We start from the raw sequence: 56,493 nt of genomic DNA, 5'->3' as shown, positions 1-56,493 counted from the left end.
AATTGCGTGGGTTGTTTATTTTTAGTTATTTATTTATTTAATTTTAATTGCGTGGCTTGCGTCTTTAAATTCTTAGATGACGAATGGTTAGGACGTTATTTTTAGGACGGTAATTAGAATTAGATCACAACCATTAATCAGTTCACTTTCGCATTATTAAAAGAAATAAAAAAATAAAGTAGCTGCTCTCTCTGTGTTCGACCCGTAGCTACATTGATCCGTACGCTTGCGGTTACATTTTAAATCTCAAACAATGGTGGAGACTAGGAAACAATGATTTGTGGCCCAATGATTTTGAGTTTAGCACTGGAGTTGGGATCTCTAGCTTCCCGAATAGCCTTGAGTGCTATGGCATTAAGTTTGAAGTGGTTCCTGCCAAACACCCAATCCTAATATGCCATCCAAATATTCCAAATGGTGGAACAAATAAGTGATATTCTAAGAAGAACATATTTGTTTGAAGGCCTGTGAGAAAGTGTTAGGTTCCAAACCGAACTAGTGATTGAATCCACATAAATGAGGGGGATCAGTCCCTCCAAATGTCAGATTTGTGATGTTACAGGGCATTCAATAAACAAGTGATTGAGATTTTGTTCACTTTGAGCACAAAGAGCACACATTGGGTTTAGAGAAAAACCTCTAAGGTTAAGAAGATTTGGAAGGGCAGCTTGTTATGTAAGATTTTCCACAAGAAAATGTTGTATTTTTGGAGAGGTTGGAAGATACCAGATTTTAAGCCAATTATTTGATGGGTTCGAAATGAAGCCTTTGATCGCTATATTGTATGTTAAGGCAACTGAGAATTTACCATTGGATGTGGCTGCCCAAACGAATCTGTCTAGCACAGGAAAGATAGGTGTTGTTGCACGATTCTAAATGACGTGGACCTGCACAACACTGATTAGAGGCTGGCCCGGAGGAAGCTCTGGGACCAGGCTCCGATACCAAAGTTAGGTCTCAATATCTTCATTATATTATAGAGATAATAATCAATCAAGAGTCTAACCGACGACTCTAGTTGAGTATTCTTTATATAGGTAGCTCGGGTCCTTCTCATTGGTCTAATGTCACACCCCGCTCCACAGAATCGAGCCGGTGACCGAGTTAACTCCGGTTAAGTCACAAACTTGCTAAGATCAACAATGCAGTAACTGTAATACCGCATATATCTACTAAACTAAGATAAGACCTATATTTTCGCAGAAGACCTGTTCATAATAATACCTGTAATTGTTTCTCAAATACTTGATACCCAAATTGAGTTATAAAAGTTATATACATTTGGGCCCGAAGGCATTATATATATACAAAAATATAATAATTTAAGCATCAAGTCATCAAAAGGGAGTACATCGAAAGAATAAAAAAGAATCACTGCTGCTATGTAGCATAATCCTTGCATGTGCAATCGGCACCATGCTCGAACTCATCAGGGACCCACCAGTCCTCAGAGAAAAACTCCACAGTGGGGCCCAGCTCTTGATCTCTTGGTAGGTAACCTACAAAATCACCTAAAAAGAGTTGTGCACGTGGGATGAGCCCAATAGCCCAGTAAGTGGAAAGGAAGACCTCACAAGGAAAACCACACAAAAAGTCACAACACAAATGCGCTTATATGTATGCAATTCAATTTAATTCTATTAGCCTAACAACATTATTAGGTCATAGGCTATGTGCTACTCACAACCATAGAGCCCGTATGCCCCCGGTATGAGCCGCGAACCTTATCCTGTGATATACCCATAGGGTTATTAGAGAAGGCCCACCATTGGTATCGGAATTTAAAATGCAAGCCGAATCCTAACAAATTTAAATAACAGAAAGTAAATGGGTGACTCCACTTGAAATGAGAAGAGTATGATCGACCCTCTGAATATACCACCAGGGTTACGAACTGTCTTAGCGATCAGTCATGCATACTTCTAACCGCTGCAAGAGTTCGACAACCTCAACCTGATGCTTCCCCCAATAGTAACCCAACACATAAACCCCTATTGGAAAGGGTCGTAACACAAAGGAGTATATAAATTCTACCCACATGTTTCTATATGAGTATAGTACGATTACATGATGGCACCACGTCCCATTCCACGAGCCACCATGCACTCGTTTTCAATCCGACTATGGCATCTAAATCTAACATGCATATCATGTCCAAATGAAATTCTTCCATCACATACATCAAGACATAAAGAATATTCATCATAAAGCCAAGCATAGCATGTTATACAAATGCACGTACAATGCGTGATATAGTATACGTGATGTCTAGTCTATACACAAGTGACATGATGACATGGCTAGACTAACACATATTAAGTGATGCATAACATTCTGAAATTAAATCAAAGTCCACTCCCCACTTACTTGTATATGTACACGGTGCTTGTACCCGACACATAAGAGATCTGATGTGTGGGTATATGTATAATGAGTGTAACCTATCATAAAGATAATGGTTCATCATTTCACTATTTTGGGGTCAAAATCATCATGTTTGAACACTAAAATCGGTTTAGAATCATAAGTGGGGGTTGCCCATCAAATTTGGACCCATTTTGGGTATTATGAAAAGACAGGTGGGCATGAGTCAAAGACAGGCGGACCTCGGAGCCCATCGGTTTCATGCTCGTTGGTTACACCAGAGCTCAAAAATTGAGTTCTGGGAACTCAGGTGGACTAGAGACCCAAAGATAGGTGGGTCTGGAACACCCCCTAGTCTTGAAACAAAATTATTTCATCATCTTCCCCATCTTCTCTTCGGCTTGGGGAACTTGTTTGGGGTTGATCTGGCGGCTCAAATCACTCATCTAAGGTCCAATCATGTATCCTCAACCTAGATCTAAGATCAAATCAAAAGAAAAAAAGAAGATTCTTACCTCTTTCTTAAAAACACCAATGAAACCCTAAATTTCACTTCTTTATCTCAAGAACTTTCAAATACTCTAGATCTTCACCAACACTCCTTCCAAATCCTTCAAAATCATTGTACACACCTTCTATTAGACCTTAGATTTAATTATCCAAGTAGGATTAGCAAGATCCAAGTGGGTTCTTTCCCAGAAATCAAAAAGAGGGTTTAAGAAAGTGGTTTTCCTAAGAATCCTTTGAATGTGTACAATAATTACCTCAAATCGAAGATCCTGACAAGTTGATCATTAACCCATGCTCAAAATACCATGACCCAGCTCCGGTGAAGCTCTATAGTTGATTTCCCTTCTTTCTTCTTCTTCTTCTTCCTTTTTCCTTTCTTCTTTCTTTCTCTCTCTTCTTTACTCTCCCACCGATCAACTATCATTAATGAGGGAAAAGACAATAAATGTCTCTTCTTTTATACCTGGGCCCCCAAAAATATCTTCTAGTCATAGGTGGGTACATCTCAGGTGGGCATTCTCAAGTGGGTATATCTCAGGTGGGTATTCTCAGGTGAGTATATCTCAGGTGGGTATTCTCTGGTGGGTATATTTCAGGTGAGTATATCTCAAGTGGGTATATCTCAGGTGAGTATATCTCAGGTGGGTATTCTCTGGTGGGTATATTTCAGGTGAGTATATCTCAAGTGGGTATATCTCAGGTGAGTATATCTCAAGTGGATATATCTGAGGTGGGTATATCTCAGGTGGATATATCTCAGGTGAGTATATCTTAGGTGAGTATACCATTCTAGTCAGCCCATTGCTAGTGTTCCACTTGGACTTCAATGGGGACAAACTCATACTTATAATTAAATTACGTTGGTACCCACAAATACTAGTACATACCTTTACTTCTTGTATATGACCTCGTGGCACGTGTAAATGCAAGACTTGGGTGTATATGTTACACTTGGTACCCTCTCGGTTATGTCAGGCCAACCTGAGTTCAGGGTCACTCTTGCTACCATGATCCATATGGTACATGCGTCAGTTCACTCCGGTTCAGCCCCTATATAATCAAACCAAGTCAATACGGATAATCAGACCAGGTTTAGAAAGTAGGGTATCACATTACCCCCCTTTTTAAAAATTTCATCCCCGAAATTGTAGTACCTAGTTGTCTGAAAAGATGAGGATACAAAGTTTGAATATGATCCTCTTTCTCCCAAGATGCCTCTTCGATTGGGGTGTTTGGCCACCGAATCTTCACAAAAGTGAAAGAGCAGTTGCGGAGAGTTTTCACCTTCTGTTCTAAGATCTTAGTCGGATGTTCTTCATATGTCATATCAACTTCTAAGTATTTTGGTTCCACAGGTAGCACGTGGGATGGATCATGAACGTACCGCTTCAACATGGATACATGAAAAAATGTGAACATTGTTGAGGGAAGGTGGTAATGCCAACATGTATGCTACTGCCCCAACTCACTTCAAAATCTCAAATGGCCCAATATATCTCGAACTTAACTTGCCTTTCTTGTGAAATCTGCACAAACCTTTGGTAGGAGATATTTTGAGGAACACTTTTGCTCCCTTTTGGAATTCCATTTCCTTCCTACGGCTATTTGCATAGCTCTTTTGATGTGACTGGGTTGCTTTAATTCTTTCTCTAATGACATCAACTTTATCACATGTCATCTGAATCATCTCTAGTCCAAGCATTTGACGTTCACCTACTTCGTCCTAGTATATAGGAGTTCTACACTTTCTACCGTACAATGCTTTATATGGAGCCATCCCAATTGTAGCTTGGTAGCTGTTGTTGTAATCAAACTCCATAAGAAGTATATATTCCTACCAACTACCCCTCATTTCCATGGCACAGTCTCGGAGTATGTCTTCTAATATCTATATTATCCGCTCGGACTGTCCATCTGTCTGTGGATGGAAGGCAGTACTCAGGTTCAATTGTAATCCCAAGGCTTGCTAGAAGCTCTTCCAGAATCTGGAGGTAAACCTCAGGTCTTTGTCTGATACAATGCTCACTGGTACACAATGTAAACATACAACATTATCCATGTAAAGCTGTGCCAGCTTATCCATGGTGTAATTGGTCTTGATCGGAATGAAGTGAGCTATCTTAGAAACCTGTCAACTACCACCCAAATTGCATCCATTCCTTTAGGTTTACGTGGTAGTCCGGTGACGAAGTCCATTGTAATGTTATCCCACTTTCACTCGGGTACTGGGAGTGGTTAGAGAGAGCCAAAAGGTCGGTGCCGTTTAGCTTTGATTTTCTGACATGCAAGGCAAGTCGATACATACATAGCTATTGTAGACTTCATTGTTGGCCACCAGTAGTGTTGCTTTAGGTCTTTGTACTTCTTGGTACTTTCAGGGTGAAGAGAGTACTTAGAACTGTGTGCTTCTTTTACTATTTTATCTTGTATTACCTCATTGCAAGATACACACAATTTCCCCTAAAATAATAATACTCCATCAGTGGCTAATGAAAAGCTATGGTCATTCATTGTTTGCTTTTGAATCTTCTCTCTGATCCGTTGTAACTCAAGATCCAAAGGCTATTTCATTATGATTTCTTCCCTGATGGAAGAGTGTACCTCTAGAGCTACCAAGGACATAGTCAACTATTGAACATCATCTAACTAGTGCTCTAGCTCCAAGGTCGCTCCCTCATACAAGAGGGTTTCATCCATTAATATCGACTCCTGTACGAGCTCTGGACTGACAGCTAGATAGGCAAGTGACATAGTTTGAGCTTTCCAACTTAATGCATCTGCCACTACATTGGTCTTCCCTGGGTGATACTGAATATCATAGTCATAATCTTTCATAAGCTCAAGCCATATCCTTTGTCTCATATTCAAGTCTTATTGGGTGAAAAAGTACTTAAGACTTTTGTGGTCACTGTATATTTCGCACTTTTCACCATACAAGTAGTGACGCCAAATCTTTAAGGCAAAAATGACTACTACTAGCTCCAAGTCATGGGTAAGGTAGTTCTTTTCATAGTCCTTCAACTCTCTGGACGCATATGCTACCACCTTGTCGTGTTGCATAAGTACATAGCCCAATCTGACTTTGGAAGTATCGGCATACACTGTCATTCCACCTGTGCCTTTAGGAATAGTCAACACTGGTGTTGACACTAGCCGCTTCTCCAGCTCTTAAAAACTTTCTTTACACTTCTTTGACCAATCAAACTTTATACCCTTCCTAGTCAACTTGGTCATTGGTGCTGAAATTTGAGAAAAGTTTTCGATGAAGCGTTTATAGTAACCTGCCAAACCCAAGAAACTTCTAATTTATGTTACACTCTTGGGTACCTCCCAATCTACTACGGTTTTTACCCTATCCGGATCCACTTCGATTTCATTTTCAAACACCACGTGTCCTAATCCAATCTGTTTAAGCCAAAATTCACACTTGCTGAATTTCGCAAACAACTGTTGCTCTCTCAGTCTCTGTAGTACCATCCTCAAGTGTTTTGCATGGTCTTCTTTTGACTTCAAGTAGATCAAGATATCATCAATGAAAATAATGACCCACTTGTCAAGAACATCGTGAAACACTCGGTTCATCAAATCTATGGAAGTTGCTGGTGCATTAGTCAATCTGAAAGACAACACTAAGAACTCATAATGACCATACCGAGTTCTAAAGGTTGTCTTTGGTACATCACAACTCTTTATCTTGAGTTGATAATACCCGGATCTGAGGTCAATCTTTGAAAATATCTTAGCATCTTGTAGCTAATCAAACAGATCATCTATGCATGACAATGGATACCGATTATTAATGGTTAACTTGTTCAATTCCAGGTAATCAATGCACATACAAAGGCTCCCATCTTTCTTCTTAAAAAACAACACTAGAGCACACCCAAAGTGATACACTTGGGCATATGAATCCCTTCTTCAATAGATCTTGCAACTGTACTTGCAACTCTTTTAATTTTGCTGGTGCCATTCTATACGAAGCCTTGGACATTGGAGCAGCTCTAGGAATCAAATTTATAACAAATTCCAACTCCCTGTCAGGTGGTAGCTGAGTCAGATCATCTGAAATGACTTCTGGGAACTCTTTAACTACCTCTACTTCCTCTAGAGGTGTGACATTTGCATCTAAATCAATCACCGATGCTAGGTACCCCTGACACCCATTTTCCAACAACTTCACTGCTTGCAGAGTGGAGATGAGGACCTTCTTAGCCCGCTTTATCATATCCGCTTGGTATATCAGTTCCTTCCCTTCATTATTGATCACCTTGATCTGTTTCTCAGCACGCATCACGCTTGCTCGATGTGCTGATAACCAATCCATGCCTAGTATAACGTCAAAGTTTTGCATGTTGAACTTAATGAGTTGGGCATCTAACTACTTTCCACTAATCTCAACGGTGCATGGCCCGTATACTTCCTTCAACTGTGAAATTTTGACTGTAGGTGTACTAACTTTCATCTTCTACTCTAATATCTTGGGCGTCATGTTAAATTTCTCAGTAAATCTCTTTGATGCAAATGAATGCGAAGCCCCTGAATCAAATAAGACATATGATGGTATACCTGATACAGGTAAGACACCTAATACAGCAATGCACATAAGTAAAGCATGTCATCAATATTTACTAGAAGACAGTTCTCAAATAAAATTGTACCTACTACCATTTCTGTGCTAGCTTCAGCTTCTTCAGCTAACAAAGCATACATCCTTCCTTGTGGTTGACTCCATTGAGTCAAAGCAGGCCTATACCCAGAAGGCTGATTGGCTGGTAAGGCTGGTCGGGCTTGACAATCTTTAGCAAAATACTCATATAAATGACAATTAAAATAATGATTTCTGCAAAGCTTGAACCGGAGTAGAAACTCTTTGAGTTTGACCCGTAGCAAGTGGAGGGTGAGGTGCCCTAATAGCTGTGGGCGTTGTACTAGTATTCGGGCAAAAAGATGTAGTACCCAGCCCACCAACGGATCGAGGAGGATAACCTAATGGCCTATAGGGCTGCTTGTATGAAGGACCAAATCCGTATGACCACGAAAATTCTTACTCAGGCTGCTCGAATCTGCATAAGGGTTCGCTCTCTTCCACACACCAAGTGTAAGGGATGATTCACTTTTCAGCTTGTCTTCAATGGTTTTGGCCTTCTGTCCAATCAAGGCATAGTCAGTGAGATCTAAGGCCTCAAGTATCATGACAATTGATACCTTCAATCCCTTCAGAAACTTCCTTCCCTTTTCTTCAGCCGATTTCATGTGAGGGGGTGCAAAGTAGAATAGGGCCTCAAATTGTTGTTGATAAGCAAGAACAGACTTGCTTCCTTGAGTCAAGGAAGAGAACTCCGCTTTCTTGTAGTCTATAAAACTCTGAGGGTAATAATTTGTTAAGAAAAACTCCTTGAATTGCTCCCATGTGGGTTCTAGGTGTGTGGCAAACAATATGACTTTTGAGGCTTGCCACCAGGAGTTGGACTCATTCTTAAACTGTAACCCCGCATAGATAATCTTTTGAGCATCAGTGCACTTAATAACTTCAAATATCTTCTCAATCTTTTAAATCCATCAGTCCGGTTCCAAAGGGTCACTTCCCACCTTAGTGAATGCAGGTGGTAGGTTCCTTTTGAATGACTCCACCACTCTTGTGGTATGGGACATATGGCCCACCGACTGAAAATATGGTGCATATGCCAGATGGTATAGATAAGAAGGTGGCATCATATATGGAGGTGTACCCTGAGGTAGTATGGGTGGTGTACCTCCAACTTGGCCCTGAGGGGTGATGCCAAGTGTACCTTCAACTTGTGCCCCAACACCAGGCCCTCCAGTTGAACCTTTTGGGATATCTACCTGGGGAGGCTGACCTGGTAATGTAGCATACCATTGTTGTTGCATAGTAGTCATAAATGCCTGCTATTGCTGGAGAATCTGTTGATGAAGAATCTGATTTGATTGTTGAATCAAGTTCTCAACATCACCCGGAGTAAGTACTAGTGGAGGATCAGGAAGTGTAGCCATGGGCAGATTCTCATCAGCCACATTTTGATCAATTGTCTCTTGAGCTTGTAGGTTAGATGCTTGCCCTATAGGTTGAGGCCTCTCATTGATTGGTGGCCTACCAACAGGACAAGGACCTCGAGGTGCACCTTGAGCGGCACCCTTGGATCTAGTGCGTACCATCGTTTAGTGTACCTGATTTGCATGAAAATTTTATATAGGTTAGTATTGCAATTCATTAAACCATTGCTTGAATTTTTACATGCAACCCTGTGCACTTACACCCTAAAACAATCGAGGAAAAGTGCACATAATAATTTAAAATCCAAATTTGTATCCCATTATATTTGTGGGCCAAATCTCCTCTATAAACTCATAATTCTTCAAAAATGACCTTCAAGTCCACCAATGCAGGCCATGTAGGACCCACGGGTAGCATTGGGCACTCACTACCAAAACTGACGGGCTAAAGACTGGTGGGCATGGTTGGCAAAACCCCACCGGTTTCATGCCTGCTGGAGTTACCCGAGAGCTGTGATTAAAGGGTTTAAACCCCTGTTTTTCACCCATTCTCTCTCCTTTCTCCTTCACTCCAACTCAGGCGGTTCTTGGATGATTTTTGGGCAATCCCTTACGACGCTCAACTCACCGAATCGACGCAACGATTTGTTCAAGTTGCATTTTCATTCAATCATCAAGGTGAGTTCACAAACCCTCTTTTTTTCTCTCAAAAATTCGGGTTTCTCCCTTTTTGAATGGAAAATCGTCAATGTGGTTGGAACTTTCGTTTTTCCTTCTATTTTCTCCATGGAAAACAATTTATATGCTAATGTAGAGCTTAGATTATGGTTTCCAAGTACTTTGATCTATAGAATGGAAACATTTGAGAAATTTTCCCATTTTTATGCCCTAACCATCGATTTTGGGGCTTCTACTATCCATTTCTCTCTATGTCAATCTAGCATTCCATTTGTGATTTTGGGGCATCCATAGTGTTTACTAATCATTCTATTACGTAGTTTGCCCAAATTTGGACAGCATGATTATTCTCAACCTTTATATGGATTTGCCCAAAAGGAGTGGGCAACACCATTAGGAAATTTTATACCTAGCCATTCTTGAATTCATTTTTTACATTTGAATCATAATTCCTCAAGCATATTAGAATCATCAACAATTGTGTTCCATTGAAATGTAAATCTTTCATTTGGCTAGGTTCCCAAATTTGAAATTTCCCACATGCTTAGTATACTTGTTTGAAATCCTTCAATTTCTTATTTCGAACCCAATAGTGATATTATATCTCTTGTTTTATCTACTACTGTATCTCGTGTTCTCTTGAAAGGATCTACTCATATTCTATATTCATGGACTTATTCATGTATTAAGTCTACATCTCATTGGGATCACTGTATACCTTAATCACCACATGCATCATCTCATTAACCACTTTGCATCACTTGTGTTTACTTAGTGATTTCCATCACCTAAATCCTTCTTATCTATGCATTGAATCACTTGGCCGGTTTAGGTATCCAGGTTTGATAACTTGTAATATGCTATCTTAGATCACATTTCCTAAAACTTTCTGCCATATGCTATCATAGCTTATAATATTCATTTCTTTGATTCTACTTCTACTATCTGTCTCAACTTGGTACCCCTTATACTTTGACTTTTCATTTTACAGCTTATTATCTCTTTTCTTTGCATTTTCAGGATGCCACCATGAAAAGGCAAGGAATCGGTCGATCCATCAAGGAAGAGGAAAGCTTCCAAAGCCAAGAAGAAAGAGGTGGGGTCTAGTTCTTCAGCCCCATCTCCATCTAGAGAATGGGAGGATCTTGAAGACCCATCCAACTATGATGAGATGGTCTTCTATAGTTCGAGAGCTATATCCTTGTGGGGTACTTTCCACTCACTACCTGTGATGTTGGAGAAACAAGTGGTTGTGGAGCATTTCTCTCGTATTCATCTCTTAGAGAGGTTTTTCACTCTTGGTTGGGAGTCTATCATTAACATTGACCGGCCGTGCTATAAGGGCTTAGTGAGGAAGTTCTATTACAACCTTAAGGCTACAGAGGCGGAGGGGGAGTTTGCCATATTTAGTATGGTGAAGGGTGTGGAGATCATCCTGACTGTGGATCGATTGGCAGAGATTATGGGTACAGTCCTCCTCGGACCAGAGGCATAGGCCCACTAATAAGCCAGAACATGCAAGAGCACATCTATAATGTGATCAGTAGCTCACGTGTGAGACCTGCAACTAAGTTAGCATTTTCCCTTGCGAGTACGGTATTTTCCAGATTGGTGCAGTTCAACCTAGCTCCTAGGAGTGGTCACAGGAATCAAGTGAGTTTCATATCAACCTACTTGGCTACCTGCCTGTTGTCTGCGCTAGAGGGTAATGTACCGAGACTATGCCTTCCCTACTTCATGCTGAGGTCTATGCACCACCACGCTATGCATCTAAAGGACATAAACCTACCCTATGGCAGAGCTCTCACTCGAGTCTTTGAACATTTTGTAGTTAACCTTTCTGGGGATGTGAGAATGGTCCCAAGGGACAAGTTCACTGAAAGGAACTTGAGGTAGATGAACTTATGCGCCTTGATGGTAGAGCCCCAGATAGACGAGGAGCAGGAGGAGGATGTGCCCATGGATGAGGATGAGTATGACAGAGATGACGGGGATTATTTCCTATACCAAAAGGAGGGTTCCCAGGAGGTACTTGATCATGAGGATATCAGAGAGGAAGAGGTTTTGGAGGAGGTGCCATTGGATATTAGGGCAGCAGATCCATCTTTCCCTAGAGCTGGGGGTTCTAGATTAGCCAGAGCTAGCGGCCCAGATATCCCTAGTGCTTCTGGCACATAGGCCTTAGCTCCCCCACCTACTGGAGAGGCATCTATCCTACAGAATATACTATCAAAGTTGAGGATCTTGAGGGAAGGTCAGGCTAAGCTTAGAGATCAGCTTAGAGAGAGTACGACTAAGGAGTAAGAGCTTCTTAGGAGAGTGGATGAGAACACCAGTAGAGAGCTCCAGATGTGGAGACAGTTTGGAGAGATGGAGTTCAGGTTTTAGCGACTCACCTGGGATATGTACCACTCTTCTAAGGTGATCTCTGCAGATGTTCGACGCGTACAGAGGAGAGTGGTGCACCTCCTTGATTGATTCACTCATTGGGACACACATCTCAGTATCGACTCTAGGGTTCACTTAGGAGAGCCTTTCGATGTCTCTAGCGATGACTCTGACTAATGATTTAAGCTGATGGCCTATTACCTTCTTCTGACCTTTTACTTGTCATTTCTACTTGTGTACTTAGAATTTGAATTATGATTTTTGTAATACCCTACTTCTTAAGCCCGGTCTGATTACGCGGTTGAACCGATTTAACCATGCAGGAACCGAACCAGAGGGAGTTAGAGCGGGTTCCTTATGGGCTATGATGGCAAGGGTGACCTTAAACACCGGTTGGCCCCGACAAGTCCAAGCCAGTGCCAGAAGAGACGGGAGTGCCCAAGCCGTGTACATGCACCTACCATAAGGCCATGTACGGATAAAGCAGGTATTATAACCGTATATTAAGATATATACGTATACTACATTGTATGCCAGGGTGGGGTTCACGCCAGGCCCGAACTCTGTCAAAATCCCAAGTTTTGGCCCTCAGGTGGGCAGACAGGTGGGTGCACCCACCCACCGGAGTGACCCATCCATGTGCACTATTTAGTTATTTAGGAAGTATATATATAGCATTTATGATTTTCTTTTCTTTTCATTTATGACACCCGTACGTTGGTGAAGATAGTAAAGAGGAGAGAGAAAAGAAAGGGAAGAAGAAGGGAAGAGAAGGAAGAGGAAGAAGAGAAGGATTTCAACGGCGCTGAAGCTTGATCTTCCCATTCCGACGACGGAGGAGTGATCTTCCACTCTAGATCTACATTTAGAGGTAAGCAAAGTTGGGTTCTTTGAACATTCACCATACCCAAGCTTAAACCCTTGATTCGAGTAGGGTTTCTTGAGATCTTGTAGATCCCCTTTGAAATGATAAATCTAAGGTTTAATAGATGATTTATGTGTTGATCTTAAAGGATTTGAAGAGGTATTCACAAGGTGGAAGAAGCATTGTGGGTTTGAAGTGATTTGAAGGGTTTGAAGTTGTTCTTGAGCAAAGAAGGTAAGATGGTTCCCATCACTTGAATCTAACCTAGATCTAGGTTAGAACCATCCTATAAGACCTTGAAGGTGTGAAGAATGGGTTGGAAAAAACCCCATTTGAATCCCCAAAGAATGGAGGAAGTTGGGAAGAAATAGCAGGTTTCCCGCCAAGACCGGTGGGTGGAACCGGTGGGCCATCTGGCCCGCCTGTGAGAACCCACCTGAGAGGGCAGGGCCTTCGGGCACAACCGACGGGCCCAACCGGCGGGCTAACCGGCGGGCCACCCTACCCGCCGGTCTTAGCAGGGCCCCCTGGCCCAACCGGCGGGCCAACCGGTGGGTAGAACCAGTGGGCCAGACAACCCACCTGTCTGACCCACCTGTGTGGCCCCGAAGGTGATTCTTACTTCTAATTGGACCCAAATCGGACGTGTGACCTTCTTTTAACGTTCTAAACATGATTTTGTCATCGGATCTCATTAATTTTGATCCTAAAATGGTGAAGTACTAACCCCGCTCAATTATGTTAGGTTCACCAAATCCTACCCATTTCGCACCGGATCTCACCCGTACCGAACGAGAATCCTTGTACGCTACAGGTAAGTGGGGAGAGGACGTTTGGCCTTGTTTCAAGGTATTGTTTGGCATTCATTTAATTATATCTAGTCTAGTCATGCCATCATGAACATGCTATGTAGATTAGTCATTCCTCACATTGTTATGCATGTGTGCTATGTTTACTTTCTAAATGCCAATTAAATGAGATGTTTATATGATGAATGTTGACATCATGGTGCATAATGCATTGATAGACTAGATGCCGTAGTCGGCTTGAAAACGAGTGCATTGGTGGCCCGTGGAATGGGACGCGGAGACACTATGCAATCGTACTATTGTCATATAGGAGCATGCGGTTTAGGATTTCACCGTCCCGTGCTACGACCCTTCCCAACAGGGGTTAAGGTGTTGGGTTATCAGTTGGGGGGAAGCAGTGGTCGCCGTTGTCGGGTCATTGTGGCGATTAGACATAATGCCCGGCGGGTCATTAGGACAGTCGGCAACCCCGGTGGTACATTCAAGAGGGCCAATCGTACTGCTTTTAAATTGCTGGAGTTAGCACCTTTAATTTCAGTCATTTACTTTTTTGTTGAGAGCCGGTGGACGGCATTGTCTTTACATTTCCGAGTACTCACGGTGGGCCTTCTCCGACAGCCCTTTGGGCGTATCGCGGGATAAAGTTCGCGGCTCGTACCCGGAGTATATGCGCACTGTGGCTGTAGTAGCACTAAAACCAAGGACTTAGTAATGTTGCTTAGGTGGATGTGAATTAAAATGTATTGCATAGCATGTAGTGCATATGATGTGTTTTGCTGTGTGGACTACTGTGTGGTCCATCTTACCACTTACTGAGCTAGTGAGCTCATCCCACGTGTACACCCCTTTTTAGATGATTTTGCAAGTCATGCATCTGAAGAGCACAGGGCGGGTCCCACAGTCGAGTTCCCCGAGGAGGATTGGTGGGCCCTTGAGGAGTTAGAGCACGGCACTGACTGCTCGTGCGAGAGTTGTGCTGTGGGACCGCAGTTCTGATGCCGAGCTATGCTCCACTTCTGAGGCCGAGCTGAGCTCTACCATGTGAGGCCGAGCTGGGCTCAATCCTTGATGCCGAGCTGAGCTCTAGTCTAGATACCGAGCTGAGCTGTGTACTCTGATTATTTTGATGGTTTCCTTTACATACTTGATATATGAATTGTACTTTTATTGTGTAAATATCGTGCCTTCGGGCCCACATGTATATAATTATTGTATCACAATTCGGGTATCAAGTATTATGGGATTATTCACAGGTAAAACTTAGTCTTCCGCTGATCTGATGAGCTTATATTAGTTGTGTGTATGCTATGGTGGAATACAGTATCAGATGATCCTGGCAGGTTTGGGTTAACCGGTGTTAACCTGATCACTGGACCAGTTCCGCGAGAACGGGGTGTGACAATTTTGATAGTAATTATAAATTTTTGAATGGTTTGCTTATATTAAACTACATGATTTGATGGTGGCTATGTCGGTCACCATATGTTATTATCATATTATTTTTGTTGTCTATCAGGTTTCATATTGAAAATTTTTTGTTTTCTCATTTTACGCCGTTATGCTGCTGAAATTTTGTTAAACTTTTCACTAACAAGTGAATTCAATTATGACAATTACAAACTAGTTAACTAGAATTTGTGCTATTAATGCATGCATGCCATGAAATGCAAGAGTTATAAATTTTACATTTAATTATAACTTTTCATAAGGTTTTTATCTTCACCCACCCTAGACTTATTATAGTTTCTATAGGGTCTAAGCAGTATGATGTAGGCAAGTAGAGCATCGTACTCTGATACAATCATTGTCACAACCCGCTAGCACAAAATTGAGTCGGTGATCGAGTTAACTCCTGTTAACTTACAAACCTGCCAGGATCAACAATGCAGTAACTGTAATACATCATACATCTACTAAATTAAGATAAGACCTTTATTTTCAGTGGAAGGCATGTTCATAATAATACCTACAACTGTTTCCCAAATACTTGATACCCAAATTGAGTTATAAAAGTTATATACATTTGGGCCCGAAGGCATGATACATACACAAAAGTATAAAAATTTAAACATCAAGTCATCAAAAGGGAGTACATCAAAAGAATAAAAAAGAATCACCCAGGAGTCACTGCTGCCATGCAACACAATTCTCGCACATGCAATTGACACCATGCTCGAACTTATTAAGGACCCACTAGTCCTTAGAGAGAAACTCCACAGTGGGATCCGACTCCTGATCTCCAAGCGGGTAACCTACAAAATAACCTAAAAAGAGTTGTGCACGTGGGATGAGCTCACTAGCCCAGTAAGTGAAAAGGAAGACTACATAAGGAAAACCACACAAACAGTCACAACACAAATGCGCCTATATGTATGTAATTCATTTTAATCCTTTTAGCCTAACAACATTACTAGTTCATAGGCTATGTGTTACTCACAACCATAGTGCGCATATGCCCCGGGTATGAGCCATGAACCCCATCCCATAATACGCCCATAAGGTTGTCGGAGAAGGCCCACCGTTGGTACCGAAATTTAAAATGCAAACCAACTCCCGAAAAATTTAAATGACAGAAAATAAATGGGTGACTCCACCCAAAATAAAAGCAGTATGATCGGCCCTCTGAATATACCATCAAGGCTACTAACTATCCTAGTGATTATTCGTGCATATTTCTAACCGTTGCAGGAGTTCGACAATCGTAACATGATGCTTCACCCCAATAGTAAATCAATACATGAACCCCTGTTAGGAAGAGCACAAAGGGGTATATAAATTCTAGCCGCATGCTTCTATATGAGCATAATACGATTACACGATGGCACCGCTTTCCATTCCACGAGCCACCATGCACTCATTTCCAAGATGACTACGACATCTAAATCTAGCATGCATATCATGTCCAAATAAAATTCTTCTATCACATACATCAAGACATAAAGAATATTCATCATAAAGCCAAGAATAACATGTTATACAAATACATATACAATGCGTGATTTGGCATACGTGATGTCTATTCTACACACAAGTGACATGATGATATGGCTAGACTAACACATATTAAGTGATGCATAACATTCTGAAATTAAATCAGAGTCCACTCCCCACTTACTTGTATATGTACACGGTGCTTGTACCTGGCACGTAAGAGATCTGATGTGCGGGTACGCATATAATGAGTGTAACCTATCATAAACATAATGGTTTATCATTTCACTATTTTAGGATCAAAATCATCATGTTTGAACACTAAAATCGGTTTTAGAATCATAAATGGGGGTTGCCCATCAAATTTGGACTTATTTTGGGCATTCTGGAGAGACAGGTGGGCATGAGTCAAAGACAAGCGGTCCTCAGAGCCCACTAGTTTCATGCCCGTCAATTACACCAGAGCTCAGAAATTGAGTTCTGGGATCTCAAGTGGGCTAGAGACCCAAAGATAGGTGGGTTTGGAACACCCCCCAGTTTTGAAACGAAATTCTTCCATCATCTTCCCCACCTTCTCTTTGGCTTGGGGAACTTGTTTGGGGTCTATCCGGTGAATTAAATCACTCATCTAAGGTCCAATCATGTATCATCAACCTAGATCTAATATCAAATCAAAAGAAAAATAAGATTCTTGCCTCTTTCTCAAGAACACCAATGAAACCCTAAATTTCACTTCTTTAGCTCAAGAACTTTCAAATACTCTAGATCTTTACTAACACTCCTTCCATTAGACCTTAGATTTAATTATCTAAGTAGGATTCGCAAGATCCAAGTTGGTTCTTTCCCAAAAATCAAAAAGAGGGTTTAAGCAAGAAGTTTCTTAAGAATCCTTAAAATGTGTACAATACCTACCTCAAATCGAAGATCCCAGTGAGCTGATCATTAATTCAGGCTCAAAATACCAAGACCCAACTCCGGTGAAGCTCTATGGTCGATTTTCTTTCTTCTTTCTTCTTCTTCTTCTTCCTTTTTCCTTTCTTCTTTCTTTTTATCTCTTCTTTACTCTCCCACCGACCAACTATCATTAATGAGGAAAAAGACAATAAATGTCTCTTCTTTTATAACTGGGCCCCAAAAATATCTTCTAGTCATAGGTGGTTACATCTCAGGTGGGCATTCTCTGGTGGATATATCTCAGGTGGCTATTCTCATGTGAGTATATCTCAGGTGGGTATTCTCAGTTAGGTATCCTCAGGTGAGTATATCTCTGGTGGGTATGTCTTAGGTGAGTATATCTCCGATGGGTATATCTCAGGTGAGTATACCATTCTAGTTAGTCCATTGCTAATATTCCATTTGGACTTCAACAAGGACAAACTCATACTAATAATTAAATTACGTTGGCACCCACAAATACTAGTACGTATCTTTACTTCTTGTACATGACCTCGTGGCGCATGCAAGTGCAAGGCTTGGGTGCACATATTACACTTGGTACCCGTTCGGTCATGTCAGGCCAACCCGAGTTCAAGGTCACTCTTGCTACCATGTTTCATATGGTACCTATGTCAATTCGCTCCGGTTCAACCCCTATATGATTAAACCAAGTTAATATGGGTAATCAGACCGGGTTTAGAAAGTAGGGTATCACATCTAAAGTCTCTGGCATGCCGACATAGATCCTCTTCCTATTGGAGGGATCGTTCCTTGTCGTGGCTAGGCTTACAATGGCTAACTCAACCTAACTTAACCATGGTAAGGTCTTGTAACAGCTAACCTGACCATGGTAAGGTCCTGCAACGGCTAACTTGACTGTGGTGGGTCTAGGAGTTAGATAACCACTTGACCCTGGTTAGTTGCCTTAGTCATAGTTAAAGTTGATCATCAATGCGGGGTCTCCATGTGCGAGTAGGCCATAAGGTCAAGGTCTCCTTTGTTGGTCAAAAGAGTCTACTTATGCTCGTACTAAAGAGGTCGGGGATATTCAACAGATATATGGTATATCATACGCCCCCCACTCTCTCGAGCTCCTAGCATAGGAGGTTGGGAAAGTGCTTCTCGTGTCCAAGTACGCGCTTCGACTTCTTCAACGATTGATCGACGAGTATATTGGTATATCATATGCCCCTCACTCTTTTGAGCTCTTAGCATAGGAGGTCGGCAGAGTGCTTGTCATGTCCAAGTATGCACTTCGACTTCTTCAATGACTGGTCAATGAGTATATTGGTATATCAATAGAAGTGGGGATGGATAGGTTGAGGAAGGCTATATCAGGTGGCCACCAAGCGAAAATCAACTCTCTAAGCCATGAGCGACCAATGGGGTCTATAAGCATGGATACTAAGGTGGATGCATCCAAAGGAAGGGGAAAGGGGCAGAGGAAGGATAGTGATTTGGTATCCAAAAATCTAACCAGGGGTTAATTGATTCCCCATTACACAGTTGGAAAAAAAGACCTGTCCTAAGAAGGTCTCTAACAGAACAAACTGACTTCCAGCCCCAAGAGGCAGAAGGTGGGCAAGTTGCGTTAAGGATGTGGAATGAGGGAAATATTTGGCCTTCATAAGGCAGGTCCATAGACTTGAAGTGGGAGTCAGAAGTTCCTAGGCCTTTTTGGTCAATAGAGCCTTTATTCATAGTCCCTGAAGCTTTAACATTCAGTCCCTTAAACCGTTTCGGTTTGCAGATGGTCAACCAATAGATGGTGGGAACTTAAGAGTTGGGTCCATTGGACCAAAAGAAATCAGGGCTAATGGAATCTAGGGATATATGTACTGAAGCTGGGAGAGAGAAACAAGACATAGCATAAAGGGGCATAGCAGAGAGTGTGGAATGGATTAACACCAATTTATCTGAGGGACTAAGAAATTGGGTTTTCCTGTGTTGAAGTCTGGTGGAGACCCGTTGAAGTTCTGAGTATAATTAGGTGATCGTACGGCGAGCGGATTCATTATCCAATTAAAAAAAAAAAAAAAGTCATCTTCTGAATTTGAAACACGTGGTGAGTCGTGGTGGAAACAGGATTCAGCCCTACAGCTTCCAGACCGGAAAGTCTCCTAGTAGCGAAAGTCCGAAACAACATCAGAACGCTATCCTCCGTATTGTACGTATCCATAAACCAAACGAATCAAAGACTACGGAAAGTTTCAGTCTCACTTTCAGCGATGGAAGAAACCCCGAAACCGACACCACAGGCACTGGCCACTCATCCACTGCTCTCGGTTTCCGCATTTATCCAAAAGCACTGGCTGCAATTCGGCTCTGAAATAACTACTCGGATTGAAGAAGGTAAGCGTTTCGTCGGTAATGTGATCACCAATTTGCCGCAGCGAAGACGACGTGATCGCCCTCTGCCTTCTCTCTTCGCCTCTGTGAATCATGAAATGTGGCAGCCAAAGCATGTCTTCGATATTGCTCTAAACCCGGACTACATCGCCAAGACCCTCTCAGGAACCTCTGTGTATACCGTCAGTAACTCTAAGAACGAGTTCGTTCTTATTTCTGATCCCAATAGCGTCAAATCCCTCGGATTGCTTTGCTTTCGTCAAGAGGACGCGGAATCGCTTCTTGCCCAAGTTAGTTTCTTTCACCCCGTGTCCTACTCTTTTATCTCTCTGTTTTAGGTTTCATGGTTCTGGTTCTGTTTTAAACTTATGTAATTTGGTTGATGCATCTTATGGTTGTGGTGATTTTCAGGTTCAATTGCGACAACCTGTTTTAGGAAGGGGTGCGCGGGTTGTCCCTATTACCCTTGATCAGGTATTTATCTTACATTTTTTTTTTTTTTCTTTCATGGGGTTAATCCCTTACCATGTTTAGTATATTTGATTTCTCTAGTATATGGTGAAAAGTTTTGTGCTTTATGTCAAATTTATTGAAGTTCTATTTTTGGTAACTGTTTGCTCACGAAATTTCTTGGCGAGTCATCCAAAGGGTTTAGTTGAATCGTATTTTTTATTTTTGATTAAACACTTCTGTATCATGATGTAAAGGGAAAGTTTTAAAAGTCGTTTTTTTTTACCTTATCAACGAAGAAAAATGCTTTAAATTTTGTGTTTGAAGTAAGTCAAGTGAGGATATTTCTCTCTTCCACCTGCTGCCTTTGTAGTGGCAAACAGTAGCCCAAGGGCTTTCTCCTGCGTATTTTTTTGCAACCAGGCCTTTCAATATGGCCTTTTGGTGGCCCTATACTGGAGCTATTTTGCCATTATAATATGTATAATAACAAATAATCTAATTGAAAATATTTATTTGTCCAATCTATTGATCTGAATTGAATGGGATAGAAGCTAAGGTTTATTGGTTTCTAAGAAGGTACATAACTGAACGAGAACTCTCTTTACCTGTCCAATTTCTAGTCCTTACCAGAACCCTTGTACAGCATTTACGAGAAATTACTTGCTAGATGGAATAGCACATTGAGTTTGGAATTTGGATGCTTCTCCTGAAGAATATTTGGACTATCATGACAGTGAATATCTTTATGGAGGTTATTGCCATGGTCCTGAGGTGGGTAGTGAACTGTGATGTCATTACAATGCTACTCTTTTGGCGGGAAACGAGACAAAGCGGAAGATGATGGAAAAGGAAATCTTTTTTGGCAATTATACATGAAACTATTTGGTGATCCATAATCAGTTCCTTAAGTAAGGTTAAAATTTCATTTATCACAATAAATAAATAAATAAGAAGAAGGAAAAAAAAAAAAAAAATGAAAGCCTAAAGTGGTTTCTCAGGCACGCCATCAGATTGAATGTTCATGTTGGGCTTACTTCTCATCAGGAGCGGATCAATCAATGTAATAGTTCGAAGTCCTCACTAGATGCAGTCAATAGATTTAATATTGACATTGAAGTTTTGCAAAGTAATAACGTATAAGGCATCTGTGTCTGGAAAATTGGGAAAAACATAAGTAGTACTTCTCATTTGTTATTGTTGCAAGTGGGGGAATACATTATGTTACTCTTTTTCTAGTACTATCATTCAGGTTTTTTTTTTTTTTTTTTTTTTTTGCATATATATGACATTTTTAGCTTACATGCTTGATTACACTTTCCAGTATTAATATTTTTTCTTTAATAAATATTGCAGGTTTATATGTTGAAGGTTGAAGGAATTGCATTCCGGTTTTTGCCTGATCCTGCACAAATAAGGAATGCTTTAGAGGTTAGATATCTACACATAGTATAGTGATCAATTTTACCTCTCATATATTGCATAACACAATCTGCAATCAATTCTTTATTTCTCAATTCAAAATCTCATAAATTGTATAACTGATATGTGTGTGTGTATATATATATATATATATATATAAATAGGGAAGGTGTTTCCTGCTCGGTGGCGGCGGCTACGTGGGTACGCGAGAGCCAATGAGAGCCCCCTAGTGGTTCAATCAATAAGGGGGCATAGAGCTCATTTCATGGGGTGGGGGGGGGGGGAATAGAGAGAGGGGGTCTAGAGGAGGCTATGCCGTGGGCAGGAAACATTCCTCCATTATATATATATATATATATATATATAAGAAAAAGCATCCATAAAAACGTGGAAGTGAAATTAGCATTCCTACTACTTCTCAAACTTGATCAGTACTTAACTTGATCCTGCCATGCAACCAGACTGCATAATTATATAATCGAAATAGTATCCAAGGTTCCAAATTGATCAATATTGTTAAATAACTCCCCAAGATTGTGTCACAATGTTGCACTGCAAGGGCCATAGCTTTTTTATTTTTGTTTTTCTAATGGGTTTGTGCCCATTAATTCTATATTCACATACCATAAACTGTGGATTTGTATTGTTGCAAGTTCTTGCCTTATAACTTAGCTGATTGTAGAAATTGCAAGTTCAAAATCACGTGGTTTTCCTGCTAAAATGTTTCTATTTTCAGATGCCAGAGGAAAACAAAAAGGGACAATGAATGCATATATTTACTTCCTTGGGAATTGGATGTAATTGCTATGAAAGAATTGTTCGTGGACCTGTCTGTACCCACTGGCAGATCCATAATATCCAATTCTTGTATTAAACCCATATAATGCATCCAAACTAATGTAACATATGCACAGGTAACTTGACCAAACCCATGCAATATGGTTTTGATACAATGGTTCCATCCGGTGACTTTCCTGGTTTGTTATTTATAGAAGGATGTCAGATTTAAGTTGGAAAATCTTGGATTCATGAACCAGGATTGTATCACAAATCATAAGATTTCAACAGAATTGCTTTGGTATTCCAAAAGCACAACTATAGCATCACATTCTAGTTGGAATCACCATGATACATTAATTTTCATGGCTTTAGCCGTTGTTCTCTCTATATTTTTCTCACTCCGGTTCCATGAAATTTAGATATATAATTACTTCTGGACTTTAATTAGGATGTTTATTGCTTGGTTACATTTATAGGAGCTAACTCATAATGTTTCTGATTCTAGCTAAAAGCTGCAGATCTCAGGAGTGGGTTTGATGGAGTTCCTGTTTTTCAGGTATGTTTCTGTTTGATGGAGTCCTTTTGGTTTGGTGTGGTTCACGTTGCGGAGCATTGTTGTATTTTTGTTAGGATTATGGTTGGTGGCTACTTGGGGATGCTGATTGTGAATTTAATTGATTTATTAGTTCAGACTGTGTTTTGACATGTGTGCAAGAGCTATTCTCTCTAGGGGATTGATAAGAATGCTTGTGATCATCTTCGTGTTTTAATTTTTTGGATACAGCACACTCATGTAGAACAGTTTTAAGATGGAATGTGTGGATATTTGAAAGGGGGGGGGGGTGTTGTGTTAGAAAAAAAAAGAAAAACAACTATTCTCTCTAGGATATTGATAAGATTGCTTGCGATCATCTTGATGTTTTGTTTTTTGGGTACTGCACACCCATGTGGAACAGTTTTGAGATGGAATGCGCACACATTTGAAGGGTTGTGTGGGGGTTGTTATGTGTATGTTGGTTTAATTGTGAGACACTGAGTTTGTACAACAAAAGAGAGATGTTGTTAGTGATTTTTTTTCAGGATTTATTATCACTTTGTGAAAAAAGATTTTTAATCGATACTCTTTTAATGTGCTTCATTAGAAAGGTTATGCTCTATTTTAGGTTATAGTGAATGCAATAATTATGCCTATTGGTGTAAATTTGTACTATTGAAATTAATGGTGTATCTATTATTTAGATACAGTTTTCAAGGATCATATAGCTTTAGTATATTACCCCTTCATTTAGCTGTATAGTTTGTAATATTTGTTTGTTTTGGTTTTCATAATAAGAACTCCTGTTATAAAGGATTACTCTACTTCTGGTGTTTCTGTGCTTACTGGGGGAAAACAAATGTAACAACGGTTGTTGATACTTTGTCATCCTTGCCGCAACTCACATTCCTATGCCCTGTGGCATACATGGACGGATGATAGTAGGTGCATGAAGGACCTCATACCTGTCTCACATGTCAAATTGCAACCTAGAACAAGCATAGAAAATGATAAAAAGAAATTTGAAAGTTTCATAAAGGTTACAATAATGCCATTTCATTGTAATCCAGTGGCATTTCTGTAATTTTTGCTCACTTTAAACTTACTTGGAAGGCTTCAGCTGAAAATTAGTACTGCAATGTGCCTGGGGATATCTCTATAAAATGGAATCCACCCTCTTTGCAATATGAACTATGAAGTATGAACTAGTGATGAAGAAACATACCAACTTATGTGACCCATAACACCCCCCTTGTTTTACTTCTTTTTTTTCTTTTTGTTGGCTTGGTTTTTTCAAATTTAATATTCATCTATTTTGGAAACTAGAAAAGAAAATTTGTGAGCTGTTGGAAATCTGTACCTTTTTTTTTTTCCAGTGATAATAAATATTGCAAATGTGTACTTTAAAAGTGAGTTGAACTTGTCTTGCTTATATGAGATGGTTTAAAGATAATTGTTGTGGGATTTCTTTTCAAGACTTTGTGGTGGGTTAGTTCTTGATGTGTTGGATAAAGGAAAGAATATTATTTTCCAGTTTCTTTAATTCTAGAGATGGGTGTATCTAATAAATCTTTTTGATGATGGTGGGTATTTATTCGTGTAGTAAGATAGCTTTTTTAGGTCCCACCCAAGGATGAATGGGATCCAAATAATCCATCATTTGACTTTGTATTTCTTTGACTGAATTTGGGAATAAATTGTTTATTTGGTTTATACATAACTGCTGAGAATGGTGGGGGTTGTCCATTAGCCATGTGATAAACTGTGACCTCTACGACTATCTCCTCTTATTCAGAAAAAAACAAGAAGCTATAGATAATTTCTCAGCTTATATTAGTGGAAATAGTAACATGACGTGGGATAGGACCATTTGTTCCCCATACTCATGCACTTGGAGTTTGTGGAGGGGGATAAACTGTAGGGTAACAAAAGAAAAAGAAAAAAGAAACAGAAGAATACAATTTAATAGTGAAATGTTCGACATAGCAGAATATATATAAGTTACGCAATCAGAGGATTGGGGGGGGGGGGGACTAGGAGATGCTCTAAAATTTAAGAAGACTGCTACTGTTACTTAAATAACTGCAGACATCTTATATCATCTTTGAAGAAGTTTGAATGATCTGTTCATACGAGAGAGGGGATGGGGATGACAATTATGTAGTCTTGTCAACCCAACCAGATTAAAGTTTTAATCTGGGAAAGCTCTGGTATTACTTGTTAAGGATGTTTTTCATGCTTCTAGGTTATTTATAAATTTTAGCTACATCTATATCGAACTCTTTTGGTGCTATGAATTGCCCATCACAAGTGCAGAAAGGAGGTTTGGGTACATCAGGTTCAGGTTGGTAGCTGACTTTTCACCAAAAAAGGAGGTGAAAAAAAATAGGTAGGAACCATATACCCAAACCTTTCAGTGTGAATCGTGGAAATCTTCTATTTAAACCTTTTGCTTGAGCATGTTCGAAGTGACATACCACACTTGTAACTTGGATCATTGGTAAATGAGTGAGGGCTTCTTAAGTCCCCTCAGAAGGACTAATGCTTGGTTGCTGTAAAAAATAGGCTAGGGTTCTTACACTGTGGATGACTGAGTGGAAAGAAGCTGTTAAGAAAGTATGATTTTGCTTAGCATCCTGGAATGTAAGAGCCTTGAATTATGGAACTGATAAAATAATGAGAAGGGTAATATTATTTTTGCATATAAGAGACCAGGTGGAAAAAGGGCAGGGGGAGGGGAATTGTTAAGGAGGTTGGTAGCTATAAATGTAGTGACAGAGGGTAAGACGGTAATTAAAATGAGGTGATATAATAGTAGATGAATTTGAAGATTGAAGAAGATGTTAAGGTGGATAGTATGATAGATTAAACTAATATTAGGCTATGAGATCAGCGTGGATGGAAACACTAATGGACAGTTTTGGAAATTTTGGATGAGGAAGGGAGGGGAGAAAAATGCATTCCAAGATATTGATGTAATTAAAGGTATGATCAATGAGGCTGCAACTGTTGTCAGAACCATGTGGGGAGTTGACTGAGTTTTCAATTGCAGTTGGCTCAAACATTCAGCATTGAGCACTGTGCTTTATGCATTTGTCATAATTTAATTTCGTATGCATAAACATGATGCCAGATAATTTAGTATTGGTGCAGGGACAAAGAAGAGAGTCATCTACCAAGTCAGAACTATGGAGAAATGCTTTATATTAGTCAGATAAAACAAAATATATCAAGTACGACAAGTGAACATTGATCATCAAGAGATTTATTTTACTGTTTTCATTGTCTTGGTTTAATGTAAAATAAGGAATGAGGAAATGGTGCTTATGGAATCAGAGGAGGGTGTATGAAAGTGGAAGGGAGCTTTGGAGTGTGTTTGATCGGCATATACCATTAAAGCTAAAGGGAAAACTTATAAGTACACCATCCTGGAGCTGAATGATAGGCAGCAAAGATAACAAATAAAAAAGTTGAATGAAGCTGAAATGAGGATATTGAGATGGATGACTGGTAAGACTACGAAAGATAGATTCAGAAATAAATATGTTCGAGGAAACTTATGAGTAGTACGATAAGTTCAGAAAAGTTTGTTTGAGTTGGTTCAAATGTGGAATGCAAAACCATTTAATGCATCGGGAAGAAGTGTATGGTGCATAATTTAGGTGGTGAAGAGTTTATAGCGCATTTTATATGTGGTAAAAGGATGGGGAGGTCAAGGAATACTTATGTCAAATTAATGAGAAAAGACATTAGCTTTTGGGAGTTTACAGAAAATGTGACCATAGAGCGGAATTGCAGAAGAGAATTTCTGTAGCAAATCTCCAGTAATGCTTCTCATTTGAATCGAGTCTAACAGTTAATAGGGCTTTGGTCACTTACTCTCTCAAGAAGCATTAGTGTTCGCTTGAGCAGTTGTTTCATCTATCTCTTTGTCATCTACATATGTTTTTTGCTTCAAATCTGCATTTTCTTTTATCTATTCGTACTTTTTTCTGTCCTAGGTTTGTAATCCTCTTAATGATGCAGTCTAATCAGTTTTTTGTATCACCAGTCTGACCTCTTGGTTGTGAAGAAGAGGAACAGGCGTTACTGCCCAATATACTTCCAAAAGGTTTGATAGCTGGTTGACCACCCTGTTAGATATTTTTTTATTGCTGAGACTGCAGCATTCTGTAAGATCCAGCTATAGATTTTACAATTGGCTGTTTCTTGCTTACACAGGAAGACATAGAAAGAGAACTGTCAAAGGTCTCAAGGTCATCTAGGGGATCCAGTGTCTCTCAACACATTATGGTATGGCTGTTGATGCCCATTCAATTCATTGTTGATCCTTAAATTATTTGTGCTTCGTAGGTAAATAAGTTGTAGAACATGTTGAGAGAAAATCAATTGGGTAGTTTTGTAATGGGTCCAAAAATGCTCTCAAGGCAAGTTCTTTTTTGTATGTAACATCCCTAGAACATATTGCCAAAATACAGCTTACAAGAGGGATTGGTACCCAATAAATGGGTGATATTGATCACAGTAGTTGGACAATAATATCCAATGAAGCATGGGCAAATTCACCTAGACGGCGACGGTCGGTTTGTCCCCTTCTCCCCACCCCTGCCTTCCCAAACAGACACATTTAACAACTTCCAAGTTTAGGAGTGGAGTTGATGATGTGTGCATTACTTCTTTCTACAGGTTGGAAGTTTGGAAGATGTTCTGAAAAAGATGGAGGTAAGATGTATCTGATTGGCTTATTGTTTCTATATATTCATTCAGTCCTGACGACGTAATTTATCTTGTTTAATGCAGTTAAGTGAGAAGAGTTCTGGCTGGGAAGATCTTATATTCATCCCACCTGGTAAAAGCTACTCCCAACACATTCAGGAAGTTGTAGCAGCATGATACATTGGATACCAAGCTTCTATGATCATCGGAAAGGTCACAAGTGAAATGCAGTTTGCCTGCTCTGAAAGCAGGTCAGCTATGAAGACAACCGTATAAAAACAATAGAATCTCTCTCTCACTCCATGTGATACACATGCAGACGCTAACCTGAGGCTTTATCCTCAGTTAAGAAAATGGTTTCTTGACATTCAGATCATTGACTGGAATAGTGAATAGATTCTGCAAAAAGATTCGCAGCTACCCTTTGATCTGCTACAAGGTCAAGAATTCCCCCCGGGACCAAGGCCTGGTTTATACCTTCTAAAGTGGGTTTGTTCTATGATGATTGTATCATTGATTATTAATCTGTTTCTTCGATCAATTGCTCCAAGTTGAACCCTTTTTTGCCGTTAAGAAGTGAATTAAGAGGTCTCTGCGCTGATGCGCAGTACAATCAGTAACTGCCTTCGTATTTATAGGTCTGCTCTCTTTATGTTTCCCATGCAATTCTCTTTATGAAATTCATCTTATTGCCCTTCCCCATCTTGTGAGTTGTGAGTTGTGAGTTTCGTAATGAGAGTTGAAATTGTGCTGGGATCTTGGTTAGAACCGGGTGATAATTTAGTTAAAATCCAGGACCTCACCCTTTCCGACCTTTATTATCTTTATTGTTTGGGTTTGTGACCAATGGAAGTGGAAGACGAGTCAGATACCTCATCAGATGATTGTATAAAGAAAATGTTAGACCATAGAAAAGAATGGAAAGGAATGAAAATCATAATGCAAGTTCTTGTTTGAATTGAATATTTGATGTATTGGGAAAAGTCAGAATAATTAAAAATTGAATTTCTTTTTTTTTTGACATTTTAAAATTTTTATTTTGGACTCCTAAAAAATTAACAATAATAAAAATATTTTGATTTTCTATGGAACATGTATATCCCACAATTTTTTTTTTTATTTTTTTATTTTGGTAGAAGATATATACCACAACTGGTGGGGTGACAACAGTCAATCTCTTTCTATTTATACATATGGAAAGTGAATAATTCATTACCAAAAAGAGAAAGTGAATAAATCATCATATAATGATTTAGAAAATATAAAAGATAAAAGGGAGGTTTGTGTTGATTTTAAATCTTTTCGACTAGGTAATATATTATCCCTATGCATGAAGATAATCTATTCGGTTGTTGTCGTAGACTCTAATATAGATTTATGAGCCTTATCAAAAAAAAAAAAATTATAGATTTATGAGAAAGTGAATAATTCATTACCAAAAAGAGAAAGTGAATAAATCATCCTATAATGATTGAGAAAATATAAAAGAAAAAAAGGGAGATTTGTGTTGATTTTAGATCTTTTCTACTAGGTAATATATTATCCTTATGCATGAAGATGATCTATTCGGTTGTTGTCATCAGACTCTATTATAGATTTATGATCACATTCTCCTTAGGACCCTAGTATCTCTTCTGTCTCTGTGTTTGGGTCATGGAAGTCGGCGTTTTATTTAAGTTTATCGGAATATTAAATTACTTGGCCTTCGTTTAGCTAGTAAGCCTTCTTTATTATGCCAAGTTTCTTGATGAGAGATTAGCAGGGCCATATTAGCTCGGCATCTACATTGGCAATGGCCTAATATTGCAACTTTGTATTTTGTGGGAGATAAAATCTTTTGAAAAACATTTTCCTTCTATAAATTCATCTAGGGAAAAGGTTGCGCATACCACTGTTCAGTCATGTGTCTTCCTCTCCTAGTGAAATGAGTACTCCCACCCATTGTTGTCGCCCTTTCCCTATGTCTATTGCCCACTAGTTTACCGAGAGTGGGCAGTCTGCCAAAGCCTTTCCTATTCATTTAACACAACACTTTCTTCAATAAAAGATATCAAACAGAGCATGATTTGTATTAGATAAAATTTGAGACTTGGAATATTAAAATTGAAAGAGAGGAAGTGTTTTTTGTCTAGGAATATGGTTCATACACCTATGTGAGAAACAATCTATACCTCACTTTTGATTCTATTCTATAGGGATTAAGGAGGTCATCTTACAGAGAAGAGCAGAGAGTCAAGGATGCAGATGTTGTAACCACGTTCTCTGATAGGAAACTTTTTTTCCACTGAAATATTCCTCACAAAGTTCCTCTCTGTTTTTGCTTTTTAACTTCTAAGTATAATAAATGTAGGCATAAACATTGTGATCCCAGAAATTTTAGTCATTTTAATTCTAAGATCTCTTTATCGGATCATGTCTATTGGTACCACCTCACTGAGGTTTTGCTCTAGAGTTGCATCAATTTTGAACTTTGAAACAAGAATCAGGCTAGTGGGCCAACATGTATGGTACTATTGGTGGATGAAGCCATGGGGTTAATTGAGAGTATCGAATTTTGAATTGTTCCAGTTGCATTAGGCATGGAAGGCGTGCACTACATCATCTGCTGGAGTTCAATGCTTCGAAGTCAGCTAAAGAAAGGTGTCCCTATGGGGCTTGCCTACCAGATCTTGTGCTTCCTATATTGTATTTTTCATTTCCCTTCATTTTCTTTATTAGAAGGTACATCACATTCAGGTTAATTATGTATTCTAAAAAATCATACAGATGTGGCCTTAGTCTTCTACCAATGAAATTAAACATTTGGAACAGTTATTTATTTAACATATATTTGTTATTTCATTTTCTCAACCTCAACATTTTGTAGATCTCGAACACTCTACCTCCTGAAGATCTCAACTCTAAATCATGATTAAAGAGAACAAAATATACATTTATGTTTAGAAAGCATTTGGAATCACAAAGTAACTTTTTGAAATTAAGGCTGCATTTAATATGATTTCTTAGAATGCATTATCAACCTAAAATGCATACCAAACACAATGTGATTTAAATGTTTCTAGTCAAATATGTTTTGTTTTTTCTTCTAATTATATTCTACATGTGGTACATCTTCAATGTTGAAGTAAAATTCTCGTGAAGTTGACTTGCCAACATTCTCATGGAAAGAAATCTTCCAATATTACAAAAAAAAAAAAAAAAAAAAAAAAAAAAAAAAAAAAAAAAAAAAACCAAGAATAGTTGACTAGGGTCCGTTTGATAATGTTTCTGCCGTTTCTGTTTCAAGAAATGGAAGAAACATAAATTTTCGTTTCTAGAAACAAAAATGGAATTGAAGGTGTTTGATAAGTCATGTTTCTAGAAGTCGATAGTAACCAGTGAAAGAATGACCACAAGTCGTTTCTAGAAACGGCAAAACAAGTTCTACTTGTTTCGCCTGAGTCGTTTCTTGAACCATAAATAAGTAGAAATTTCAATTTCTATTTCTGAAAACAAGTGAAACGAAACAGTTTTATCATACGCTTTTTGTTCCGTTTGTCCAAAAACGGCAGAAACGCGTTTCATAAAACGTTATCAGACAGACCCTAGGTGTGTTCTACTTAACTTTTAAATGATTGGATACTTTTTGTAGTTATTGTAAGGAGCTTAAAATAAGGCAAAAGATTAACACACACTATTGGACTGTTGGTGAGATTGAATCTCCTATGCCAAACCAATACAAGCACAGGAGGAGGTATTGCACGATTGATACACAGAGGACTCACATATATATATCAGTGCAGAAGAAAGAGAATCTGAGAAGACGCATACTAGTGCGGCCATAATTTCAGTCTGGGAAGCTATACCCTCCACGGCAGTCCTATTCCACCCAAAGTTAAAAATCCATATAAACCCTTCATCTACCAATTGAAGGTCTCAAGATTTGGTGCAAGATATTGACTTGGTTCCTCATAGTATCATTCAACCCATCATATTGTAAAATGATAAATGCATATCACTTAAGTCTCTTATTCTCAAATTTTTATGTTCATAATCTACCTTGCACTAACCACTTTTAGCATTAGACGGTGAATGAGACTCTTGCCTTTGAGAAGCCAAAACAGTTCATCGGACACTTTGGTAAACAATCTAATTAATCTGTGGGCCATCAGCATCGCCATGGATTGAACAATCAGCAATGATTTGATATCCGTGATGGGTTACTGTTTACCTGACAATTGGGTTTGGAGGTTGTGAAAAAATGTAGTTTCAAATCAATTTGGTGAGCTGTGAAATCCAACCTACATTCTCCTACCAATGAAAAAAAAAAAAATATATATATATATATATATATTTATATATAGCTAATAAGAAAATAAAGGAGTCTCTTTCATTTACAACTATTTCGGAATGTACAGAGGCCCACAATCTTTATGAGGGAAAATGGACACTGCAACTAACAAGAACTTGAGGCCTTAGAGAGCGGCTGTAAATCTGATGGGAAGAAGGTTCTTTTTAATTCCTTTTGCATAGATAAATCTAATCAAAGGGTTAATGTTGTCCACGCAACCCTCTAACTAAGGAAGCTCTTCATAATGGAGAAGTCTTTAGGATTCCATATTATGATGGTAATAGCTAATAGGTTGAGCTGAGACCATTGTTGTTTTTCTTTTTGTCAAACCCAAAGTAGCCAAGTTTAGATGGAAATGTAATTGTAAGATAAGGGGAAGCAAATCTATTGTTTGATCCTAAATGAAGGTTAATATGGTGAATTTCATAGAAAAAGCTCTAGAAAAGACACTGACAGGTGGAAAAACAAAGTAGGTTTTATTTATTTTCCTTACCCACCCTTTCGTGTTAAGGGAAGGAAACCCATGACAAGGAACATTGCTTAATTTTTAATTTTAAGTCTAATCTCATCTCTTAAGTCCTCTAACCACCACAACCAAAATCCTCCATGAAATACTTGTGGGCTTGAAATATCTTTTAGGAATGATGATGAGTGAAAGTTGATATAGAATATAAAAAGGGAGATATGTGTAGGTTTTGTTAGAGGTATTTTCTACATTACAAAGGCATTTGAAGATTTTGGTCTTCAAAAATGATGAAGGCCATTCCTTCCAAGGCTTTGGTTATTAAAATCAATTTGATGTTCCTTGCATTCTTCTTTGTCATCTATGTCACCCTTCTCCTTGGATCATCTACTTCCGGCTACCTCGAGTATCCAGCGACCATTGTTCGGTGCTCGCTGCGCGAGTGCCACCAGAAGGTAAGGTGAGTAGACTTGAGAGTAGTTAGTTAGTTAGTTAGTTAGTTATGCATTGCTTACATCCAAATAAAGGTTTATTGCACTTATAAAGAAGAATGATGGAATGTTCTTTAATTTATTGGACTTTGTGAATTAAATTTGCAGGTTGAAGATGGTGTAGTAAAGATGAAGGCAGTCCTAGAAGAGACAACATTGAAAGGAAAGAGCAAAATATTGAAAAGAGAGAAGCCCAGCTTCTTGAGTGAAATGGGAAGGGTAAGGAAGATAGGAATGGTGAACATGGATGGAAAAGGTGTGAGTGAATGGAAAGGCTTTGGGAAATTTATACCAGTCCACTTTGAACGTGTCTCGGAGTACCTAGAATGGAAAGATTTGTTCCCAGAGTGGATCGACGAGGAGGAAGAAAGCGATGTATCGACGTGCCCAGAGATACCTATGCCGGATTTCATGGCCTATGAGGAGATGGACATGGTGGTGGCCAAGTTGCCTTGTGAGTATCCCAAAGAAGGGTGGGGTAGAGATGTGTTTAGGCTTCAAGTTCATCTCACAGCAGCTAATTTGGCAGTGAAGAGGGGGAAGAGGGCTACTGGGAGAAGAATGAAGATATTGTTTTTGAGTCCTTGCAGGCCTATGATGGAGCTGTTTCGATGTGAAGATATGGTGAAGAGAGAGGGGGATTGGTGGTGGTATGAGCCAGAAATGAGCAGATTGGAACATAAGGTTTCTTTGCCTATTGGGTCTTGCAAATTGGCCTTGCCACTCTGGGAAGAAGGTATGTGCTCCATCTGCAACATCTATAGTGTATATCAATGCTATTAGTTTTTAGCTTGGCATGCTGAGGGTGTTCCGCCCAGTGCACGAGGCTCCCACCTTTGTGGGCTGGCCGGGATCCTATCCATGTCACTTAACCTCAAGCAACGCCACAACCCTATGGATGGTATGAGATTGTTATCTGAGGTTAAGGGACATGGAGAGGATCCAAATTCTTCATTGTAATGTATTCAAATCTATCACCACTGAATCATAATGGAACAATATTACTGTTGTGCCGAGGTCCTAAATAGTCGTGATGCTTAACAAATAGTGAGAGATAATGTAAGGACTAATTGGATCAAAAGTATGCTAAAGTAATATGATTCTTTTGACCTTCTCCACAACCATTATTGCAATCTTCTTTTTGCGGTTAGCTAGCTCGAGGTAGAACTTATTAGTCTTACACCAACCGCCCTACCAAACCATTCACATTGGTTCCGTGATTTGGAAACAAAGAAAAGTAAAACAGTGACTATGGCATAATATCCAATCCATACTGATAGGTAGGCCATGTAGTTTTTTTCTTCAGTACCACCATTAGGTATTAGAGGACCCTCCTTTTCTTTTTTTCCGGTGAAGGGGTAGGGATAGTGGTGGGGGTGGGGGGAGTCTGGATCCTCTCCCCGCATGATGACCTCTTCACATGGGATCTCGTCATCTATGAGGTATCAAATCACGAGCCAATGGTGCATCAATTAATTGCTTTGACTCTAGGATTAGATGAAGGGTTTATATGGGTGGTGGGATCCCATTAATTGAGGACTAATAATTTTTCTGATTGATTAATTAACATAGAAACAATAAATTTGCAGGAAGCATTGATGAGGTATACAATCAATCCCAGCTCATGACTACAAACCAAGGAAAGAATGTGACAAGAAGAGAGGCATATGTCACGGTTCTTCACTCCTCTGAAGCCTATGTCTGTGGTGCCATAGCTCTTGCCCAAAGCATCCTTGCAACAGGAACCAAGTGTGACCTTGTTATGTTACTAGACAAATCCATCTCTCAACCGAAACGTGCTGTACTTGCTGCCGCCGGATGGAAAATTCGAATGATCAAACGGATCAGAAACCCCAAAGCAGAAAAAAATGCTTACAATGAATATAACTACAGTAAGTTCCGACTATGGCAGCTCACTGATTATGACAAGATCATCTTCATTGACTCCGACATTGTAGTACTCCGAAACATGGATATCTTATTCCATTTTCCCCAAATGTCGGCGACCGGAAATGATGCTTCAATCTTCAATTCAGGAATCATGGTAATTGAACCATCAAAATGCACCTTTAAAGCTCTAATGGAATTGAGGAAGGAGATAGTATCATACAATGGAGGAGACCAAGGCTTCCTTAATGAGGTATTTGTGTGGTGGCATAGGTGGCCAAGGAGAGTGAACTACTTGAAGAACTTTTGGGCAAACACAACATTAGAATCAAGCATGAAGAATCAGCTTTTTGCTTCGGATCCGCCGAAGCTTTATTCGATACATTTCGTTGGATTAAAGCCTTGGTTATGTTATAGAGATTATGATTGTAATTGGGATAAAAGTGATCAACATGTTTATGCAAGTGACATTGCTCATCAAAGATGGTGGAAAGTGCATGATGCAATGGATGGGAAGTTGCAGAAGTTTTGTGCACTCACTAAGCAAAGGAAGATTGAATTGGATTGGGATAGAAAGAAGGCCAGAGAGAAGGGCTTACAAAATGGGCATTGGAGGATCAACATTACTGATCCAAGACGCAATAAGCATAACTTGCAATAATCTATTAGTTTCTTTAATTTGTTGTTAATTTGTTTTGTAAAACATAATTTGTGTGTGTATAGATCGTAGATATTGAGAACACATTATGTTTGTAACAATTTCTTACTTATAAAATACTTGCTCTGAGGCTCTCTTAATTTATGAGAAAAAAAGACTAAAAATAACCCAATTGGTGATGATAGTGTTTATAGCTAAGATCATTAAAGCTGATTTATATGAAGCTCATTATCATTACTTAAGAAAGTAAATAGGTGTGAAGTAAGTACCAATCAGGAAGCTAAACTGGTAGGTTAAGCAAATCAATTATTGGGTGCACCAAAGCTCCAAGCCACTAACATTTCATGTTAGGATGGTGTGACGGGTTGAAATCGTCTGCAATTCCGATCTCGTACAATTCCATGAAATACCCTCTTTAGGGGGTGACACGTGTATTGATATAAATACAATGGTCCAGATCTGGTACAACTAATAAAACCTTAAGTCATTTAAATCAGATCTGGACCATTGCATTGGTATCAATACACGTGTCACCCCCTAAAGGGGGTATTTCATAGAATTGTACGAGATCGGAATTGCAGACGATTTTCATCCATGGTGTGACCCCTCATTGTGTAATTTTTAATCCAAGATCTGCAAACCAAATAAATAAACGCCATGTTCAAGGGACGTAGGGGGTGAGCTCGGTGTAGGCAACTAGGTAGTTGGGCTCTACGTAAATTTAGGAAAAGTCAAAGGTGCCCCTTTGCTGGTCTCTCGTGGGTGCCTTCTCTTGCCCATTGTGGATCCTTTATTTGCTCCAATGTGGGTCTTGCACACATACAGACACAAAAAAAAAAAAGAAGATATATATATATATATATATCTGACTATGTACGATAGGGGGTAAACATTACTGATGGTAATGGATGTACTTCTCCTACACAATGTTAGGTATGCCTTTTATGGATAAATCATACCCAACCCAGATCAAGAATCTTTAACTTAGAAGTCCATTTTCCACGTTTCCCCTTATTTTTCCATCAAAAAAATTTCTCCATTTTTCATTGTTAAATATGGCAAAACATTGTCAAGGTCTTTTAAACCTTACATCATAAATAAATGCTGTAATCGCTAGAAATTTTCAAGCTCGTCATATACCAGTATAATAATATGCTAATTAATGTCTATTCTCTGAATAAGTGCCAAGTATTTTATAAATAGGTGCAAAGTACCTACCAATTAGGAAGCTAAACGGTAGGTTAAGCAAACCAATGATTAGGTAGGGATGTGGTGAGGTGGGTGAGGGAATTAAATAAACAAGGGAAAACAAATGTCACTTGGTTCTTGTGTCATACACAAAAGCCTATGGATTTATCAGCCGGTCTCGTATGAAATTAAGAATCCCATCCATATTAATGCTCAAACATTAATTCTTATTGGCCTCAGCATTGGTGCAAGGGCTACGTGACCTGTTGGCAATCTCTTGCCCAAGAAACAATTAAGAAACTTGTCCACCCACCTTTGATGAACCCAAAACAGATGTTGCAAAAAGAAAAAAGTGTAAAAGATACTTGAGAAGGGGATAGAGCAAAAAGAGTGATGCACAGGGATTTTGGAGTGGTTGGACAATTAACCTACATCCATTACCAAGAGCTACCCTCTTAGACTTCCTACTAAAGTGATCAACTCCATCAACCTTCAAAATGTTTTTCCGTGATCAACATAAACCCAAATGTTTGGGCTCCCACTCAAACTTAGTGGTTTTCTAGGCTTACTGAGATGAAAATTACAAGATCTTGACAAAACCCTCTAATGAAGATAGGTATGCAAGATAAAAGAGTAATGATGATTCTCAATATACTTGGGCACTTATGACTTGATACATAATATTCAATTGAAGGCACAAAGTTGGTTGAAATGGCTCCCACTTGGGCATTAAATAGAACTCAATAATAGGAGCAAATTTTTGCCTTTTCAATTTAAAGCATGAAATTTAATAAATTTGGTGAAGTAGTCACTACAAAAAAATAGGGTATTTGGGACACTTTTTTAGGGATGAACGAAATTTATGTCCCCTAAATAAACCATTTGGGATGGATATAATTCCGTTGCTACATATCTAGCAGTTGAGACAGATATATATATTTGAGACGGAATTTTCCGTTGCTACTGTGATTGAATTTTACATCTATTACAACGGATTACTTTCCGTCCCTAAATAAACCATTTGGGACGAATATAATTCTGCCACAATATATGGGACATAAATGTTACCGTCCCAATATTTGGGAAGGAATTTTTTTGTCACCATTATGAATAAATTTTACATCTATTACAACGGATTACTTTCCATCCCTAAATAAACTATTCGGGACGGATATAGTTCTGTCGCACTATATGGGACAAAAATGTTACCGTCCCAATATTTGGGACTGAATTTTTCCATCGCTATTATGATTAAATTTTTATTGAATTTACATCTTTATTACGATGGATTTTTTCCGTCCTTAAATAAATCATTTGAGACAGAAATAGCTCCGTTGCTACGTATCTAAAGTATAGAACATACTAAAATGTGTTAGATTCGAAAGTATCGAATTCGATATGATTAATTTGATACATATTTATCATTGGAGACAGAAAGTTTCCGTCGTAAAATTGGAGACGGATGTCTAACTGTCCCTAAATTAAAGAAATTTTCTTTTCAAGCCTGCGCACTCAAATCTTTGAATCGCACTAAATTTGAATGAACCGAAATCTATACGATTAATTCGATACATATTTATCATTAGAGGCGAAAATTTTCCGTCGCAAAATTGGAGACAGATAACAAACTGTCCCAAAATTAGAGAATTTTTCCTTCCAAATCTGTGTGCTCAAATCTCTCAATCGTGTTAAATTCGAACGAACCAACAAAGCCAACTCTCTCCTCTCAAACCCGCGCCTCTCGTCTCATCCCACAACTCCCCTTATTCCACTGGAACACTACTCTGCAACTCTTGAGAAACAACCCTACTCTTCCCAAGAGCTCCTGAGCAATGATCTGCAACTCGTGAAAACTTCCTCAATCACTCGTTCGAACTGTGTTTCTCAGATGTAAACTGACGCTTGAAGCTTCATTGGAGATTTGGAAAATCAACTGTGGTTTCCATCTTCTTGGACTGTAGTTTCTTCCATCTTCAATCACCTGAAGCATCTGATCTTCAAACACATTTGCTGCAAGAACGGTAAGCCTTTAACCCTTCTCTGATATTTGTCTAGGTTTTTTAATGTATGCTCTTACCTGGATTTTATTTAGGGCTCTAATAAAGCTTTCAAATCTCTTCCTATTACATTCTCTCAGTCACGTATCTTCACACGAGAAGAGTAGTAGTTAAACCCTAAGGTATTCCTGATTTGGGTTTCAGTCAAGAGACCTAAGACCCGTAAGTCTCCATTATTGACTTGGGTAATCGTTTCGTCTTCTTCCTTCTCTCATCTCTCGTCGTCAGAGCCTCTACCAATCATCTTTGTGTTCTCTGTTGAATTCTGATCTGGAAGGTACATTAGTTGAACTCATTCATCAATTTTTCATTGTTTTAATCTTTTGGTAGGTTCGATTTTTGTTTTTGAATCCATCTTCTGAATGAGAACCTTGATTTAGAAGAAGACTTCTCATCAGGCCATTGTATTTATCTCAGTTTTTAAGGGTTGAATCACCCTTCCAAAAGGTACACTCGAGCTATGTTTTGATGTTGATCAGCCTCCCTGATCCTCTGTAATTGAAGTTCTGTATTACTCCATGTGATACTCTATTTTGGGGTATTTTTTCAGATCTGTTGAATCTGAAAGTCATTCTAATCGCCCAGTAGATCTATTTGATTTTTTTGGGGAATTGTAACCCTTCTATAACAGCACACTCAATCTAGAGAAGCTAATTAGAGCTCCTACCTTGTGGCAACTTTTTTTTTTTTCAAATTACAGTAGGCTATACTTTGTTTTTTGGGTTGTTTTTCTTATATCGTTTACCTAATCTTGATCAAGTTCCAATGTGACTAATGAGAAGTAATGTCTGTCTTTCTGTACCAACAACATGGCTTTAATCACCAACACCGTTCTACCCATGGCTGCCTTTTTTTTATTCCATATTTGTGTTCTGGGTTTTTAGATTTTTAGGGTCTCTTGGATGGATGAATTTGTGTGGGCTTTGGGTAATTCAATTGAAAAATATCTTTCTGTAAGTTAATGTGTGTAAAAAACGATCCGAGAAACAAGTTTATAATAGAACAGAAACGTGAAGAATCGTTTCTGCTATTTCTAGACACAGAAACAGCAGGAACGTTATCAAACGGTGCCTTACTTTCTTCTTGTTCTTTTTTACTTTTTTCTTTTTTTTTTCAAATATTCTACCCTATTCTACCATTAGCACTGGCACAACCACGCAACCAAAGAGAGTTTGATATCTCTCAAATCTTCTTCTTTCGATCCCAAACTCTGGGTAATAGGATCTCAACCACAACAAGGGGGTTTTCCTTCAAATCGATTTGTACCATTTCAATCAAAGGTAACAATCAACTCCGTACCTTTACTTTGCATATCATTTTAATTTGATTTACTATACACATGATGGTTTGATTCTAATCCAATAGAAGTTGGAACAAAAAAACCTTTTATTTCTTTCTTCCCACTTTGTTTCCAACCCTAATATCATTGAAATTCACTTACATATTCTATGACTTCAATTTTACTTCTGCACTTATATTCTATGGCTTCAATTTTTCTTCTGCAAATATTTACCCCATATATGGGAAATGTGAAGTCAATGAATCCCACTCTTTTTGTGATAATCATGGAAATCAGCATTAACCGCCTGTAGCCATACTTTCTCCTATTTTGGCCGTCCCACTCTCGTCATCCAAATACTAAAATAGTAGAAGGCTCTTGTCCCTGATTGATCAATTTGCTCCCCCCTTTTTTTTTAAAATTATTATGGTGGACATTTTAAAGTACTACTAGATTGATCCTTGCACTCCTCTGGATCTTTCTGTTGCTAAATTTTATTGTTTTTGGAATGGGTAAAGAAGAAGAAGAAAAAATTGCAATAGGCTTTAAGTATAGACAACATTAGAATTTGTTTTATTCTTTTACACGATTTTAAAATCAGAACAGAATATTTTCAATATTTTAGAGATATGTCGTTTATCTCCAATTCAATTTTGTCTTGTCTAGTTGATTCCAAGTGATTTAAATCAGAACAGATGGAAACTAATCCAATTCCCAACTTAGGGTTTTAAAACTTTGTTCCTCAACCCCAACCCCCAATTCTTGTCAATATCCTCAATTTTTTTGCTAGTTTTCCTTTCCTTTTCATGCCCAATATATAGTGAAAAGATTCAAGTAGTTATCCTCCATTTTACAATAGTGACAGGCAAGTGACTACATGTTCAAGTATCAAGGTTCTGGTTCTCTTCTTTGATATTGGGGAATTTTTTTATAGTTGGGAGAAGTTCATTCTGGTTTGATGTTGTGGTTTAATTGATTCTTTATTTTGATTTTCTATAATGGTTAAAAAGGTGTATGTGGAAGCAAATACTCATTATCTATTGTTGTATGGAATGTTATGCTATGCTTTGTAGTTGTTATTCCTTGAGGCTTGGTTTCTATCTTTATCCAGAGAATTAGGCTTTGGGACAGTCATCGAAGAATTGAAAGATCATCTTTTCTTGACTGGAAGCAAAGCATCAGAATCTTCAAATTATATGGGTAGATGATTAAGCTCTTCTCCATCTGAGGTGATTTCAGCCCATATGTTTTCTGGTTTTTTTTTTTTTTTTTTTTGGTGTGGTTTAATGGGGCCTTTTCATGGGAATCATTCAAAGGCTACTTCCCCTTCCTTTCTTGTTGAATTAATTTCATTTCCTCATTTTTTTTATTAGGTTATCACCACCATTCTTTTAGTAATTGTAGTAAGATATGATAGTCGAGTAGGATTTGAGAAACTAGTATAATAAAAAATTTAGCTTAAATGGTATAAATGAATTAATTTCCTTTCCTCATGTATAGCTTTATGTTTCAGCAGAGAAGTATGTTAGGCTTATTTCAACAGAGCTATATGAGGGTGTTCAAGTGGGAGTTATGATCCTCTTTCAGTTCTCTTATTTCTTTTCTTCTTTCCTGTGACACCAGGTTTGTATTGTCATTGTTCCTTACTTCTTTGACTTATTTAGTGAGATTCAATCAAACATATATGCTGATGTCAAGTAATTGTTTAAATTATTTCTTTCATTTTTGGTTACTATCATTTCCTCTTATCAATGAAAGTATGTTTGTTTTGGGTTCATCTTCTTCTTCTTCCCATACTGATGTAACCAAAATAGAGTTGGGTTCAACATCATATTTCATTAAATGTAGTATTTTTTTGCATTTGAATGTTTTATGTTTCTCTTCCACTTGCATTGGACTTATAGTTCGATCAATCTGTTTCTTCATGGGTATTAGCTCTTTCTTTTGGTATGAAATCAGAAAATTAACTCGTTCGTGTTTATGTTTTGGATTTTGTTTTTCGGTTCTCATTTTTTGCTTTGAGTCTGACTTTTGAAAGAGATCATCTAATGAAAAATTAGCTGCAGTTCAAACTTTTTTTTATTAATTTGAATCCAACCTATGATCCAAGAGTATGTTAAATTTCTTAATTTTTTCAGTGAAAAGTAATTCACTTTATAATTTTCTAAAAAAGTTCCTTGTAACATGGATACACTTGTAGGAATCTGAATCTAGGATTTAGGACTTTCTTACTTAATTTATTTATGATTTGTTCTTCCAACAAAGAATTTGGGTAGAATAATGTCTAGATGACGGTTAGAATTTAATGGACTTGGATCTCTAAAATTTTTATTTTTTTAGTGCCAATCATTCAATATATTATATTAATATTTATCATACTTATTCTTCACAGGTTGAAGTTGCTACAGGATATTGTTGAATGTTAACGATAAAGATATTTGGGGGGAAAAATAGTTTTATCTATCATTTTGTTTGATGATGATGTAAATTTTAAATTTGTATTGATTTATTTCAAGTTATTAATTTTGGATGATGTAAATATTAAATGTCTACGTGGATCTACTTATGTGTAACAACAGGCTAATATATGTATATGAAAAATAATTTTTTTTATTTACTTCTACACCTTTAGCGACGGATTTTTACTGTCCCTAAAGAACTACCTTTTTTAGGACAGAATCTTCCATCCCAATTGCCAATAGTTTACGACAGTAAAAATCTATCTCAAATAATTTAGGCTCTTTTGTGACGGAAATAAACTGTCACTACATGGGCCAGGAAACACACTATTTACGACAGAAATTTCTATCTCTTATTTTGTTTTTTGCAACGGAATATTCTCGTCTCTAAATCTGTTGCAATTGAACCCTTAGAGACGGAAAAGCGACAGTCGTTATAACGACAGTTGTGGGATGGAAATTTATACTATCCCTAATTGGTATTAGCGACAATATTTTGTTATTTGCGACAGAAAATTTCCATCCTGAAAACCCCTTTTTCTTATAGTGATTGTTCCTTTAGATATATACAAATTCTTTGATTATACTCAAGTTCTATTCCTGCTGATTGGTTGGTTTTTCACTATTCTGTTTGATTACTTTTAGGTTTTGACACAGAAAGGTGTATGGATAATGCAATCAGCAACTATAAAGCCCCTCACTCAGCCAGCATCATTTCTTTGTCTTTACAACTGAGATCCAAACCACCGATAGATAAGTTACTATAAGAAGAATAATTAAGCTGGCTCTGAATACAAATTGCTCTACAAACAGTTCCCCCCCCCCCCTTTTAGCGAAAAATATTTATATCTATCTACAAACTATAGTGAAATTCTTTGACATTTTTTCCAAATTTTATAAATCCCTCTTCCATAAAATAATTTAGGGAGCTTACGGTTGTATCTTTTTTGCTCGGAAGATGGATACTTGCGTTTCATTTCTTATTGCTTTAGTTTACGCAATTTGTTTTTTATTGAAGTATCTGATGCAACAAAGACTAATAAGAAAAGTACAAATATAGTTGCTACAAATTTGGATATCATCTTTCGGTTCAGGATGCCAATATATATATTTTTTGTTTATGTGAAGGTGGTATAGATTGTAAGATCATGGGAGGAACTTGGTGACCAAAACAAAATGCTGAATTAAATATTTTGGTCTACCTCCTCTTGGACTGTAATAACCTGCCATCGCTGGAAATTTGTGAGATCCTCTCTTCTTTTTTTTTTTTTTCCTATTCTTTGATAGATTTGGTGTGGGCAAATGTCTCACACTCTTAGTCAATCTCTTTCCTATGCCTTCTCTTAGATCTTACCTTCTCAATGGAACGAGACAAGATTGCGTTGAATGAAAAGAAGGACTAGAGTCCTAATTTATATTAACTACACTATCTCCACCCATTATGGTAGATAGCCAGTTACATCCAATTACATCGCATTTGCTTTATTTAATATTTAATTAAGTATACTAATTATGACCTATGTGGCAACGTAAGGCCACATTAGCCAACATTTATTTAATTAAATATCTTAATTATGACCTATGTGGCAACATAAGGCCACACTAGCCAACATTCTCCCACTTGGCCTAGATTGCCATATACCAAATAAATGATTAAATTCCAAACTTTATGTATGACCATACTGAACTCAATCTGATGGAGAACCTTGCATTCAAGATGAAAATTTTAACTCAATGAATCATGGCGGTCCAAATTTCCAATACTTAACTTTTCCCTTCCATGTATCACGATAAGTCATCCTTCTCAACTTGAACCATTATGTGATGAAGTTTAAACTTTATAGAATTAATCATGGGATTATAACTTTAGTCCAAACTTTATTGCCTAACGAGTATAGGCATCTGTTATTCAGAATAAATGTGCACTACTTTAATTGAATAACAGAAAAATCAAACTGACAGCAACTTTATTGATACTTTAGTCGGAATCAAACTTTATATTGTAATATCTGAAAATTACAATTAATTACACAATGATCTACTTAAGCCCATGTTCCTTACATGATCTACAAAATCCTTAGGTGCAAGCCCTTTGGTAAATGGGTCAGCAATATTACCACTGGTACATATATGTTCGATCGAAACCTTGTGATCCCGAACATCTTCCTTTATGACAAAATACTTGATCTCGATGTGTCTGCATCAACTAACTGAACAAGTATTGTAAAAAAATCTAACTGTTGTTGTGTTATCACAGTAAACACAAATTGGCTTCTCAATGGATGGCACTGTCTTAATGTCTGTGATAAATTGCCATAACCATGATGCTTGAGAGATAGCCTCATAGCATACCACCACTTCAGCTTCCATAGTAGATGTAGCAGTCTTTGGTTGATTTATGCTAATACTACTCCTCCAGCCAATAAAAATATGTATCTTGATGTAGATCTCCTTGTATCTTCACATCCAGTATAATCTAAATCTGTGTATCTAGTCAACTCCAATTCATTTACACGCCTGTAGGTCAGCATGTGATCTCTGGTGCCCTTTAGGTACCTAAATAATTTCTTTGCTACTATCCAATGTGACATACCTGGATTCTTTTGGAATCTTCCTAAGACTCCAACTACAAAGGCAATGTCAGGCCTTGTACAAACTTGAGCATACATCAAACTGCCCACCGCAGATGCATAAGGAATTTTCTCCTTTTTTGTTAACTCCATATCATTCATTAAGCATTGTTCAAGATTAAGTTTGTCACCTTTTATAATTGGTGTCATACTTGGTCTAGAATCCCTCAATCTGAAACGATTAATAATTTTATCGATATATCCTTTTTGGGAAAATCCTATGGTCTTCATAAACCTATCCCGGTGAATTTCTATGCCCAAAACATAGAAGGCTTCACCCATGTCCTTCATATCGAAATTTCTTGTCAAGAATTCCTTGGTGTAATATAACAATGCGAGATTACTACTTGCCAAAGGAATATCATCCATGTATAATACTAGAATGATGAAACCACTTCCCTTGGTCTTGATGTAGATACATTGATCTGCACGATTTTCCACAAATCCAAATGAAGTAATCGAGTGATCAAACTTTAAGTACCACTGTTGAAAAGCTTGTTTCAACCCATTTATGGATCTCTTCAATTTACAAACAAGTTCTTCTTTTTCCGATGAAAAACCTTCAAGATGTTTCATGTAAACCTCTTCATCAAGTTCTCCATTAAGAAATTAAGCCTTGATATCCATTTGGTGAAGCTCAAGGTCAAAATGAGCCACCAATGCCATGACAATTCATATTAAATATTTTCTTGATACTAGAAAAAAAAATTATAATCTATATTTTCCTTTTGATTATAACCTTTTGCCACTAATCGGGCCTTGTAATGCTCAATGTTACCACTAGAGTCTCTTTTGGTCTTGTAGACCCATTTACAACCTATAATTTTTACTACTTTTGGTAACTTCACAAGTTCCCAGACTTGATTCTTTGACATTGACTCCATTTCATCCTTCATGGCATTAAGACATCGATTGGAGTATCGATTGTCCATAGCTTGTTTAAATGACAATGGATCATCCCCAATTCCAATGTCACTTCCATCTTTTAGGAGATAAACATAATAATCTAAAGGTATGGCCGACTTTCTAACTTTTGAGGATCTTCTCAATCGTTGTTTTTCATTAACTGCATCCTCATGTTGATCAACAGGTTCAATAACAGACTGATCCATCTATGGTAACGACTTAAGAGTAGGTTGCTCATGAGTCAATTTTTCATATTCCACATATCTAGGACCACATGTCATAGGTAAAAGTATTATTCTTGATCCTTCACCTATTGACATGAAAGTATCATCAGAATCTATATGTTCTTCAAACCTTATATTCTGAACTCCTGAACTCCCACTGTTATTGCTGTCCTCTAAGAATTTGGCTATCCTTAACTCAACAATATTCAGCCTATGTGAGGGACAATAGAATCTAAAACCCTCTAAAACCCTTAGTGTTATCTGGATATCCAATGAAGAATCCACTAACAATTCTAAAATCTAGTAATGTGGATTGTTAACCCTTACTTCAGTTGGGCACCCCCAAACACGAAAGTGATTTAAACTAGGTTTCCGTTTTATCCAAAGCTCATAAGGCATTATAGGAGCAGACTTTGATGGAACCCTATTTAAAATGTGCACAACTGCTTTTAGAGCTTCACTCCACAATGATATTGGGAGAGTAGAATTACTCACCATACTCCTAACCATTTTCATTAAAGTACGATTCATTCTTTCAGCAATTCCATTTTGATCCGGAGATCCAGGCATGGTATATTGTGCAATGATACCTTGCTCTTGAAGAAAATATGCAAATGGACCAGGTTTCTGTCCAGATTCTGTGTACCTACCATAATATTCTCCACCTCTATCTAATCTAACAATTTTGATTGTTTAATCAATTTGTTTCTCTACTTCTACCTTACAGATCTTGAAAACGTCTAATGCTTCATCTTTATAATCTAATAAATAGAGATAAATATACCTAGTGTGGTCATCTATAAATGAAATAAAATAGCATGGTGGGGAAAATAGTCGACAAATGTCTATATGTATGATCTCAAGAGTTTCTGTACTCCTCCTGACACCTTTCTTGGACTTATTGGTTTGCTTTCCTTTCATGCAATCTATACAAGTTTCAAAATTAGTGAAATCTAGAGTACGAAGTACTCCTTTCACCAATCTTTTCATTCTCTCAATGAATCATTCTCTCAATGAAAATATGACCTAATCTTTGGTGCCATAACATAGAGGATTTCTCATTAATAATAATTCTTTTAATGCCTATATTATTGGATGTGGATAATAAACTACTTTCATAAGAAGAGTCTAAATTTAACAAATATAAACCATCAATTAAAGTACCAGAATCAACCATCACATTGTTTTTCAAAATCATTAGAGTTAAACTCAAATGAAAAAAAAATCCTAATGGTGCCACACGTGATACCGATATCAAGTTCTTCTTGAAAGATGGAATATAAAATGTTCTATCCAAATCCATTACAAATTTTGAATGCAAAACTAATCTGAAAATTCCTATAGCCACTACTTCAGATTGCATTCCATTTCCTGAATAGATGCATCTTTCATTTTCCATCAGTAGCCTTGTTTCCAGAAAGCCTTGCAAAGTAGTGGCAATGTGAGTTGTGCAACCAGAGTCAACCCACCAATTATTGTTATGAGAATCAACTAATAATGACTCATAGCATACAAAGGTTTCAAACATACCTTTCTTTTCTGACCACTGCTTGTATTTGGCACAATCCTTCTTTTGATGTCCTGGTTTCTTGCAGAATAAACACTTTGTAGAAGCCTTCATGCCTTCAGTCTTTATAGGCAATTTTCCTTTGTCTTTCTTCCCTTTGGACTTGCTGGACTATCCCTTATACTTAGTATTTAGATTTGTACCTCAAATTTTGAATCTCTCTTCAACCTGTCTTCCTCCTCAACACAAATATGAGCTAAGTCATTAATTAACCACTCACCCTTCTGTGTATTATAAGAGGTCTTTATGCCAGTAAACTCCTTAGGAAGAGAATTCAAAACATGGTATACCAAATAATTATCTAGTAGAATCGCCTTAAGTGCCTTTAGCTGAGCCACTATATCTCTCATTCCCCAATATATGCCCTCACTCCTTTGGTTCTGTCATACCTGATGGAGTTAAATTTTTCAATGAGGGTCATAGTTATGAACTTATCTGACTTGACAAATTGTTCATCCACAGCCTTAAGATAATCAACTGCCAAATCACAATCTAGGATTGAGCTCTTGATGGTTTGACTTATATGCCCTTTTATTATGGTAAGATAGACCTTATTAGCTTGCTCCCACTCTTTAGAGTAATCTCTTTTTTCTTGCATACTTAATTCCATGAGAGGTGCAGGTTTCTCTTCACAGATCGCAAAATCATTGTCCATAACTATTAATGTCATTACGACCTTTTTTCTCCATTCTTGATAATTATCCCCAGCCAGCATGGGAACTCAATAAACATTATCCAAGGGTACTACAATTAATTTAAGAGAAGTAATCAATTAAACAAATAAATAAAGCATGCTAATATTATACTAAAAGTTAACTCATGTTAATTTTAGACACCTTATGTTGATATCAACCAATGCCAATGACCAACAATATACCAAAGCTTATCACAGCCCGTCATTGGACTGCAGCTACAATTTGCAATAGATTGTCAAACGGTAGTTTCATTAAGAATTATGTATTCCTTAAATGGTTTCAATATCAAACGGTAGTTTTATTACAATTCATCGTTGGACTGCAATTGTAACAACAAAAGTTTGATTCTTATGTGGTAGAACTAATGTGCATCACACTAAGTCAAAACTACACCATTGGATGTAGTGCCTAGTGCTTATCACAATTATCTTACCCCATCTTATGTGTGTGTAAAATCATTTCCTCTTGTTGGGGATCGAAAATCATCTACATACTTTAGTTGTAAAATAATGATGCAATCTATGTATTTAAGAAATGCCCATTACTTTATGGAATGCAACATAAGTAATAATCCCTTAATGACATTTCTTATAATACTTACTTTTAGACCACTTATATGTTTTCATATGTTTGATTCTTTATTCCACTAAATAATAAATAAATAAAAGTATCAATAATTTATTAATTAAAATGCATAGTGACTTGTCTAAATGTCATCAACTTTAACGCATTTTTCATTTAAGTAATGTTAATAAATAACATCATGTGGAATAAGATTATAACAAAAAAGCATATGAAAATATTCATAATCAATATCTAGATAATATCAAATTTGTAAAAGGAGGTCCAATGCATGGTCCCATAAGTGCAAAGTCCCAAAGAATGTGGTCTTTTACCTAAATGGTATGAAATTTGGTTCTGAAAACAAAACATTTGGATTCAGAAGATCTAAAATGTGTAGTCCTCAAAAGGACGGGCATTACAACTTCAGGGTGACAAAAATGTTGTAATGCCCCCAAATTACCAGCCTCTGAAAGTATAAAAAAATATGTAATATCATGTATAGATTGAATAGGCAAAACAAACAAACCAAATCGGATCGAACCATCGGATCATGTTAACCCATCTAGGTCGGGTTACATGAACCGTGACCATATTGTGTCTACACCTGGGTCACCCATATGACATTAATTGGATAAATGGGTTACCCATATATCACTAATTGGATCTTTTATTATATACTCCATATGGGTTAATGAGAAACTAGACCCCCTTTATTACCCAAAAAATATTCCATATACTTTTAATAATCACCCATTATCTTTGTCACAAAATAAAATTGGATTTGAAAATTGTGTAATTTGTAAGTGATAAAGTAACCATCTTTTATATGAAATTTTAAAAGTCATCATTAATGAGGTGTCATAATGGGCTTAAAAGCTTCTATGATAATAAATTAAAGACAATAACTACCCATCACATCATGTCATAAAGAGTTGTGAGTTATCTAAACTTTCAAAACTCAAACTCTATACGTTAATGAGTTGTGGGAATTAGTTTTTTTTTTTTTAATTAACATGAGATAACTTTATCTTTATAGAGAGAATTAAGGGAATATTCTGATTTCTTTTCTCCTCCCACAACTTATCCAAATCAAATCAAGATAGAGAAGTAAAAGGAAAATATGATCATGGCTAACCATAAGGCTACCATGGTCAACATGTTACACTCGTGCCCTAACCCGGTCTAATTTAAACTGTTGTGATAGGTCTCTGACCGGAGATTGGAATTACAGCCGATTTTTGGCTCGCGGCCACCATTGCCAAAGGGGAAGGGATAATGTTCATGCATCGCTTGCCAGTCCAACTGGAGGGGATTCGTACCTTTCGACCCCAGACGGTAAGTGACCCGATACCATACACCTAAATCCTGGCGCGCATCAAAATTTCCAGAAGACTATGAACACAACTTAAGGCAACTACCAGTGTGAGGCCAATTAGAAGACAACAAGCAGTCAAGACACCAGACTGTCTTAACCACTGGAAATAAGCCATCGGAAATAGCCTAGGCCTGAATCCGGTGACTATTTCCAGTGACCAATCAAATTGTTGATTGGGCTCCGATGCCTGTGGGTCCCATCACCCACATTGTAGACAGCCCTGAATGATCCCAAATCCTCCCCCACACCCTTCTCTTTACATGAACACCTTACGTACCAAAGTAGTTGAGTCTTCGTGTTTCAAAAGTTGGATTAACCAAATCGGACCAAATAAGGTTCAGCCACACAGGCCTTAAGGCCTACTTAACTTATAAGTAAGAAATGAGGATTCAATTCCTCATTTCTCATTTGTGTGCAAACATGGGAGAGGAGAAGGAGGAGAGAAAAGAAGGAAAGAGGAAGAAGAAGGAAGGGAGCTTACCTTGGTGCCGGCTATTGCCGAGTTACAGGAATCCCTGTCGAAGGTAAGTGCATCCTCTTCTACTACTCTCTCTCTCTCCCTCTTCATTTTGACCTAGGTTAAGCTAGGTATAGGAGTGATCTTGAGTCACAAACCATGTTGAACTCAGGGAATAAGTATTTTATGTCCCTGGTGCCATTGCGGAGCTCAAACTAACTCTGATGAATTCTAACAAGATTAGCTAAATGACCAACTAGGGTTTTGATCGTTTGATCAACATATCTCCCAAACATATCAATGGAATCGAGATTTTATTAGCTTATATTGATGCTAGGAGCATCCCACACAAACTCCATAGAATAAATCCCGATGATCGGGCATAAGCCGAAAAGCCCCAATTCATCTGGGCAGTTTTGTACTGCCACCAAAAACAAGCCATCGAAAACACGGGGCCTACTTCCGGTGGGCTATTTCTTATGAACATTCGAGCCTTAGGAGCTCTCTACCAGCTCCATTGAAAACAACACTGATATTTTCGATGGACAGTGTATGTTTCTGGTGACATTACTATTACTGATGAGCTTTGACTGTACCCTTAGGGGTGACCTATATGGGCCCCTCCTGATGTTCCCGACACGTATTGATGTTCGGTTACATTTTTACCTAGGGCAGTGATGCACATGTACGCCGAGGCCGAAATTGAGTTGAACAATTGTGGCCATACTTAAACCCTAATTCACACAAGCATAATAAAGGTGAGGGATGGATTGCTTTTATTTTAAGAATGTTTAATTATGTAGGATTGCTCACTTGAATAGATCTTTACATGAATCCCAAATTGTTCGAATGATGATGATATACTATCACATGCTACATTTTTATTAAATTGATATGAAATGTTTATGGATATGTATGGTGGTATCTAGTGTGGCCGAGGTGGTACCAGTACCGCGATCATCATGTGTTTGTGGTATGTATAAGAAGGAATCCAGTGTGGCCGATGTGGTACCGATACCATGATTTTCGTATGTCTGTTGTATTCATGCATTGATTATATGCATTAGAGTTAGTTAGAGTCGTGGATTACACCTAGTGGCTAATGTTTTACCGATATCGTGTACTCCGGGACTACATTTGGAAATTGATACTCTTCGTGGCTGATGATTGGTACCAATGTTGCGTAGTCCATACTCAACTGTTATATGCATGCTAGATTAGGTAAACGGTCATGGGTTACACTTTATAGCCAAGGTGTTACCGGTATCGTGTACCCCAGGACTGTACTTGGAGATGGATTACACTTTGTGGCCGATGTGTTACCGGTATCGTGTAATTCATAGTAATTGTATCACTATGAAGGCATGTAAAATATTTATGGTTAGATATCACTCCCTATGCTACGAACCCTTGACAATAGGGATTAAGGTGTTAGATAACCCATTGTGGTATATTCAATGTGCCTTTTCAGAATGCCACACCCACGGTACGATGTGAATGTTGTTAGAGGAGGGAACTAGTCAGGCGTGACCGATGATTGGTATCGATGCCGTGACAGCCAGGAGGGGATTATCAAGGGTTTTCTGGGTGACTCATGGTCACATACGAGGACCGGTAAGCTTCTATTCATGGCTAGGGTTTGTATAATTGCATAGTCAATGGCAGTTTTGAGATAAGGGATACAACCTAATGTGCCGTAGTAGCATTTACCAAACTTAGTTGTATTAATAGGTGGATAATAAAATAAATGAATTGCATCACGAGCATCATGGACTATGTGTTTAATTTTTATAATCATGCATTATATTTACTTATATGAATGCTATGCTTGGATGTGTATGAACCCCACCCCTCACTGAGTAAGTTGGAAAGCTCACCCCATATATACACCCCTTTTTAGATGATGATGCAGGTACTATGGTGCCGATGGCATGTGACCCAGTATCCTCTGGGTCAGAGTACGGTGTGAGCAACTGGTGGATACCAGAAGTGGAGGAGCACGATCGGGACTATGCTTGCGACCACTGTGCTTATGCCACACTGTGAGTTGTGCAATGTACTTTTGATCCTTTTGATATAGACTTTGGATTGTATATTTTGGGATTAATGTTTATATGTCTTGGATAATTGTAACAGAATAACTTGGTTATGGATATTATATTATCATTAGATATTTTTCCATTTTATTAATGATTCCGCTATTATACTCTGATTCTATTGCTTTTGGTTGGTTTGTGATGTGAGATTATGAAATGTTAAAGTACTACGATCAAAGATGCTGGAAGGTTGTAAAACAGGTATGTGTCTTACTCACACCATCAGTATTCCTAATGGTAAGTTGGGTCTACAGGAAGTGTGATGTGACAGCTTGGTATCAAAGCGTGAAGCTCTGCATTAACTCACAATCTTAAACAAACCATGACTTGGGGAAATTAGGACTTAAATAAAAATCTCAAAAACAACAATTAATAGAATTTCACAATTAGGAAATAAGCATAGGTTTTAAATCCATTTCATTAAATAAAGAACTTGATTACATAAGCTTACACCATTTTATAGAAATAAAGACAGAAAGCTGGAAATCCTAACTAGCCTAAGTCTAGAAAACTAAATTAACTGAAGCAAATGACACAAAATAAAATTCAACTAACATCTATGACATGGAATTATAAAGAAAACACTGGAAGGGAAATCCTAAAACTACAGTGGCGACATGCCACTACTCCTACTGATCCTGCTATTGCTTTTGGCCTTGAGCCTGGTTCGGTTACTGATTTGGTGCTCCTAGAGGTGGCACCAGAATGGCAAGATAAAAGATCATCGCTTGCATCTGTGCCTCAAGGGAGACCAGCCTATTGTCCATAAGACAATAGTTCATATCCATGCCCTTGAGGCGGTTTTCCATCCTCCTCAGTAAGTCATGGTGGTGTCCATGTCACACCCCGTTCACACTGAACCGGAGCGGTGACCGAGTTAACACCGGTTAATCCAAACCTGCCAGGATCATCAGATACTGTATTCCACCACACCATACACACAACTAACATAAGTTCATCAGATCAGCGGAAGACTAAGTTTTACCTGTGAATAAATCCCATATACCTGATACCCGAATTGTGATAAAATAATTATATACATGTGGGCCCGAAGGCATGATAATTACACAATAAAAGTACAATTCATATATCAAGTATATACAGGAAATCATCAAAACAATCAGAGTACACAGCTCAGCTCGGTATCAAGGCTGGAGCTCAGCTCGGCATCAAGGGTTGTGCCCAGCTCGGCATCACATAGAAGAGCTCAGCTCGGCCTCAGAAGTGGAGCTCAGCACGGCCTCAAAGGTGGAGCTCAGCTCGGCCTCAGAACTGCTGTCCCGCAACACAGCTCTCGCACGAGCAGTCAGCGCCGTGCTCTAACTCCTCAGGGGTCCACCAGTCCTCTTCAGGAAACTCGACTGTGGGACCCACCCCATGCTCCTCAGATGTATGACCTACAAAATCATCTAAAAAGGGGGGGTACACGTGGGATGAGCTCACTAGCTCAGTAAGTAGAAAGATGGACCACACACAACAGTCCACTCATCACAACACATCATATGCACTACATGCCATGCTATACATTTTAAATCACATCCACCTAAGCAACATTACTAAGTCCTTGGTTTTAGTGCTACTACAACCACAGTACACGTATACTCCGGGTACGAGCCGCGAACTCCCTCCCGCGATACGCCCATAGGGCTGTCGCAGAAGGCCCACCGTGAGTACTCGGAAAAGTAAAGACAATGCCGTCCACCGGCTCTCAACAGAAATGTAAATGACTGAAAATAAAGGTGCTGACTCCAGCAATTTAAAAGCAGTACGATTGGCCCTCTTGAATGTACCACCGGGGTTGCCGACTGTCCTACATGACTCGCCGGGCGTAATGCCTAACCGCCACAGTGTCCGACAACCGCGACCCCTGCTTCCCCCCAAATGGCAACCCAACACCTTAACCCCTGTTGGGAAGGTCGTAGCACGGGATGGTGAGAATCCTAATACCGCATGCTCCTATATGACAGTACGACTGCATAGTGCCTCCGTGTCCCATACCACGGGCCACCAATGCATTCGTTTCCAAGCCGACCACGGCATCTAGTCTATCAATGCATTATGCTCCATGATGTCCACATTCAACATATAAACATCTCATTCAATTGGCATTTGAAAAGTAAACATAGCATATATGCACATCAATGAGTGGAATGACTAATCTATATACCATATTCATGATGACATGACTAGATTAGATATAGTTATATGAATGCCAAACAAATGCCTTGAAACAAGGCCTAACGTCCTCTCTCCACTTACTTGTAGCGTACAAGGATTCCCGTTCGGTACGGGTGAGATCCGGAGCGAATCGGGTAGGATTTGGTGAACCTAACATAATTGAGCGGAGTTAGTACTTCACCATTTTAGAATCAAAATTAATGAAATCCGATGTCAAAATCGTGTTTAGAACGTCGAAAGAAGGTCACACGTCCGATTTGGGTTCGATCGGACCTACGGATCACCTTCGGGGCCAAACAGGTGGGTAAGACAGGTGGGCTGTCTACCAGCCGGTTATACCCACCGGTTATGCCTACCCGCCGGTTATACCCGCCGGTTGTACCCGCCGGTTTGGCCAGGGACCTCTGCCTTCTCAGGTGGGTACCTCTCAGGCGGGTAGGTACCCGCCGGTTATACCCACCGGTTTTGGCAGGAATGACTCTGTCTCTTCTCCATTTTCTCCATCCTTTGGGGAATCAAATGGGGCTTTCCCCCACCCATTCTTCACACCTTTGAAGTCCTATAGGATGGTTCTAACCTAGATCTAGGTTAGATTCAAGTGAGGGAAAACCATCTTACCTTCTTTGCTCAAAAATGACTTCAAACCCTTCAAATCACTTCAAACTCACAATGTTCCTTCTACCTTGTCAATATCTCCTCAAATCCTTCAAGATCAACACATAAATCATCTATTAAACCTTAGATTCATCATTTCAAAGGAGATTTACAAGATCTCAAGAAACCATACTCGAATCAAGGGTTTTAAAGCTTGGGTATGGTGAATGTTCACAAAACCCAACTTTGCTTACCTCTAACTGTAGATCTAGAGTTGAAGATCACTCTCCCGGCACCGGAATGGGAAGATCGAGCTTCGGCGCCACTGAAATCCTTCTCTTCTCTTCCTTCTCTTCCTTTCTTCTTCCCTTTCTTTTCTCTCTCCTCTTTACTCTTCTCACCAACGTACGAGGGTAATAAATGGAAAGAAAAGAATCATAAAGCTTTATATACTATTCCTACTTAAGTGAATAGTGATGGATGGGTCACTCAGGTGGGTGGGTGTACCCACCTGTCCTACCCACCTGAGGGCCAAAACTTGGGATTTTGATCGGGTTCGGGCCTCGGCGCGAACCCCACCCCAGGCATACGATGTAGCATACGTATATACCTTAAAATACGGCTACAATACCTGCTTTATCGGTACATAG

General features: G+C 38.4%; 2 protein-coding genes across 3 annotated transcripts; both read left to right on the top strand.

The window, feature by feature from the left end:
- Nucleotides 1–19,528: 19,528 nt before the first annotated feature.
- On the top strand, nucleotides 19,529–28,445 carry LOC122065953 (protein TIC 22, chloroplastic). The gene is made up of 8 exons (XM_042629782.1): nucleotides 19,529–20,132; nucleotides 20,254–20,316; nucleotides 21,649–21,723; nucleotides 23,000–23,050; nucleotides 27,081–27,140; nucleotides 27,251–27,322; nucleotides 27,716–27,751; nucleotides 27,830–28,445. The coding sequence occupies exons 1-8, from the start codon at nucleotides 19,722–19,724 to the stop codon at nucleotides 27,920–27,922; spliced, it is 861 nt and encodes a 286-aa protein (XP_042485716.1). The 5' UTR covers nucleotides 19,529–19,721; the 3' UTR covers nucleotides 27,923–28,445.
- A 4,216-nt stretch (nucleotides 28,446–32,661) lies between these two features.
- Nucleotides 32,662–35,714, top strand: LOC122065954 (UDP-glucuronate:xylan alpha-glucuronosyltransferase 2). 2 transcript variants are annotated; one of them, XM_042629783.1, is made up of 3 exons: nucleotides 32,662–32,993; nucleotides 33,138–33,765; nucleotides 34,619–35,714. In XM_042629783.1, the coding sequence occupies exons 1-3, from the start codon at nucleotides 32,826–32,828 to the stop codon at nucleotides 35,575–35,577; spliced, it is 1,755 nt and encodes a 584-aa protein (XP_042485717.1). In that variant the 5' UTR covers nucleotides 32,662–32,825; the 3' UTR covers nucleotides 35,578–35,714. The 2 variants fall into 2 exon arrangements, with proteins under 2 accessions (XP_042485717.1, XP_042485719.1); XM_042629785.1 differs by having other exon boundaries at nucleotides 32,865–32,998.
- The last annotated feature ends 20,779 nt before the right edge of the window (nucleotides 35,715–56,493 follow it).

Source organism: Macadamia integrifolia, unplaced genomic scaffold (genome assembly GCF_013358625.1).
Source record: "Macadamia integrifolia cultivar HAES 741 unplaced genomic scaffold, SCU_Mint_v3 scaffold2160, whole genome shotgun sequence".
Taxonomy (NCBI): Eukaryota; Viridiplantae; Streptophyta; class Magnoliopsida; order Proteales; family Proteaceae; genus Macadamia; species Macadamia integrifolia.
This window is presented reverse-complemented; position numbering and strand designations above follow the sequence as displayed.

Coding starts and splice junctions, on each gene's coding strand:
- LOC122065953 (XM_042629782.1), top strand. CDS start 19,722: ATGGAAGAAACCCCGAAACCGACACCACAGGCACTGGCCACTCATCCA. Junction 20,317..21,648: donor TCCCTATTACCCTTGATCAG/GTATTTATCTTA, acceptor TAAATATTGCAG/GTTTATATGTTGAAGGTTGA. Junction 27,141..27,250: donor GCCCAATATACTTCCAAAAG/GTTTGATAGCTG, acceptor TTGCTTACACAG/GAAGACATAGAAAGAGAACT.
- LOC122065954 (XM_042629783.1), top strand. CDS start 32,826: ATGATGAAGGCCATTCCTTCCAAGGCTTTGGTTATTAAAATCAATTTG. Junction 32,994..33,137: donor TGCGCGAGTGCCACCAGAAG/GTAAGGTGAGTA, acceptor TTAAATTTGCAG/GTTGAAGATGGTGTAGTAAA. Junction 33,766..34,618: donor CTTGCCACTCTGGGAAGAAG/GTATGTGCTCCA, acceptor ATAAATTTGCAG/GAAGCATTGATGAGGTATAC.